Source organism: Lactuca saligna, chromosome 3, assembly GCF_052625555.1.
Source record: "Lactuca saligna cultivar CGN05327 chromosome 3, ASM5262555v1, whole genome shotgun sequence".
Classification (NCBI taxonomy): domain Eukaryota; kingdom Viridiplantae; phylum Streptophyta; class Magnoliopsida; order Asterales; family Asteraceae; genus Lactuca; species Lactuca saligna.
This window is the reverse complement of record NC_136419.1, coordinates 28,390,630-28,462,718: the sequence shown is the minus strand read 5'-3', so window position 1 is coordinate 28,462,718 and position 72,089 is coordinate 28,390,630. Positions and strand designations below refer to the sequence as shown.

The 72,089-nt window shown below is 34.9% G+C and overlaps 5 protein-coding genes and 1 long non-coding RNA gene across 7 annotated transcripts; 4 read left to right on the top strand and 2 right to left on the bottom strand.

Annotated features, from left to right (window-relative positions):
* Positions 1-8,525: 8,525 nt before the first annotated feature.
* Positions 8,526-10,338, top strand: LOC145033503 (F-box protein At1g67340-like). Its single transcript, XM_078982098.1, has 3 exons — positions 8,526-8,810; positions 8,924-9,086; positions 9,173-10,338. The coding sequence occupies exons 1-3, from the start codon at positions 8,572-8,574 to the stop codon at positions 9,899-9,901; spliced, it is 1,131 nt and encodes a 376-aa protein (XP_078838224.1). The 5' UTR covers positions 8,526-8,571; the 3' UTR covers positions 9,902-10,338.
* Positions 10,339-26,784: 16,446 nt separating this feature from the next.
* On the bottom strand, positions 26,785-28,475 carry LOC145033502 (mitochondrial import receptor subunit TOM20-like). The gene is made up of 6 exons (XM_078982097.1): positions 28,297-28,475; positions 27,780-27,858; positions 27,533-27,702; positions 27,355-27,402; positions 27,161-27,277; positions 26,785-27,075 (listed from the first exon to the last, which is right to left on the bottom strand). Exons 1-6 carry the CDS (start codon positions 28,393-28,395, stop codon positions 26,962-26,964), a joined length of 627 nt encoding a protein of 208 aa, XP_078838223.1. The 5' UTR covers positions 28,396-28,475; the 3' UTR covers positions 26,785-26,961.
* Positions 28,476-44,263: 15,788 nt separating this feature from the next.
* Positions 44,264-46,748, top strand: LOC145033501 (uncharacterized). 2 transcript variants are annotated; one of them, XR_013677594.1, is made up of 4 exons: positions 44,264-44,750; positions 44,840-44,887; positions 46,295-46,409; positions 46,532-46,748. It is a non-coding gene; the product is annotated as an uncharacterized LOC145033501 (long non-coding RNA). The 2 variants fall into 2 exon arrangements; XR_013677595.1 differs by having other exon boundaries at positions 46,524-46,748.
* A 6,260-nt stretch (positions 46,749-53,008) lies between these two features.
* On the top strand, positions 53,009-56,009 carry LOC145034925 (Pentatricopeptide repeat (PPR) superfamily protein). The gene has a single exon (XM_078983491.1). It carries the CDS (start codon positions 53,577-53,579, stop codon positions 55,509-55,511), a length of 1,935 nt encoding a protein of 644 aa, XP_078839617.1. The 5' UTR covers positions 53,009-53,576; the 3' UTR covers positions 55,512-56,009.
* Positions 56,010-56,565: 556 nt separating this feature from the next.
* Positions 56,566-61,487, bottom strand: LOC145034924 (mannosyl-oligosaccharide glucosidase GCS1-like). Its single transcript, XM_078983490.1, has 21 exons — positions 61,081-61,487; positions 60,933-61,006; positions 60,543-60,794; positions 60,225-60,393; positions 60,048-60,134; positions 59,878-59,946; positions 59,660-59,756; positions 59,467-59,549; positions 59,264-59,371; positions 59,055-59,176; positions 58,862-58,969; positions 58,715-58,788; positions 58,500-58,625; positions 58,266-58,336; positions 57,946-58,146; positions 57,761-57,817; positions 57,495-57,644; positions 57,301-57,392; positions 57,117-57,226; positions 56,969-57,032; positions 56,566-56,883 (listed from the first exon to the last, which is right to left on the bottom strand). Exons 1-21 carry the CDS (start codon positions 61,372-61,374, stop codon positions 56,739-56,741), a joined length of 2,553 nt encoding a protein of 850 aa, XP_078839616.1. The 5' UTR covers positions 61,375-61,487; the 3' UTR covers positions 56,566-56,738.
* Positions 61,488-68,808: 7,321 nt separating this feature from the next.
* LOC145033500 (glyoxal oxidase-related protein) lies at positions 68,809-70,735 on the top strand. Its single transcript, XM_078982096.1, has one exon. It carries the CDS (start codon positions 68,903-68,905, stop codon positions 70,577-70,579), a length of 1,677 nt encoding a protein of 558 aa, XP_078838222.1. The 5' UTR covers positions 68,809-68,902; the 3' UTR covers positions 70,580-70,735.
* Positions 70,736-72,089: the final 1,354 nt, after the last annotated feature.

The window sequence follows — 72,089 nt, the reverse complement described above, 5'->3', positions numbered from 1 at the left end:
TGACCGTTGAATGAGTGTCCACTCTCACCCACCGCTCTCCTGTGTGGTGAAGGATCGTTAGTCAATTTGGTTTGATAGGATATAATTTTATTTAATGAAAAATCTCTCTAGTTACTTTAGGAAAAATATGAAAGTATGTTAATCCATGAAAACACACATCATACTTTAATGAGTAAATTACTGAAATCATCCCTATGGTTTGGTCAAAATTGCACCTTTGGTCCCTAACTTTTTTTGCACTCGGATCGTCCCTGTGGTTTGATTTCGTTGCATTTTTCGTCCCTATGGTTTGGTCAAAATTGCACATTTGGTCCCTAACTTTATGTATGTAAAAGAGGAAAAACGCAACAAAATCAAACCAGAGGGACGATCCGAGTGCAAAAAAAAAGTTAAGGACCAAACATGCAATTTTAACCAAACCATAGGGACGATTTCAGTAATTTACTCTACTTTAATATGTCATTAGTGGAGCGTGTGTGGTTAACCAACACAATAATAGGGACTTTAAAGAGAAATGATGGGCATCTTGAAAATTATCATTGTTGACGGAGCGTGTGTGGTTAACCGACACATTAATGTAAGATGATAAATGGCATCGAGGTTGTCAAGCAAGTTTGCATGGTTATTCATATCTCGTTTGTGATCATCGGCATCCCAGTCACAAAAGTGAGAGCATAATCCAAGATTAAACATGTTATTGATAAGATTCAATGAACCCAAAAGATATAGGAGTTTCATAAGATTGGAATTGGTAAAAGCATAGATTTGAATTTGATTATGGCATCCCTCTTTAAATTTCAAATCGAAAATATGGATCCTAGCCTTAATTTAAATTTTAGATTAATAATTAAGGATTAAAATCAACTAACTTGAATTCTCCCTTCTCCAAATTTTAGATGTCTTATGAAGATAGAAATGGTCTTCCTCGTTTCTATGGAAATGGTTTTCATCAATCTTCTAGAGGTGGTCTTCCAATTTCAAGTTAAGGTGAAATTGTTTTCCCTTCCTTAGGAAATGAAGGAACTAGAAATCATCTCTCTTCAACTCTTCCACATTCTCCTCCTATGACTCTCCCAACGTCACGTTTCTCTCAAGTTGAAAGATATGAGACTACTCAATCCCTATTGGTATGTATACATGAAGATGGAAATTATGTGTGTGCGCATGTTCTTAAAATGAAATCATATATTTACAAGTTGGATAGAATGGGTGTCATTTTCCCAAGGAAGCAAGCCATTGATTTGGTTCTTCTTTCACTTCCAAAGTCATATGATCAGTTCATTGAGAGATTTTATATGAGGAATATGGATGTGACCCTAATTTATCTGACCCAAATGTTGATTGTTGTTGACGCGGAAATTATTAAGAGCACATATAAAGTAGAGATGCTTATTGGGTCTAATTCCAGGGTTTTCATGGACATTGGCAATGTTAACAATGGTGGTCCAAAAAAGATTTATCTTCCCAATGGAAAGGGGTCATTGAATATCCAATCGTTTGATCGTATGGTAAAAGGAAAAACTAGTTCTGGGATCAATCCATGTGTCAACCCCAAAGAATTCAATTGTTTCTACCATAAATTGAATGGACATTAGAAACAAAGCTACCTAAAATACCTGAGAGATCTTAGAGATTGCAAAAGTGAATTCGTGTGACTCTAGTTCGGGTACATCCATTATCTGACTCCATTGTTTTATTATTTCATATTCATAGACACTTAATACATGATGTGATGATCATATTTTGATGGTATCAAAGGATCTAAGAGAAAAAAAAAGAAGCTTGAGCAAGGTGAGCTAAATCTGATCATGAGAAATGGACTTTGGTCACATGGTTCAAAGATTAGAATTGGAGCTACTTTTAAAAGAGTTAGGATAATTTAATAGATTGTTATCACTCTTCAGAGATGTCTAGAAACATAGTTTTCATTTTATGCGTTGTAAGGACAAGTTTCAAATTTTCATTAATTTTCAATAAAAGTGAAACTTAGGTTTATCTGGATGCCTTATTTTGTATTTCCTTGCAATGGCATTTATGAAAGTGTTGGTTGTGTTTCTAATATTAGCAATATTAACTGAGGATTTGATTCTTATGATATCACTTGTGGTATTGTTATAATCGACTAAGTGAAAAGAAATCTCATCACCAAGTTTCAATTGGACATAAACTTGGAGTCATGCAATTCGAATTGTGTGATGCATGAGAATCTTAGTCATTGGAAAATTATGACTAATTTATCGATCACATTTTTATGTGAGCCAAGTGAAGGACTAATGGATCTTGTACATGTTGATATGGACTATTCAGATCCACCACAAAGGATAATAACTTTATTCATCATAATTTTATGATATTTCAGTGAATATGGTTGTGTTAATAAGATTAAGCATAATTCTCATATTTTGAAAGAGTAGTCGAACGAATAAGAAGAATCCATTAGGTAGAAAGATAAAAGTTTCCCCAATCTGAAAGGAAAGGAGATTACTTTAGTATCATGTTTTATGATCATCTTAGTGATTATGGATTTATATCACAACTGATCCTTGAAGAACATCTTAGTGCAATTGTATGACTAAAAAGAGAAATTGGATATTATTGGAAATAGTTCAATGAAGAGATGAATCATACTTCATTCCAAATCAAGTTGAAGAACCATGCTCTAGTAACTATGAATCATATATTGAAACTCATCTCAAACTAAGAAGGTTGAAAAACACCTCGAAATATGGGAGTAAAATGTTTTGTTACTCTAGCACATATAGAATTAGAGTTGTGATGTTTTAGTTAATTGAGGAACAAACGATAAACTAAGACCTGTTCTATGAGGTATTTTCTTGTCGAGAATCAACACATACTTTTGAATATTTGTTTTAGCTCGTCAATGAATATTCCTTGAGATAAAACTCATATGTCAAGAAGTCAGTGGGAGCGTATTGATCTTGAGAGTTTCAAGAGTCAAGCGGCAATAAACCTTTTAGTTATCACTAGCACTTGACCAGAGGTTGATAAACTACCGTGATTGATTGAAACATTCTTATTTTTTGCACTTATAGTTGAGTTGGCAATGCTTATGAGTTCTATGTTTTCATTTAATTGCAAAAGCAAAAGCACGTTGGTTAATGGAAGTACATTAATCAATATAGGTGAGCTGCTAACAACATGGAAGCATTGGTACGCCCTTGTGCTACCAGAGGGCAAGAAATTTAGAAACAGCAAAGTTCAGTCCATGAAGGAAAACTAAATTTGAATTTGGTTTTGTCCTAAACCTTGTCTTAGGATTATAGGTTGGAAATGATAGATTCACATGGATGGGAACATATGCACCATTAAAATCTATGTGGAAAAGATTCACTCTAATTCATGAGAATGATTACAAGAAAACAATTCACTCTAATTCATGAAATATAGTAGATTTTAAGGATCTGATAAAGATCAATATAGATATTGGTTGTGTTAATTGCATTCTCAAATTCATAATATGATTACGACATCCCTCTTCATATTTCAAATTATGAAGAATGGTAAGGAATTGTTTAAACCTTCAAGACATATAGCTACAATTTCTAAAAGGGTTTAAACACACACATATGCTATCCAAAGAAGGTGTATAAGCTTAAGAACTCTAGTTGGACACTTATCGAAGCATCGCGTAACATAAATCTATACTTCAGTAAGAATGTCAAGAGTATTGATTTCTAGAAGTCTAGTTAATTTTTGGGTACATGTCAAAGCTAGTGGCAGCATAATTGTTATGTTAGTATTGCATGTTGACAATATTGTTTGTAGGAAACAAAGTTTTAATTTGCAAATTGCAAAGTTTGGGTATTTTTTCTCTATAGTAGACTTAAGGGAGAGAGCACTCATACTTCTTTCCGAATCTAAAAGTTTAGATTGTATAGTTTAATAGAATTTAGTCATAGACATATATAAATATCGTGTTGAAACGGTTCAACATAGATAATTCAATATTTGGAAATATTATAGTAAGATACTGAACATATATCAGATCCTTATATAAGATATAATGAGTCGAGTCTCATATGCTTCAGATGTAGAATCGATATATATGCTTCAATATTCACTTATTCTAATTTTTCAAATGGTTGGAGCATTGTGAGAAAAAAGGACTAGAATTGTGTGTGGCTAAAGTTTTTAAACAACTGTCATGAACATTCTAAGGTGATTCCAAAATACTGGTTGCTTATGGACAGTTAGAAGTATGATATTAATTTGGATGGAACATATTGGCATGATTTTGGATAGAGATGGTTCTTGATTAGAATTGATGGTCATGTGGAAATATGGAAATGTTTTCATAATGAGAGATGGTTGAAAAGTCTACATATGATTTGGAAACTTTAATTCAAGAGAAGTGTTCAAGGAATGTACCATGAATTTGAACCTTCATTACCATGGAATTGTTTCTAGTAACAAAATTACAATAGGATACTCTGTAATATCAAAGACTCAGTCTTTGAGACTATGGAATCTTGATATCACAGGAGATTAATGCATGTTAAGTTGGAGTTCCATCACATCTTGGATAGTGATAAGAATTTGTAATTGTAAAATAAGCATCATTAGAATAATGTCCAGCTGATACATTCACAAAGGAAGGACCGCAGAGAGGCATAGTATGCATGTTCGTAACATGGTATGACTGATGTTTAATTCAAGTGGTTAGTTGATTACTAGAAACATTAGTCATTAAATAATAGAGACTATTTTTATTCAATAGTTTTGAGACCATAGATAATTAGTTTATTATTATGTTTCACTTTACATGTTTTAATTCCCGAATGATTTGATTATTCAAAACTCTATACTACTTGACCCTCGCTAGCAACCTAGTCGCCTAGCTCTCAGAATCTATTCCTCACCTCCTCTAAGAAAGGGGGGGGGGGGAATAGGGTTGGTACGCCGCAATCCAGCTAGGTGTAGCCCGAGCAAGAAACATCCTCAAGATGGTTATTAATGCAGACTATGTAGATGGTTACTGGTGACATCCCATCTCACATGGCTACCTCAACAATCACGTCGAATAACAGCCTCATGGACTGAATGGCAAGCTTACGCTTCTTAACTACCCCGGTCCAACATTCCATCGACATCAGTGTCGCGTAACACTCTTTAGCAGCCTCGGTCCGCATGATCACAGCAACAGTTACGTTACATCTCATCGACCGGCTCGCACTCCTCTTAATGAAGGAGTATCAAGTCAGCTCAAGCAATGTTTGGCTCGTCACACAACCCCATGGCTCTCGTGGGCGAGGTTCGGTCATTTCTCTTTATTATTTAAATGCTTTGGTGCTTTATCTAGTCTGATCCGATTGTCATCAACCCAATCGCATCAGACTAGGGGGACTTGACGACGCACAATTTATATGACTAAGTCCAGTCCGATGTCATTGGTCGCATACCAATAACACCAGACTTGGGGGACTTGATGATATATGGTCCATTAGCATGGCCCAAACTGCTCTAGCGTGCCAGCCTAGCCTGACACGCTCCTACTAACCTTATCGAGGACTCCTTTGCCAGCCCCGCTGGGGACTCTCCTGTTGGTTTATCCGACTAAGTCCAGTTCGATGTCATTGGTTGCATACCAATAACACCAGATTGGGGGTACTTGATGATATATGGTCCATTAGCATGGCCCAGACTGCTCTAGCGCGCCAGCCTGGCCTAGCGCGCTCCTGCTAACCTTGTCGGGGACTCTCCTGTTGGTTTATCCAACTAAGTCCAGTCCGATGTCATTGGTCGCATACCAATAACACTAGATTGGGGGGGGGGGGGCTTGATGAGATATGGTCCACTGGCATGGCCTAGACTGCTCTAACGCGCCATCCTGGCCTGGCGCGCTTCTGCCAGCCCTGCGTGGCGTTCCCTTGCCAGCCTTGCATGGCGCTCCCTTGCCAGCCCTGTTGGGGACTCTCCTGCTGGCCCGGCCAGGTGCTCCCTCGCCTGGCACTCCCTTGCCATCCCTTCCTGGTGCGCGCCCGCCAGCCCTTCCTGGTGCGCGCCCGCCAGCCCCGCCCGACGCCTCCGGGCAGCCTTGCCCAGCTCTTTGCTAGTTGGGCCCGAATTGGGCTGGCCTAAGGCCTGACCTGATTCCCCTTGACCTATTTGCCCCTATATAATGAATAGTATCTCCTCCATGGAGGGGGAGCTTCCCCATGGCTCAGCCGCCACTATACTCTGGTCGAGTGGCTCAGCCACCACCCGTCGCCGTCAGCCACCATACACCACCACCAGCACCAAGATGGTTCTCTCCATCTATGGAGGAACATCTCAGATCTATCAGCTGATCTAACTTGACCGTCGGAGTCCGCTCCCGGGGCACAGTCCCTGGGGCGGCTCTAACGACTTTGCACTGTTATGTCCAGATCTCCGCTCGTCGGAGGTCGATGTCGCATCAATTACCATTGACAAATTCTTGCAAAACATGTCTTACATTGCTTACATTTTAACCACAAAGTACTGCCCAAAAGATTACATTGCTTAAATAAGATACTGCCCAAAACATTAAAACACTACCCAAAGCACTACACTTCAATCTACTTCTTAGAAACCACCCAAACCATTACACTTCCATTTACTTCTTATAAACCAGAACAAACACAAACAACATCCAACTGCATAACAGGTAACACTTGAGTCTTGTGTTTCGTGACTTCAATTTGTTGATTGACCTCAACAACCCACGTATAATAGCTTTTGAACATGCACACATTGGACCATCAAACCACCCAATAAATTGACATTTGGATCCCTTCAAAATTAAAGAAACAAAAGAAGATTGTAACATGTAATGGGAGATTTATGCTGAAATCCAAAAAAAAAAAAAAAAAAAACATTTCGTACCTCAGTAAGGCATCCCCAGAAGCGTCCACCTAGATTTTTGTTAGTCCATGTGGTGTGAACTATGACCATTTTACTACAAAAACAAAACACCATTTTTATTTTTATTTCTTGAAGAAATCGAAGACGATCGCTTTGTTGAAGAATTCGCCGCCGAGAACGACGACAAAGAGGGATTGAGATTCGTTCTTATAGGACTCTTTTATTAATATAAAGTAAGGGCCATAAATAGGAAATGATCAAAATGCACCTAATTTGACTAGTCAAACATAAATTAACAGAGGGAAATAGATGGAAGTTAACCATTTGGACCAAAGACGCAAGAAAATGAAAGTTTTGAACTTATGGGCTAGCCCAATTTTATTTTGAACCAAAGTGCCAATTTTGAGCAAACCACATGAATCATTTGTGCAGTTTTGTCTATAAATTATTCGGAAGTTTTTTGTTCAAATGATAAAAATTTGGATTAAACTGTAAACTGACCGAAAATATTATGATTTTATCGGGGATTTCCCTATTTATTATTCACTTTTGATTTTTGAAGTATTTATTCTTCAACTTGAAAGTTTTTTGTTTAAATATTTTTATTTTATTATATAGTACTAAATAAAACTTATAATAATGAAAAGACATTTAAAAAACCATCCATTCATATATTTTGCATAATGTATTGTATATAAAAACAAAAATATTTAATGTTAAATTGAAGAATAAATATTTTAAAACTCAAAAATAAATAATAAATATGAGAGGAAGATAATATAAAATTTAATCATACTGAGAAGCGAAGCAACATATGTATTTTCTCATATTCAAGATAAGTATAGTGGAAGAAGATACATATTTTCTCATATTGATGATAAGCAGATTAGTAAAAGCAATCACATGTATTATTTAAATTATATTCTTATTAAATAATTGAAATTTGTATGCATATTAAAGGTAGTCAAAGCCAAAATATTGTAGGGTGCAAGTAAAAACTATATATATTTAAAATATTTTTATCTAATACATCACACATGAGTATTGTGCAATCCAAAATACTCGTCTCACGTTTTCACATGTATGACCACCGCATATCAACAAACTCCCGTAGTTACGTTTTACAAAGAACTGTATTTGCAAATTTTCTAATAATAACTTATACAGGAAAATCTGAAACTTACAGTATAAGATATATATTAACGTTTAGTATATATATTAGCTAAAGTAATTAATATAAAAATATAGCACTTGAGTAATAAATATTTTTATTTAATGCGTTGGTTTAAAACTCATAAAAATACATTTTTATTAACTTTTTTTTTTTTTTTTTTGAAATTATACGAAGAAGAGGAATCGAAGACTGATATTTGACTTCCTTATCTCTTCCCATTATCTTCTGTGCCTATTTGTTTCAGTAGTCTTACAAGCAGACAAAGCGTACCAGGTACAACTTCGTAACGGACCAATGGATCCAGTCAACGCCGCTTGACTACTATTTTTTCTTTTCTAATTTTAGTTTTAAAACCGCCGATTGACAACCAATTTTTCTTCTTCAACAAACACAAAAAGACAAAACTGAGTTAAGCCCCAGGGTGTTTTGGTAATTTACACACGATATTCGATTCTCTGCCGTTATATAAAGTCACCGAATCCTTGTTTCAACGCCAATCACTGTCGTTTTACTACAGATCCTCAAGGGTTTCTTTCGCCGGAAAATTTTCGAAAATGAGAACTCGCAGTGGGAACTTGTATCCGGTGGAGGATAACAATAACATCAGTGGTCGGAAGAGAAAAGGTCGTGATTTGACCGGAGCACGGAAGATGAACTGCCGGAAAAGAGGGAAACCGTCGTCTGGTGGCGTCGATAATTTTGATAGGCTGCCGGACGAACTCGTTCTTTCTATTCTTACATTCGTCGGATCCAGAGCTGATTGTCCGGCCGACTTTCTGGCCGTTTTAGCAACGTAAGGAATCGAAAACCGGAAAGACTTTGTGTGTATTTTGAAATTTTCAATGGAGAAAGACATTTAAAAGTCTTCCTTGTTCTTCTTTAATTTGTGTTGATATTGTGAAACAGATGCAAGAGATTCAGAGGTTTGGGGTATGATTCGTCTGTGTTATCAAAAGCTTCGGCTGAAACATTTGGCGTCACAGCTAAGAATTGGTCTGAATCTGCACATCGGTTTCTGAAACGGTGTTCCGATGCCGGCAATGTTGAAGCTTGTTACACACTGGGCATGGTTGGTCATTTTTCATATTTTGTGTTGATTTTTTTAATCTATAAACAGTTTGTAATGTTGATTAGTTTTGTTATTTTGAAACACAGATTCGATTCTACTGTTTTCAAAACTGGCAAAATGGAGCATCTCTTATGGCGAAGGCGGCGATGAGTTCGCACGCTCCGGCGTTGTACTCACTCGCCGTCATCCATTTTAACGGTAGCGGCGGCTCGAAGTCAAAAAAAGACCTAGGCGGCGGCGTTTCTCTATGTGCCCGTGCGGCTTTTCTCGGCCACATTGACGCCCTCCGGGAACTTGGCCATTGTCTCCAAGACGGTTACGGCGTTACTCAAAACATAACCGAAGGCCGGCGGTTTCTCGTTCAAGCTAACGCCCGTGAACTAGCAGTAGCTCGGTCGACAATCCCGTCGGCATTACTTCCCGGTGACTGGCTGAAGCTGAACCCGGTCCTCATCCGCCGTGGAAACACCCTGATCCCTGGGTGTCCGTTACTGAGTGATTTCGGGTGCAACGTCACTCCGGAATATCATCCGGCCAACCGTTTTCTTGCCAGTTGGTTCGCCAATCGGATACCCAGTCCGGAATTGCTCATATGTTCTCATGCTGGTTGCGGTCGACCGGAGACGAGGATGCAGGAGTTTCGCCGGTGCGCGGCGTGTGGAGTCGTGAACTACTGTTCACGAGCATGTCAGGCACAGGACTGGAAAATGCGACACCACAAGGAGTGTCGACAGCTGATGAGGTTTCACAATGTCATCGCCGGCGGAGGTAATGTCAACCATAATCGGGTTGAGAATAACGTCGGTCAGAGATGAAACGATTACCGGTGGCCGGAGAAGCTGGATGTAACGGAAATGGTGAGGCCAGTCAGTCAAAAGTCAAACACAAAGGTTCCGCTGAGGGCAGTTCTGGAATTTCCACAGATCAGCCTACATTTTCTGGTCGCCGGAATCTAGTTTAGCTGAAGGGTAGCAATTTTGTACACAATGAGAATAGCTAGTAATAGTATAGCTCCCTTTTTTAATTTAAATATTTAAATAAATATATATTTAGTCATTTAATTTGTGAATAATAAAAGATACCTCACAAGCAAATCTATTGCATCAACAAATTTAGTAGAGATTTTGTTTCTAAAAAAAGTTAGTATATATGAATGCCAAAGGAAATCGCATTTAATATTTTCTGTTAAATTAACAATTGAATTTAAATGTAAAAAAAAAAAAGTTTTGATATTTAAAATTAATATCCGTTTTCCTTCTTATAGCATAGTAATTATGGTACAATTAAAATGTAAATGTTAACTTCCCATAACCCATAATGTTCTTATCACATTTATTATGGTTTATAGGCTAAAAAGGAGAAATTAAATATTTTATTTTTGTTCCTATCTATTTAAGATGATGATAAATATATAAATTTAACATCTCAATCAAATTTAAATTAAATTTAATATCACTTAAATTAAATTTTAAAACACTTGTCACCGTATAAAATAAATAGTAAGACAGAACAACGAAAGAAGATATATTTTAAATCAAAGAGTAAATTACACAAATGGTTCCTATGGTTTAAGGTAATTTGCACGTTTGGTTCCTAATTTATTCTTTCAACTCGAAAGGTTCTTATTATTTGTTTTTGTTACGCACTTGGTTCTTGTCTTACCTAAAAAATTATTTTGCCTTTGATTTTTTTATTTTATTTAAATAAACACACTTACAACCTCATCCCATCACATTACCTTACCTACCTTAATGTTTTTTCTTATTTAAATAATAGTCTTTTTAGCTAAGATAAGGACCAAACACGTAACAAAAACAAATAGTTGGGACCAAACGCTAATAAAAACAAACAACAGAGACATTACGAGTTAAAAAAATAAGTTAGGGACCAATCACACAAATTATCTAAAAATATAGGGACCATTCATGTAATTCACTCTAAATCAAAAGTCTAGAATAAAACTTAATCAGAAAATCGTAATGGTTTGAATAAAAGCTAAAGTATGTAGTTGGTTGGAGTGAAAAAGGGCAAAAGCCAAAAGCAGTAGACTTGCTCAGATTAAAAGGCATCCAATGCCATTTATATATCGTTCTTCCCATTTCAAATCAATACCTTTTTGCCTTTTTATGTTGGCAAAAAAAAGCTTCAAAAATAAAGTAAAATCATAATATTGTTTCTTTTCAATAAAGTGAGTACTTAATAAATATTAACAAAAACGAACCACATGTCAAGTCAAAGTTAAATTTTAAAAAAATAATATGATTTCTTTTATATATATATATATATATATATATATATATATATATATATATATATATATATATATATATATATATATAACGTTGTCAAGATCGGGATCCTACCTAAGATCGTTTTTGGGTTTGCAAGATCGGGATCGAGATTCTAAGATCCCACAAAATAACATATAATTTAATTTATAATATTTAATCATGAAAAATATTTCAAACATTTAATTTTTCGTTCAAAAGTCTAGAAAAAAACTTCAAAATATTACTCATAAGTCACAATAAAAAATAATAAACGGTAGATTGGTAAATGGTAAAAGACATAAAATTGTAAAAAAAATTCAGTTGCAAAAAAAATAAAAAAAAATAAGTCAAAGGAAGGTTGGATCGGATCGGATCTCGATCCTACGATCCTACCTACGATCTTACGATCGTACTTGCGATCCTACCCTAAATACGATCCTTTTACGATCCGGATCGTTTTTCATACCTAGGATCGTAGGATCGTACGATCCTACGATCAGGATCGCGATTTTGACAATATGTATATATATATATATATATATATAGCTATTATCAAACGGATAATTTATGTTGATTCAAAAACTATCGGTAGTAAAGTGTGACTTTCAAAATGGCATAAAGGTATAATAGTAATTGAAACTTTAGGTCAATCCTATAATTTCTCATTCCCATTCTTATTTCCATTAAAGATTGTCGTTTCCCAACTCATTCCCTATCAAATGATTTTTGTAGCCCTAATTGGACCTACAAGCTGCTGTGAAGATAAAGACTATTTATGGAGTTGATTTTTTCTCTACTCATCTAGAAAGCACCCCATTTCTCCTTCGTCTTCAATCTTCAACAATCCATTTACCTCTCACCAATCTGCAACGTTGCCGCCTCCTTCTGCTGCCTTAGCCCCGACAACGCAAGCTTTGCCAAAGATGGTGCAGCGACGTCGACTTCCCCGACCATTGAGGTGTTTCAAAAGAGACGAGGAGACGGGAGTGGATTCGAAGCATGAAACACAATTTGAGGTAATTTGGTTGAAGGAAATCGAGATACAGAGGGAATAAATCGAACGCACATGGGTGTATATCAATTCTTCTGTTCTAAATCTACAATCGATGATTTTTTTGAGGTTAATGGTCTTCATCGTGTGTATATCAATTCTCATGAATCGATTTCCGTTAATTTTAATCCAAGATCATATTTTTTCATCAATTTTCTCGTTCCTGTTCTTATAGTCAATTTGATTTCATGATTATTAATTTGATTCATCTCGAACATGAAAATTTTCGATGATATGTGAGTGAAATCTATCTTTGAAGAATCGATTTGATATTTGATTAAATGCTAATCTCGAAGTCTAGTGATGAACGGACGAACCAATTGGATGTGAAGACTGAATCGCTTTGTTGGGATTATCGAATTCTTGGTTGTTTATAGTGATTCTGATTTTGATCGGAATTAATTTGATGACTGGTTCGCAATCGCTAAATGGGTTTTACATTCGGGGCTTAAAACACCGGTTAATTCGCAATCTGTAATAAAGCTGAGTCGGAATGGTTGAGATTGTTCTACATGGTCAAAACCATAAAAGTTAAAATCGACTTATGTAAACGAAGAATAGTGGCTTGTTGATTTGGTTGTGGAGGGCGTATTTGACATCGGGTTCATTGACTTTGTATCTGGGACGATTGGGTTGTTTGATGAAATACGTGAGAGGTATTCATTTGTTAATAACAATGTATTCATTTGTAAATAGCAGTGTAATCATGTGTGAATGAGAGTATTTATTTATGATTAAATGTATTCTTTTATTCATTTGTGAATACCAGAGTATTAATTTGTTAATAACAATGTATTCATTTGTAAATAGCAGTGTAATCATGCGTGAATAAGTGTATTTATTTATTATTAAAGGTATTCTTTTATGAAGAAATGATAATTTTTACACCCCTTTTATTTTCGGTTAATTAAAAGAAATGTGAATTACTTGTAAATTGAGATGTATTCATTTGTGATTGTAGTAGTATTAGTTTTTTTGAAAAAAAAAATCTTTTATGAATACAAATGTATTGATTTGGGGTTGGATTTCTATTAATTTTTTCGAAAAAAAAAAGCGTGAAATAGGAGAAAAAAATTAAATCTTTATAGTTATTTTTTTTTTTGGATAAAAATGTTTTTTATATTTCATTAATAAAAAAAATAAAAAATCAAATATTTTCTTCTTTTTTGGTAACTGATCCTAAATTTAAGGGAATTTGATTGATTTTATTTTATTTTAATTTAATAAAAATATACAATTACTAATATGATCTTATATATTGATTGGTCCGGAACTGTTCTCGCTTTCTCAACCTTTTAGGTGTTCTCATTTGATCACTTCTCTCTCTCTCTCTCTCTCTCTCTCTCTCTCTCTCTCTATATATATATATATATATATATATATATATATATATATATATATATATATATATATATATATATATATATATATATATATATATATATATCACTTCTTTTCTTTCTTGTTTGATTGATTCCAAAATAATATTTCTAAAAATGATGGTAGAAAAAGAAAATTAAATGTGATCCCATAGTCCAACAACTCCACTACATTTAAAGGTGTACTATCGAGCATAGTACACATATTCTTTCCTCATTCAATATCTTTGAGACTTGAGAATGTAATGGCACTATCGAGCATAGTGCATTGGATATAAGGGATTTGGCAAACCGCAAACATAATCACACATCTGCCTCTTTAACCAAATCCTAATATCGTACCTATATCATATTAATATTTTGTAAGATAATAATAGATATTACAGTTACTAATTTTTTATTTTTTCTCCAGGTAATATTGTTGGTGTTTTTAATACATTCTATAGATTTTATAATGCAATGTTAACGATGTAACCTAATCTATTATAAGAAATTAAATATTATTTTATCTGATCATATCTATCTTGTTACTCATATAAAATAATGATATATGAAATTCATAAATTTTCTCTGCTAATAGGAAAAATAATTAGGCCATCTTGATTTTGACATTTGACTTAATAGGAAAAATAATTAGGCTATTATGATAACCACATGACCACTTAAAAAATGAATCCATGTTATCACCATATCACTACTATTTCGTCATCACAACCTTAGACTACTAGTTATGGGAAGGAAACGTTGTGGAGGAGGGTGAGTTGGCCTCCTTCCATATCGTTGAGTTGCTTGGAACATTTCCCCGACCTAACGCCTCATGGCAACACGTACTCAACGCAAAGCAACACACCATTCTCTCTTTCTTCCTTTGATTTTATTCTTTCTTGGCCTCACGACCGCTGGGTTCCTGGGACTAACATCATCCCCATCTAGGAGTATGTGGATTACATATACAAACTAAGCGTAATCTCGCACGTTGCGCAAGAATGTATTTAAGTGGTTAACATAATTACGGGTAAAAAATAAAAATATGTTGAAATTTACATTTTTAGCCATGTTTTGGGCATTAACCAAATTATCAAATAATATAAAAATTCATCAACTCTTATTTTGATACTACCTAGTCCATATCTTATAAACTTTGATTTTACTTTTATATTATCCAATATATTATAAGTTTTTGTATAACATTAATATAATTAAAATACTCTTTAATATTTGTTTTCTATTTTTCTTATATCCGATAATATTTTCTAGGATAAAATAAAAAATAAGTTGTTTTCAATGAGCTATTAATAAACAATATTTAACAAATAAAGTTTGTATTACACTATTTATATTACACCAAAACATCCAAGGCTTTATATATGAAGTTTCAAATATTAATCATTGAAATTAAGAATGAAGTTATACAAAATATATCATTTTACATAAATATCATCAGGAGTTTTAAAATAAGTCGATTAGTAAATATGATATTTAATTAATTACATATTTTGCAAAGCGTACGTTTGACTTTATGTTGGTGTGCCGATAATAATCTTCCTTAATTTGTACCTAAAAAACTAAGATGGATATGAATATCAAATAGATATTACTAAGCATTAATATAAATAATTAAAAACGGTATGTGGATCTCCTGCCACCGATTAAAGACGACATACCTCTCTAGTGGTATCGATTCCTATGTAAAATTGAAGTAATCATTCTATGTACACATTCTTTTCTAATTGTATGCACTCTAGATAATAGAGATAAAAGAAAATGATAAACAACTATGATTAACCAAACATAAAAATGTTATCATTATGTAGGAAAAATATTTTAGTTAACAAACAAATTAAATAATATAAGTTTAAGAGTTAAGAGTTTCAAAATATTAATATTTTTATTAATCAATTAATTAACACATTTATAGTCATTATTAAAAAGCATTTGAAATATTAGATTTTTTAATGAATTTTGGTTGAAGTATTTTGACATATATATATATATATATATATATATATATATATATATATATATATATATATATATATATATATATATATATATATATATATATATAAGATGGAAAGTATAACATATGTATGCGTTTTAGTTAATTATCTTTTTGAAGCAGTACAAAAAAAAAAAAAAAAAAAAAAAAAACATATTTAAAATATTTAATTAAATATTTTTCACATCACACTATATATAACATATGATCAATATATTAACGATTAAACCAAAATATATAATGATTGTATTACAATAATCTAAAAACGAAGAAAAATATAAAAACGAATTAGTATAACAAAGTTGCAAATTAAAAACTCAAATATAATCGCATATCTCCAAAAGTATTCGTAAGACCTCAACCCAGCAAAAAAACCTTTAAATTTGTTTTCTTTCTGAAATTTGTATATAATTTGTATGCATATCTTCCTAAAATATTGATATTTTTATAGTAAATTTTTCACCACATGCTTATTAAACATAATATAATTTATAAAACTTTTGAGTGTTAAATCATAATAAAGAAACTTTTGAGTTGCATTATGTAACGTCCGTGTTTCTAGGCAAAGCATTAATTTAATGGTGTAATAGTTAGGGTTAACACTTATAACCTACTTTGAACTAATAAATATGAATTATTCGAATATTATGTGATTTTATGTGCCTTATAAGATATAATAAGTTAAGAATAAAAATAAGCGTCAAAAATAAAATAATAGATAGGTCCAATATCTATGGAGAAAGTTGTAGTGGTAGGGACAAGGATTCCGAAGATATAAAGAACGTCGAAAGTCGAGTTATAACGAAGAATGTATGACATGTCGAGGTTTCGCGTCAAAACCGGCACGACACTGGGAATCGTAAAAAGTGAGTTTATGATAAACTACTTTTTATCCTTAGGGGTCTAAATGAAAGTTGTAGAGTACGTCTCCACCTACGCGTGAATATAAAGAACGTCAAAAACGGAGTTCGTATGCAAAAGTTATGACCTTCCGAAGATACAGTTGTCTAAGAGCATGACACGTGTCAAAAACCCTAATTTAACTGGACTCACCATGTGAGCCTCTTTTCTCACGACGTGAGGAGTCAAAACGCCACATTTCGAAGCTAGAAGTCTACGGAAACGATAATTCAAAAGCTCACGACGTAAGTAATGAATTCTCACGACGTGAGGAGTCAAACAGAAACTATTCAAGCCTAAACGTAGATGTCAAAGCTACGAGGTGATTCAGCCATGGCTCACGACGTGAGTAATGAATTCTCACGGCGTGAATGGGCTGAAATCAGCCTATAAATAGCAAGTTCGACCTTACTCACTTCTTACACCAAATCTTCCTTCTCTCTCTCGTTTTCTGAAGCCGTTGACCGTTTTTAGATTCTATCTACTCCCGCTACTAAAGTGAGTGCATATTTATTTTCATCTTACGCATAGATATGAAGTATTTTATATAAATTACATGCTATGTGTGCATATTGTTTGTATACTTGTTATCTATGTTAGACGAACACTACTATACATATTTTAAATGATTTAAACTGTATATGTATTTTATATCGACAAATATGTTGGGGTAAAACATGGATAGATGAAATAGTTGGTGTGTGATGAAATAAAATGATGAGAGGCCTCGACGTTGTTGTTGATCCAGTCATCTAGCAGAGTATAGATGACAACCATAGACTATTTAGACAGTCAAGTGGAACGCTAGCAGACCCGCAACCTATAGGTGTTTGTGAACGATGTGTTCACTAGTGTACTCTATCCCCCTCATGGTTGCCTTATGGACATTTATTGTTGAGGAAACCCCTTAACAGTAGTGTCCATCCTGATGATAATCCTTAGGCTAGATCCCTTACGATATGTGTTTTAGAGACGTAAAGTGAGGATAACGGGAATGGGTAATCGGGTTATTGTTGGTTGATGAAATTAATAAAATTATTTATTGCGGGTTGAAAACCTTATGTGCTCACCAGGCTTCCAAGTCTGACCCACTCAGTTTTCTCATATACAGGTAGTGGAAAGACAGCACATGAGTGATAATCTAATGAGTGATCAATGGATTATAGGCTACTAGAATAAATAGATATTATAATGCATATGTTGTTTATATTTATGCTTTTGATCTGTATTAACAATGATATCCCAAAGTTTTTAATATAATACATTTCTATGGAAATGCTTTGATAAATTCTTTTTCATATTTTTTGGGAACAAATTTCGCATTATATTTCTTTAAAAATATACTCTGATTTTCAAATAAAGCATAAACAAATCGGTCTTTTATGGCCGTGAATTTGGGGATGTCACACATTAAATGATTTGATTTTATAAAATCAGAGTAATCCTTTGATTAAAAGAGTTGTGGAATTTGTTCCCAAAATAAAATATGATAAAATAAAATTTATCAAAGCATTTCTTAAAGAAATCTATTTTCATTAAATAACAAAATCTTGGGATGTCATGTTCCGATACAAACCAAAAGCATAAACAATATAAAATAGACCTTACAACAGCTATTTATAACTACTAATCTATAATCCAAAATCTCTCGTCAGGTCCACCAACTTATACTCTTGTGCCATTACCTGTAATACAAAGAAAACTGAGTGGGTCAGGCTTGGGAGCCTAGTAAGCATATAGGGTTTTCAACCCACAATAATACATTTATTATATTCAATTATCAAACAATCAACCCAAATACCCATCGCCATATCTCCTTTATTTTCTCAAGGGTTTATCCTAAGAATCCACTATCCTTCATTCATTCATTCCTAAGGATTTACCTAAGGAATTGGCACAAAGTCCATTTGCTACCACGGTTTATACAACAGCCACTACGTCACATAGTCACTAGGGTTCATACAATAGGCACTATGTCTCATAGTCACCAGGGTTTACACAACAGGCACGAAGTCACATCGTCACCAAGGTTTATCAAATAGGCACGAACTCACATCATCACCAAGGTTTATCAAATAGGCACGAAGTTGCATCGTCACCAAGGTTTTACTCAATAGGCACGAAGTCGCGTCGTCACCAAGGTTTTACTCAATAGGCACGAAGTCGCATCGTCACCAACTATTCTATCTACCCATGTTCTACCCAACAATTTTGTAGATATAAATACAAACACAATTTAAATCATTTAACACCCGTATAAAAACATCAATTCCAAGCCCATCTCAAATAGACAAAGAATATATAACACATAGCACGTATTTCATAGCTAATACTTTATATTTATGTGTTAGAAGAAAGTAACTATACACTCACTTGATCAGAAGATGATCGGACAGTACTACGGCTTGTAAAAGTAGTATTCTTTGGTAGATCTGGAAAATCTTCACACACCGGGCTTCTCGCAGGCAGAGCTTCGGCTCGGAAACTCTTTTCTTCTCGGGATCTTCAGGCTTCGGGACTCGCTTCGGGTCACGGGATGATATCGGGGCTTCGGGGGAACTTCTTTGCACGTAAATCGAGGTAGAACAGGAGAGAGAGGAGAGAAAATAGCAACCCTAAATGGCTGGCCCTTCAAATCTATTTATAGGGCAAAATTTGCGCTTGCCACATCGTGGCACCTTTTTCCACGTCATGGGCTTGGTTGTCACTGCATGCGTCATCGCAAGTTGCGTCTGGGGACTCCAGGAGGAGTCAGAAGACTTGCCACGTCGTAGTATCTGACAGTTTTGGGGTTTCGCGCCCCGAACTTCATAAATTCAGAACTTTCGCATACGAACTCCGTCTTCGACGTTCTTTATATCGACGCGTAGGTGAGATTATGATCTACAACTCTCATTTAGACTCCGTTTGTAGCACCTGGTTTCCGGTATGTGAATTTTATTTGAGCATTGCCCTATTTTAGCCTTGGACTCGGCGAGTCATAAGGTCCGACTCGCCGAGTAGGGACGAGACTCGGGACACGTTTAAGTGGGCGACTCGGCGAGTCCATATCCTGGACTCGGCGAGTCACCGCTGCTGGATGAAACCCTAAGTTTCAAGGGTTTGCACCTTATTTAAACCTTCATTCCACCCCAACTCGTCCCCATTCACCCCCAGAACTCCCCAACATCGTTTTTCCCTTATTTCCTTGAGAGATTGAAGTGCTCTTGGTGTGTTCTTGAAGGTTTTGAGGAGAAAGAGGTGTAGATCAAGAAGAGGAGAAGGAGATCAGGCATCTTTGTGTCATTTCAACATATTCCTTGAGGTATAGCTCGTTTCCCCTCTGTTTTCAAGCTTGTAATCTCTTTTTGCTTCATTGGAGTCCTTCTTGGGCTCTTCCCCAAGCTTGTTTGTGCTTTGTGGGTGATAATAAGTTGTTAGCCTTTAGATCTAGGCATGATCTAGTCCCTGGAACTTGGATCTAATGCCTTTATGGGGTCATATTGCATGAAAGCCCTAGATCTACCCCTTTTGGTGCACTTTGAGCCTTAAAATCCATATTGGTGAATATCTACACGTAAAGTTGGAAACTTTATGTGTGATTTGTGTCCTAGAAGCCCAGATCTGTGAATGGCATGGACTGGAATCGAGCAAATCGGTGTATTTGATGGATGCATGGCTGCGACTCGGCGAGTCATATATGTGACTCGACGAGTCTGGTCGCGAGTCACTGAACCGGTCCCTTTAAGATGTATCGAGTTGAGCCGTGAGTCACAGGGGGTGACTCGGTGAGTTGGAAGTTGAACTCACTCATGATAGGACTCGGCTAGTCAATGCCCTAACTCGGCGAGTCCAAGGCAATCTTCATAGATCAAGAACAGACTCGGCGAGTTGTTCATACAACTCGGCGAGTCTTAGCATAAAGTGTTCTGATGAAGATGAACTCGACGAGTTGTTCATACAACTCGGCGAGTAGGATGAAAAGGTTGAACGTCAGTTTAGAAGATGAACTCGTCGAGTCATAGCCCAACTCGATGAGTAGAATCAGGGACCCAGGACAATAGTTTGCTAGGGACTCGGCGAGTGGAGATCCACTCGGCGAGTCGGGTAAACTAATAGTTGACTTCGATTTAACTTAGGGCTAGACCAGGGGTAAAATGGTCTTTTTACCCAAAGGACAGTTAGCAGTGTATGATTAAGTATATTGTGGGAATTACAGCCGGGGAGTTTCCGGAGCAGCAGCAGCAGTAATAGGTGATCAATTCCCACACAGACCAGCAGCTATTTCGAGGTGAGTTTCCTTTCATTAGTAACGGGTCTAAGGCACCAAGGCCGGCCCGTATAGATGAGACGTTAGTATTATAGTGTGGGCCGAGCCCGTATCTATTAGTCGAGTTGATTGTGATATATACCAGTATGATAGAACTGTTTATACTTGTTGTCTGCGTGATACTTGTATGATATGTGTTGACGGTTGGGTGTGGGCGAGGCCCGTATCCCTCCGAGAATGGAGTGTGGGCTAGGCCCGTATCTCCCAGGTAGTGAAGTGTGGGCGGGGCCCGTATCTCTCAGAAAGTGAGGTGTGGGCGGGGCCCGTATCCTCACGAGTGTGGGCGGGGCCCGTATCTCCTAATTGCATGTTATTTGTTATATGTTGTATGGTATGGGGTATTATGGGGGAGCTCACTAAGCTTTGTGTTTACGGTTTCAGTTTTGGTTTCAGGTACCTCCTCAGCTAGGGGAAAGGAGCCGGCACGGTAGCAGCATGTCACACACACACTCTTCGGTTTCCGCATTTACGAGATTCACTGGGATTGTACTCTGATATTTGATGGATTGTATGGTTTGAATATTAAAACATGGTTTGCGATGTGTTATGGCGTGATTAAACAATGCTTTTATTTATTAATGTTTACTAAAAGTAATATTTTAAAATGAAAATTTTTGAACATGAAAATTGGGTCGTTACACCGTTAGCTAATTTTGATTTTATTTTTAATATATTACTTATATATTATTTTTAGTAGGTCGGGATAGGTAGGGATGTCAAAAACTCCCGCGGGACCCCGTCCCCGTGGACCCCGATACCGTACGGGACTAATTTTAAAAAAATTCGGGAGCGGGAGCGGGAGCGGGGGCGATATTAACTCCCGTTTATTTTCAGGACCGGGGGCGGGAGTGAGTATTTCCGTCCCGTACTCCCGCGGGGGCCCCGTTTATTTTTTATAATATATATATATATATATATATATATATATATATATATATATATATATATATATATATATATATATATATAATGGAAATTACAAATGAAAAATTAGGGCTTCATCTTTCTTCCGTCCGTTTTCAATCATCACTCACGAATGGGGGGCAAATAGGAAGGGCGACTTTCTAGTTTCGAGGAGTCGACGTCGAGTCGTCGAGGACTTCATCTTCCTTCTCCTTCCCGTTCCCGTAGTCAGCGACCTGTACTCCCAGTCTTCGACCGGCGAGTGGCGAGTGAGTACTGACGACTGCCTACGCAACTTCTCCAATCTCCAACTCCCACGGGCTACCTGCGAGGCTGCGACTTCGGCTTTCTTCCGTCACCGGCTCACCGCTGCCGAAGCCTTCCACAATTGACAGTAAATACCACCTGTTGCTGCTATCAATTTCTGTTGCTTTCAATTTCTGCTTCTAAATTCTCACTCTCACCGATTTCTGCTTCTCACTCTCACTGATTTCTGTTTATCACTCCCACTGATTTCTGCTGCTTGCAATTAATCTTTTCCAGGTTTTGTAATTTCATATATTGTATGTTATCAATGAATTAAGTATAAGTTTGTAGAATACTGCTATAGAACTCGATGCTTGCAATTAATCTTTTCCAGGTTTCTTAATTTCATATATTGTATCTTAATCATTTATATTGTTGCTATAAATTAATTAGCTACAAGTAAGAATGTTTGATCAAATTTTGTAGAAAGCTTGATGTTTGCAACCTCTAGTGAGAATGTTTAATCATTTTATTGATGCTTGTTGTTTGCCTAAATAAATAGATAGATTTGCCATAAACAAAGCCGTTTTTTAGCAAAAAAAAAATCTAATTTTAAGCCGGGGGAGCGGGGGCGGAAGCGGGGGCGATGGAGGTAACCGGGGCGGGACCGGGGGCTGTGTAAACGGGGGAACCGGAGGCGGGAGCGGGAGCGGGGGCAAAAGCTGATTTCGGGGGCGGGGGCGGGGGCACCTATTTCCGCTCCCGTTTGCCCCCGTTGACATCCCTAGGGATAGGAAAACTTCGTTATAAATTCATAACTTCCTCATCCGATGTCCGTTTTCGCCTATCTTTTTATCGTTTCACTACTATTAACGAGATCTTCGATTCTCGTTTAGATTGCTTCAGCTAAAAACCGCTCGATCTCAAATCAAGTATTCGGGCTGCATACCGCTAAGTCGAAACTTAGAAAAATCATAAATTTCTCATACGAAGTCAGATTTGGATGTTCTTTTTATGCACGCTCTCGGTTTAACGAACTCTTCAACTTTCGTTTAGATTACTAAGGCTAGATATCGTTCTTTCTTAAATTCGTATTTTACGTCATTCGGCGTCGTGCCGGTTCTGTTGCGAAACTTCGACAGGTCATAACTTCTTCGTTATAACTCGTATTTTGGCGTTCTTTATATGTACGGAATCCTTGTAACATATACTATAACTTAGTTAAGATTACTCATTATAAATTGTAATGACCAAAATTTTCAACAAAATTTAAACTTTCAAAAACAACCCATTTTAATAATGTTATTACAAAAAGGTTTTCAATACATTTATTATCAGAGTATTCCTAGAACCATGTCATAAACATAAACACGAGGAGCGGTACGATCATGCCTTCGCCTTGCCACGGTCTCCTGAAGAACCTGAAAAACATTAAACTACAACTGTAAGCCCGAAAGCTTAGTGAGATACCCCCAAAATACCAACCACATATACGCCCTTCCAGGCTACGACCTTCCGGTCCAAATCATAATGCCTTCCGGCCCATAACATAGTGCCTTCCAGCCCATATCATACATAGCATACATAACATAACAGAACATAGAACAACCATGCACTTCGGGTCTACTGTGTGACTGGTCTGCCGTATCGGGCCTTCATTCCACTAGGTCCACCCTCCAAGTCTAGTCATGTCCCTCGAGTCTACAGTGTGGTTGGTCCGCCCGCACCGGGCCTTCAACCCACCTGGTCCACTCTTTGAGTCTACAGTATGACTAGTCCGCCCGCATCGGGCCTTCAGTCGGCCTGGTCCACTCTCCGAGCCTCGGCACGTCTAGTCCGCCCTCGTGGGGCCTACAGCCTATCCGGACCGCTCGCTGGGCCTTCGGAACAACCGGTCCACCCTGGGTATCTTGGCCTACAGCACAAAGCAGGACCTGCCTCAACCCAACTCCAGTCCAAACAACCATGTGCACATAAACATACAATCATATAACAGGTCACACTCAACAAGCCAATCAAACAGATCACATAACATATCATCATCCTAACCAGGATACCGACCTAACCGGTCTCTAGCATATACCATCCTAACTACCAGGATGTAAACATATCAAAACAATAGCATAACAACAAATACCCGGATCTCAATCCGATAAAGGGTCGGCCTTGGTGCCTTAGACCCTGTTGATATAGTGAGGATAACTCACCTCGCGAATGCTGATACTCTGAACTGAAGAAGCAGACTCTCGAATCACCAACTTTCCGCAAATCCCGAACTCAAAAAGCTCTAAAGGATGGTATCTCTTCAAATCTACAAGCTCCAACCGTTCTTCTTCTTCTATGACAACTTCTCCTTTCTCCTTCTAGCTTTTCTTTTGCCAAAATGAGCTTTCCAAGGCCAAACACACCCAACAATGGAGGGAATACGGGTTTCTAGGGTTTCTGAGGTTAAGGGTGAGCTTATGGAGGCTAGGGTACGAACCAACATGTTCCTTATATAGTGGTGGCCCTTAAATTAGGGTTTGAGGTTTCTGAGAGTACGTTGGGCGTACTCACCTGGCCACCTCGCATCTTTCCTTTACTACGATAGGCGTACGTCCAGCTTACGTTAGGCGTACCCAGCCGAAACCCAAAACTCATGCATGGAACCCCTTTTTCCACTTTTCCAGTAAGAGCTATAATTAATTATCCTTTCCAAAACGCTGCAACTTCTCTACTCTAAACCTGCTCCCAATAGACTTTACATCCACACGAGGGTGACGAGAAGCCCTATGCTTCTAACAACATACACCAGCCCGAAACCTTCTCGGATAAAACCCATTTCCCGAAAAAGGACCAAAATTACCCTTCCTCTTAAATCTCTGGAACTCATAATTAAATACTTTAAGAACGGGGTGTTACATAAATAATCTTTCATCAAAAGTCATTTTTGACGTTTATCGTCTGTAAATTGACTAGACCTAATCTACAGGCATTACAATTAAAAAAGATGGTTTCAAATGAATGTGGTTTGAAGAAAAATGTATTAGTTAAAAAAAGAGAATTTCAAATGAATATGGTTTGAGGAAAAATGCTTCTATTATATGATATATGGATATAGATAAATATGTTGACTCTTCTCTTTTATTATCATGTTATGTAAAATTAGCACAACATACATTACTTTCATTAGCTTTTCCACGTCCCATGATCGAGTATTTAAATATGTGTCATTTCTCTTTTATGATTCCAAAAGTCTGTTCTACATCCTTCCTTGCCGTTTGTTGTACTGTTCTGAACAATTTTCTTTTTTAATTTTGTGGATATGTATAATATTTGACAAATATAACGTACTTTAAATATATATCATCACCAAGATAATAATCATACGTATACTTATTTTTATTCACAATAAAACGTAACTTGTGTGCTTTGCCATGTAAAATTTTGTTGAATATGATGCACAAAGAACATTCAATTCGTTATTTAACCCCGACCTACTGAAGTATGCATACCAAAAATATAGATCTTGTGACACACCTACTTCTAGCATTATTGTAGGATATCCATGATCTTTGTATGTGTATTGACATCGTCATGCATTCGAACAATTTCCCCACGCCCAATGCATAAAATCAATGGTTTCCGATCATTCCTTGGAAACATTGTTTATCGGTATGTGTTACAAATACTATAAACGATGTTTCCAAGGAATGATTTATAAAGAATTTGTAAAGATTTAAAAAAACAAAAAGAATATTATTTAAACGGTCAAATGACCTTGCCTCCGTCAACACCCGTAGTTCGTAACTTCAGCCAGCCACGATAACACCGACAGCGCCATCCTTGGGTTGGTGTTTACTCCGGTAACACGCATATCACGATTCCAAAAGGCATTAGAAATAAAAAATAGAAATATATTTGATTTTTCAATCTATTAAACATATAAACGTCATGTTCAAACTTCAAGAGTTTTCTATAAGTGTCCACTTATTTTTCAAATATAGATATGTTTTAAATTTTTTTCTTAATGTAAAAAATAGATGTGAAACTTTTGATAACAACATACCATCTTCCCTTCGAGCGACTTGGTCTCAAAGAATCGACGATTAATACTATTATTTTATACGTGGTTGCTCAAATGCGGGTACTAAACCTAAAACCCTAAATCGAAACTTTGCAAGAAATTGGTTAAAGACAACTATGAAGTTGGTTTGAAATATTACTTTTATCTTATGTTTATCATGGATGTCGAAGTCTAGCCCATAAAATGATAAATTTTGATTCTCTTATATATGATTCTAAATTTCTAATGCAAACAAAGCCTAATAAAAAGTATAAAAAAATATCATGTTTTATTTGTATGTACCTAAATTAAATAGGTGGAATTCAGAGAACTATACAACTTCAACTATAATACAACTAAGCAAGTATAAACTTGTGCACATTCAACTTGTTATCCAATATTATTGCTTAAAGTATTTTTGGGTTTACCAAAATTATTAGCAAGATGTAATAATCTAATTTATATAGCACTCAAACCAAACATCTTCAACTAAGTAAATTATTGAACTGAAACAAGCCCTCCTATTGCAACTAATACTAATCCACTACACAATTCTCGAACAAGCTATCAGTAATAGTGTGTGAATTACATTACCATTCTAGCACTTTTAATAACAATCTAATTTAATTTAATAACTTAACAAAGTGGAGAATAGAACAAAACACCAAACTGTATCTCAATACTAATGATTACATGGAGTTGAAAAGAATTTAACATCGAGCAAAGGATACAACATTTGCGTCCGTGGGACCCAAAAAAAAAAAAAAAAAATCTTATTTTGGCACGTTAGATTTGGCCATTCCAATCAATGTAACAACCCCAACTGCAAGGAATATCCACCCAAATATATCATACTTTAAATCACTGCTCTTCTTCTTTGAGGATTTCTACAACACATAACAACAATCAAAACATTAGCCAAAAAATAAAATAACACTTTGATATTATTTATTGGGGTTAATTTGATACAACCTTTGAATTTGAAAATGTAGTAGTAGTAGTAGTAGTAGATGTAGATCCTCCACCCAAAGACTGTTGAGATTGACTAAATCCTCCTTGTTTGTGGATCTCGTTGTGCAGATCAGATGCCTGGAAACATTATAAAAAATATTATTAATGAAACGAAAGAGTATAAAAGAATTCCAAAAATGTATTTAGAAAAATACCTTAGAAGAGTTTGCCAACGATTGAAGATAATGTTCGTTTCCTGGACACTGAGACAACAAGTGCGAGATCATAAACATTCAAAATTAGATCTAAAAACCAATTGATATTTCTGAGATTAATCGATTATGTTTATGAAAAAAATCAAAGGGAAAGATTAAAAAAAAAAAAAAAAAAAACCTCGTCTACTGCCTTTTGGAAGAATTCAGCTGCAAGATCGAATTGAATCTGAGCTTCATCATGATCAGGGGTTAGAAATCCTTGAGTGGTGTAAGCGTTTCCTAAGCACCATAGAGCCTCATGTTTTGCTGGATTGATGGATAGAGCTTCATCCAGCTTTGAAACAGCATCTGAATTTGTTTATCAAGTTCTTAGTAATTGATAAATTGATTATTGTTGTGTTCATGTGAAACTCTGCATAAAGTACCTTTGATCATCTTCTTTGATTCGTTGATGTCTCCAAATTGGGATAATTCCAGTAGAACTCCACCCCATTTTGTCAAATTCTGTTATCATTACAACAAGTCATATTGTCATTTCTCGGATCTAATATTCCAACAAGTGAGTTGATTTCATGAATTCAAACATACAAAAAGAATCATGTTGTATTGATGTTACTTAACAATTTGATATAAAAATCGAAAAACAATGATTAAATTTATATGGTTTGAATGGTTAAAATTTTATTTGACAAATAACTAAAGAGCACACTGAATCAAATCTTTTATCACTCATCTGTATCAGTTAATAAATATAAAAGCTTGAAGACCATCACTTACAAGAAAGTCCACTTATTAATCTTTAAGTCTGTATATATTAAAGGGTTAAGTTAATATTGGTTTAAAGTTTATACCAATTAATTAAGCAAACTATAAGAATAATAACAGAAAGAACATATCAAATAGAATCAACTGATAAATGAATTTAGTAATGAAGAAACTTACATCGACATCGTTAGGGTTCTTGGCGTATGCAGCTTCTGCGGTGATACGAGCATGTTCAAAGATCATGAGTCGTTCTAAATCATTTTGAGTTGGTTCCATCGTTATGGATGGATCCCTGTTTCGATGATTAAAACTGACTAGGGTTTATGTCTTTATGAAGAAGACGAAACTGTGGAGCAGTAGAGGGTTTTACTTATATGCCTACGTGTGTTGTCTTTCCATTTCATACGTGATCGGGCCGGCCGTATCCAAGGCCCATCAAAGTTTAAGGTTTATCTTATCCAATAGTTTGAATAACTTTAAAATAAATATTAATATTAGCATAAATAGGGATGGCAAAAAGGTCCAGATAGGAACCCAAAACCCGCACCCGTTTTGATCGGGGAATTCCTAAGTTGATCGGGGATGAAGAATCCCCGAATAAAAAAAGTGAGGAAGGGGATGGGGATGGGGATACCCCTAATCCCCGACCTTGGACCCGTCCCCGATATATATTAATATATAAAAGTAATACAAAACATATATTTATAGTACAATTTACAATACATAGAATTTTATCCAAGTAACCTAACTCATTAGTAATTTTTGGTTGAAATTATACTTTGTTTTTCTTTTTATATTATTTAAACTCATGTATGATTTTTTTTTTTTGTATTTTGTTCATTTATTTTACCTCAAATGTCACTTTGATAATTTTTTCTACTTGATTTCTCATGTATATATTTAAATATGGTAGAAAATTTATTAATATTTTATATGCAATCTATATATTTTTTATATTTTGTAAAATTTTTAAACTTATGCTGGTAAAATTGAAATTTAGATGTTTTCTTTACATAATTTTTTTCATATTAAATTGGCCAACTCTTTTTGTGGTTATTTTGAATTAATTTTTTTTCACACGTCATTTTATGAGTTTTCTATTTTATTAAATTTCACATAATATTTTAATATAATAGTTGCAATAAATATAATAATAAATAGATATCAATTCATTAATGAACTTACCTTTTAATTTTAAAAATTTCAAGTTAAAGCTCATTAATTTCTTTTGTTTATTTATTTAAACTAGTTTATAACCCGTGGGAATCACGGTTATACAATTAATTAAACTTTTAAAATAAAACTAAAAATTATTAATCAATTATTTTAAATAAATTATTAATTAAGAGATTTTTTTAGTGATATAAATATTAATCATTGATTTAAATAAATATGTGAAATTATATCACTTTATAATGTGTATTAAGTTTATATTAATTTTTATTCTAATGTTATTAATTTAATATAATTAGAGTGAGAAATTTAAATTTTGAAATTTGAAATGGATAATTAATAGGTTTTTAAATGTCATGTATTAATTAGGAAATATAATATGATGATAAATGACAAAATGAGAATAAAATATGCATTAATTAGGAGGCTTAATAAGATGATACTTGTCAAAAGCAGAATAAAACTATTCTTTTATTAGATAGAGAGATTATTTGTTTAAATTTAATAGATAAAAAACATTTCAATTATAATAATTAATTATTTTTTTCTTATAAATTCAAAGTTCTCAAATATTTTGACATTTATATTTACTTTTTTTTTTAATTTAACTCGTGTAATATATGAGTCTCACAACTAGTACCTAATTATATATCAAAATGCTCGGATGTGATAAATTATTAAATTGGTAATTGGATTGTCGGGGCTAATTAACATAGATAAAGTTTCTAATAAATGTAAAAATATTAGAATATGTTGAGTTAACTTCAAAACTTTTTTATTTAAACTTATAATATATTTAATTAAACTAATTTATATCTCGTGGGAACTACGGTTACAAAAATAATTAAATTTTTATAATAAAAAATCATAATTATTTTCAAAAAATTATTAATTAAACATAATTTTATAGGATTTTCAATATAGAAATACAAGTCATTATCGACAATCATAACCGAAACTATTCAAGATGAATTTAAATTTCACCTAAAAATTAGAGATCAAATAAATAATTGTCTAACTTATTATTAACATCAATACTTTTTAAAAAATAAAAAAAAAATGATGAGAAAATGACAATTGTCCTTTTTTATAGAGCATTTGAAAAAAAAAAAACATAAATTATGAGAAAATGATAAGTGACACTAATAACTGTTCTTTTATTAATATAGAAATATATGAATATATATTTATATAATTAAATAGCATGGAGATTTATTTAATAGAGTAAATTATAGTTTTGGTCACTATGGTTTACACCAAATTATATTTTTAATCAAACTTTTTAATTTTTTACAATGATTGTAACGTCCCAAAATTTATAACCAAAAATTTCATTTTTGTATTTATAAAACCATCAACCAAACATGTTTATAAAAAAATAATAAGTGAAATCAGAGTATGTCAACATTCATCCAAAAATAAATCAGAGTCAAATAAAGCGGAAATCATGGTGTGTGTGTGTGTGAGAGAGAGAGATGCGATCATCCAGATCTCTTCCCTTTCGAGCAGAAAATACCTAAAACATAAACTAAAAACCGTAAAAACAAAGCTTAGCGAGTTCCCTAAAATACCGCATACCATACATATACGTCAGCTCAAGGCTATAACGAGTCTATTTTACCCATGAGTCTATTTCACCTCTGAGTCTATTTCAACTCATATGTCAGCTTAAGGCTGTACCGAGTCTATTTCACTCTCAGGTCTATTTCACCCCCGAGTCATTTCAACGCAATCGTTATTTCAACCGCACGGGTCAATTTCACCCCCGGGTCTATTTCACCTCACATACATATAGTAAACAGGCATACAATCATACAACAAGAGTCACAAAGACAACTAGCACATCTAACCCTAGTATCCTACATTATAGTGAGCAAACTCACCTCGATCCGCTGATAAACAAATAGATGCTCGGGCTGTTGAACCATAGAATCCTCGTACTAATCAATAAAATAATACCCTTATCAATAATTGGGTCATAAATCATAATCGGGACTCTAATTCATTAAACACGACTCCTTAGGGTAAAAAGGTCATTTTACCCTTTCCTCTAATCGGCCCAAATAACCATGGCTCAAACCCAAAAGCACCTGAAGCCTAAAATAGCCCAAAACCCATAATTGGGAGTACATCGGGTGTACTTAGCTCGTACGCCCCATGTACTCACCCATAACCAAGTTAAGGGGTTCAAACCCAGTACTCATAACGTACATAAAAGTATGCTCGACATACTGGTATGAGAACTAACCCTCCAATGGATGGCTTAAACCCTTAAGACCCTTAGGTATAGACTTCATATCTACTCCAACTCAAGGTCTCAATCCATAAAGTCAGAAGCTTTAACCTTATGCATGGCTTAATAAGCCCCAAGACCCAACTTTAACACTTTATCCTCATAAAATGAGCATCAACCTTTGCATGGTTGAGTTAAGCCCATAAAGCCACCATTTTTATGCACAAGGGACCTCAGAAACACTAAGATCTAACATCCTAAGCTTTTGGAGTAGCTTAAACTCAGAAGAACAACTCAAAGGACCAAGATATGCCCAAAAACTCCAAGTTTTCTAGATCTAAGAAAAAATTCACCAAGCTAGGAACTTTATACCTTCTAGAGGATGGTGAATATGAATAGATTTTGGATCTACAAGATTAAATCCAACCAATGATCCTTCTCTAAGCTTCTTCTTACAAAAATCTCATAAAAATGCTCAAGAGGCTCAGGATATTCATAAATAGTGATAGGGTTCGAGATTGCAGGTTGAGAAGAATGGAGGTTGGATATGGGGAGGGTTCCAAGAGTTAATGATGCTTAAGTAGGTTCCAACCCAAAGAATTAGGGGTTTTCTCTTGCCAGCATACGCCCAACGTACCTACAAGTACGCCTAGCATACTAGCGTGATCATGCGACCTTCTATAGTCAGTACACCCAACATACTACCTGGTGTACGTCCAACGTACTGGATAAAATCCTAGTTTTCATTTAAACTTCAAAAAGCCATAACTTCTTCATTCCAACTTTGATTTCGGCGTTCTTTATATGCTCATAAAGGTAATGAGAATCCCTACACTCCTATCAACTCCCTTTTACCTCAAAACCTTCCAAACTTAAATTTGTAATTCATGAAAGGTATGAACCATCACTTTTACCATTATATCCTTGGGCTCCAAAGCACAAACTAAACTCTTGGATCACTTAACCTACATTACCCACATCCAAATATGTCTAAACCTCTATTTCCTCAAAGACTAAAGCCTTATGATAATTGATCTTTGAGTCACAACCCACAATTGGGAAACGACTCAAAACAAGGTGTTACAATGATTATACTTATGCATTCCAAAACTTGCACTTATGTTTTTTTAGGTTGTTACCATCTAAAATGATCTAGTAAATTCATATAAATGAAAGCTATATCCTTTTTATTTTTTCTTTTTAATTAAAACTTTTGAATAATACATGGACCATTTTTGTAAAAGCTAAGAATAATTCCCTAAGATATTGTAAGCCCCAATCTTCCTGATAGTTTTGTTTTTATTACTTCTTTTCATAGTTTATTTTTAGTTAAAGCCATCTCATTTTAGTTAATCTTCATGCATATTTTCTCTTTTTGTTATTTTTCTCTTTTACCGGGTGCTTTCCAGTCTTTTGAGCTTATTTGCAGGATTTATCGAAGACTATTTGTTATTGGAGGCGTGGAAGGAGTGCGGGACTTATGGAGGCTTGCGGTTTGCTTGTGGACTTGAGGTGGTACAATTGGACTCGGTGTCAATATAAGCAATAAGTGCATTGGACTTAATCTTTGGACACAAACTCAACCTATGGAAGATTGAAGGAGTGATATGGGCATATTTAGTCATAAGAATCATGAATGATCTTAATACTTTATGTTAATTTTATCTCAAATAATGAACCCAAGGTGCTTAATTAGCTTAAATATTTCATTTTCAGCAACAAAGACATGCTCGAAAGGAAAATGAAGCGGAATTGGCGATTGGAGGCTTGGATCTTGGATTTTGAAGAAAGAAGGATGTTGCTGGACAGCTTCACCCCTTGTCAGTGTTTTGGCCATATCTCATGAACCGTAACTCTGATTGACAAGATTAAAAATGTTCTAGAAACTAGACACAATTTCGGACGACTTTCATGTTTTGAGAAAATGTTGATTCGAAACGGACTCGGCGAGTTGGTCAGAAGTTTCGCGATTCTTGACTTTGCCTTTTCGTACACGGGATTTTAAGTGATGGTCTCGGCGAGTAGGTCACTGGACTCGCCGAGTAGCCCCTTTTTTCAGAATATATATATATATATATATATATATATATATATATATATATATATATATATATATATATATATATATATATATATATATATATATATATAAACGCTTCTCATTCGAACCCTAACGAATGGGGGAAGTTTAGGACGATTTTTGGAGGCCAGAAGGGTTCTTAGAAGCTGTGGTTTTCGAGATTTCAACTTAGATATCAATTTGGAATAAGATCAAAGGCAATAACACACTACTTTCATCATAATCTTTTGCATAAACCATGTTTTAATCATTAGATTATGTTTTTAGTTTGTTATTTGTTGTAGACATGAGCTAAAACCTTTAAACTTCTATTTGGGGAGACAATATCGATACTATGGTTTGATTTAGGGTAGGATTAATTTAATATTGGTGATTTTGTTGATTCTAGCTTGTTAAAGAACCTTATGTGTGTATGATAACTATTTTTTTGTTAATAGGAAGATAATTAAGTTGCATGAACATCTCTTAGTTGTTAACCTCATATGTTTATGTGACCACTTTGTCATATGTCTAGGATTAAGGAGCATGAAAATAGAATTAATAAGAAAAATAGGTAAATTCATGTGTGAGCTTGTGTGATGACCATCAACAAGAGGTTAACTAAAGGACCAAATTAGTTAACCATTACAAGTCTAAATTAACCCGAATAAATAACCTAGTGAATTGAATTAAATTAGACAACTGGCCACTGTTTGAGTTACTTTGTTCTCTAAGGATTAGTGCAGTGAACATGAATCTAATAACTTGAATCGGTAGCCAATAAAAGAATTAATCTATTGCATTGTTACCATAATATCAACCATAGGATCAATTGAGTTGAACTAAACAGAAGTTCCCTTCGTTATTGAATTTAGTTGAATCTTTGTTTATCTAGTTCTTAGTTTCTTAGTTTAAGTTTTAGATAATTGCTTAAGTTTCTAGTCTTGCAAAACTAGATAAACCCCCTTTCTATTACTTGTTTTATTTAGATAATATTAGCATTTATTTTAATTGTTTACCGTTCCCTGTGTTCGATACCCTACTTGCTTGAACTATATTACTAATCGATAGGTACACTGCCTTTCATGTGTTTATTTTGTGTCTAAGTTAGTAGGATTAAAACTATTTGGTTTTACACATATCAAGGAGCATTGGATCAATCATTGAGGCTTTGGAATGGCACAAATGGGCTCTAAAGAGTTATGCATGTGGGCTGAAGTGTGAATGAGAAGATTGGGCTAGCTTGTATTTTAAATGACCCAAGTCCCACATTCAGCATGACCCACGCGGTCCGTGTGGACCCATACACGGTCCGCGTGAATTGTGTTGAGTTGATCCCGAGTTTTGACTTGTTGACTCTATTTGTGGAAGTTTGGTGGGTAGCTTTTGGCACCTTTTTGAATCCAGAAACCAGCTCCCTTTTGCTGGAGATTGGAGGTATTATGGCACATTATCACTTGAAGAACACACACAATTCTCTCAGAAGAAGGCTTTGGAAGATTTGAAGAGTTTTGGAAGATTAGTGTTATTTCCTTCCATATTGCAACTAAGACAATGTTTGGTACCACTAAACTATATTGCATTTCTTTTACTTTGGCCATGCTTAGCTAAACTTTCATTTGGTTGATTAGGGTTTAACCCATGGATGATTAGTTGCTTTGAAGACTTATTATTATCTTATGTTTGAAGTTTATGGAAATGTTTTCTAGTTAAACATCTTGTTGTGTTTATTTATCTTTGATCATGAGCTTGGATGAATTAATGCTTATTTTTGTTGACTAATTTATTGGTTAAGTAATGAACCCTCAAATTAGTAAGCAACAAATGGTTTATATGTTTGTTTTCATGTCATTTATTTAGACAATGGAAATGTTTCCTCCATAATAATAATGTAAGAATTTGATTATCTTTTGGACTTGGTAACTCTTATAACTTAAAGCTAATTGATTTTCACAGGATTATATGCTTCATAGATTTGTGACTTTAATTAAGGGAATGTGTTAGAGCTTCTCTAACCATTTTAATACCTAAGAAGAGTTGAGGTAATTTGTTCTTATGAATTGCTATAGTCAAGTTAAACCAATTCACAAGTGTTATTCCATTTAGTCTAATGATAAGCAAACCATGTCATCCATGTGGAGTATCCCAAAATCAACCAATTTCACTTCATTTAATTTAATAAAATCTTTTACTTGTTTACTTGTCATATTTACATTCTAGCTAGTTTTAATTTTGTCAAACAATCAAAAAGAATTAACCCCCCCCCCCCCCGGTTTTACTTTTAAATTTGTTTTACAAGTATTTTACAAAGAGATTTTTCATAGAGTCGTAAAATTGAACCAATCTCCGTGGATACGATCCCTTTACTACTATACACTATTTTAATGTGTAATATTTAGGGTATTTATTTTGTTGGCCTCGACAACCACCACTTCCCCATTAATAACACTTTTACTCTCCCTCTTTTTACATTTGTCGTGAACAATAAGCAACTACAACTCCCCTGGTGCGGCCCTAGAACCTACACCCTTCTCTCATCATCATCTCCATCTCCCATAATTTATTTGATGAATAACATATTATATTTTAAAAATCATATTTATAATTATTCTCTTAATTGAAAATATTGAAATTGAAATTGTATGTGAAAATCTTTAATCCTTATGTGATTTTCATTAATTCCATGATTTGGATTTCAGGGGAGGAAGAAGAAAGGGATGTGTAGGGTGGATTTTTTATTTTTTATTTTTATTTTTGAGCGTCAAGATTTGGTTCAATGAAGTCTTGGGAAGAAAATGTATCTACTCATCTCTTATGGTCTCCATTAAATACATTATTTATCCTACGTTCTTTGGTTTCTATCTTTGTAACATCTAATTATTCAGGTATCTATTTTAACCCTTGAATTGTGCTTTATTTTCAAGATTAGTCCCCAATGGCAATTTCATAATTTTGGAGTCAGCTTGGGTACGCGGGGCGTACACCTTCATATGCAGGGCGTACCCGGGTTCGCATTAGTACGCTACGCGTACACTGGTATGCAGGGCGTACACAGACAGGGTGCAAACCCTAAATTTTAGGGTTTAGACCATATTTAAATACATTTATGGCCACATGCACCTTCTTATCTTCAGCCTCCTTCCTTATTCTGAAACCCTAAAGAGTGTTAGTGCATTGTGACACTTGTAGAGCCATTTTTGGTGTCATTTAGAGCTTTTGGAGTAGAAGGAAGAGCATTGAGGTTGTGGTGCTTCACTCAAGGCTTTGGAAACGTCATCTTGTTCCCATTTTGCACCTTGTGGAGGTAAAAAGCTTCAGCCTTGGTGTAGAAATCTTATAGATCTAGTTTTAGCTCAAGGTTGTTCTCCTTTTTGTCCCAAACTTGGTCTTTGTGAGTAGAAGGTACTACAAGGAATTTGAGTTTTTTCTTTCAAAGGTTCTGAGGGGTGTTAAGTCATAAAGTTGGATTTTTGGTCATTAGTTTCTCTCTATGCAAGTGTTAGATTGTGTTAATTGGTTAAGGGACTAGGGTTTTTGGATTTAAGGTCTTTATAGCCATGCTAAACCATAAAGTTGGAAACTTTATGGTTTAAACATATTTTGTTTCCTAGATATGAAATTTGTACGTGGGTGCTTATGGAATTAAACGCTTAAAAAGAGGGGTGGTGAACAATCGCGTACATCGGGCGTATCGAGGGGTACGATGGGCGTACAAAGTCGGCTCCCCGATCCTTGGTCAACTGTGAAGTACACCCCATGTACACAAGGAGTACGCCCCACATAATGACTAAGTCAACCTGGTTGACTTTGACCGGATTTTCTCAAGGGTTTAACCTAGGGGTATTTTAGGTATTTTGGCATATAAGTTGAGTTTGTGTTATTGAATTTATTAAGGTGGTTGGTAAAGTTGATCTCGAAGCGGCGTGCTATCCAGTTTGGTTATATGTCTATAATGTGAGTTTTCTTACTATATCCATGGGTCGAAGGCACTAATGTCATCCCATTACTTGCTACGTGGTATGTTAGTTGTCTTTGTGATGATTGTATGAAAGACCAGGATTTGGCCCCTGACACTTGTATGTGAGACCGGGATTTGGCCCTCGGCATTGCAAGGAAAGACCATGGGGGTAGCCCATGACACTTGTATGTAAGACTAGGATTTGGTCCTTGGTATTGCAAGAAAACATCATGGGGGTAGCCCATGTAACTTGTATGTAAAATCGGGATTTGGTCCTTGGCATTGCAAGGAAAGACCATGGGGGGTAGCTCATGGCACTTGTATGTAAGACTGGGATTTGGCCCTCGACATTGTAAGGAAAGACCATGGGGGTCGCACATGACACTTGTATGTTATGAGATGTGATACTTTGGGGAACTCACTCAGCTTTATGCTTACAGTTTATGTTTATGGTTTCATGTACTTCCGGTTGCAAAAGGGAAGGGCCTGACGTGATGACACAACATCCTCTCCTCATGATTTCTGCATTTGATATATTTGTACTCTAATGTTTTGAATATTAATATTATGACACATAATAATTGTGAGAAACACATGAACCTAGCCATACACACACATGTATATATATATATATATATATATATATATATATATAGCTAGGTTCAAATGTGGATTGACATCTATTCTGCGGACGTTTCGATAGTGCTATTCTGTGACAATGACAAAAAAAATATATGTTATTTGATAATATAACTACGTTCAATCTTACATAACAGTTGTCATTATCACACATTCTCACTAATTAAATCGTCTATAAGGTTATTATAGACTTTTTATTATTATTCTCATTATGTTAGAATGTTTATTGAGTCGTATTCTGTAAGAATGAAAATGAGTGAAAAACGACGTGTGAGAAGAAAAATGAATAAAAATTAGTGAGAATACATGGAAATAATGATAGTTGTGTGAGGTTGAACATATTCGCATTACTGAACAACTTATTCTCTTAGTAATTTTCATAAAATAGTATTGTCCACACGTCCGCACAATAATTCTCTATCCATATATATATATATATATATATATATATATATATATATATATGTGTGTGTGTGTGTGTGTGTGTGTGTGTATATATATATATATATATATATGAAAATAATCAAATGAGAACACCAAAAAGGTTGAGAACGTGAGAAGTTTATCAATCAATCATTTTATAAGACATATTAATATTTTTGTATTTAGGTTAAATTTTTAAATATTAATATTAAATCTTAATCGCCTAAACTCTAGCAATCATAATATTTACCTAAAAAAAGTGAAAAAATAATAATTTTTTTTCTTTTTAAGTTATTGGAGTACGTAAATAGGTTTTTATTACTTTTTTTTTCAAAAAAAAAAAAAAACAAAGTTATTTACTTAAAAAATAAACTAAAATTACAATCACAAATTAATACATTTTTTTACAAATAAAAAAACCTTACGAAATCCAATGTCTTTTTTCATCAACTGGAAATAAATTTTTTCTAAGAATTCGTCATATTCTCACGAGTAAATTACTAAAATCGTCCCTGTGGTTTGGTCAAAATTGCACGTTTTATCCCTAACTTTTTTTTTTGCACTCGGATCGTCCTTGTGGTTTGATTTTGTTGCGTTTTTTCGTCTTTGTGGTTTGATTTTATTGCATTTTTCATACCTTACATACATAAAGTTAGGGACCAAACATGCAACTTTTACCAAACCATAGGGATGAAAAACGTAACAAAATCAAACCACAGGGACGATCCGAGTGCAAAAAAAATTTTAGGGACCAAACATGCAATTTTGACCAAACCACAGGGACGATTTCAGTAATTTACTATATTCTCACGAAATGAAAACTTTAATCACAAATGACTACATTTTTATTCACAAATGAGTATAGCTTTAATCACAAATAAATATAGACTTTATCACAAACGATTAAACTACATCTAGAAAATGGTGAACACTCTCATCTATTCAACAAAGAGAGAAACAACTCTAATCATTAATGAATACAATTCCATCACAAATGAATTTAGCTATAATCATATGAATACAAAACAATAAACCTTTAAATCATAAATGAATATAAATACATATGTGTGACTATCTTTATCAGAAAAAAATCTCATAAGTAAATGTTCTTTGAAGAGAATAAACAGGTTCATTAGAAGGCAAGAAGATGAAAATCATAATGATAATAACTGGCAAAAATTGAAGCAAAGCGTGTATGTTAAACCCATCCGACCCGTTTACACCTTGTAACATCCGTAAAATACAACCAATTTAAAATTTTCAAAACAACCTGATTTTCATTAAAATGTTTACAAAAAGGTTTTCAATACAAATCATTTGAGTATTCCCAGAATCACATTGCTACAAAATCATGAGGAGCGGTACGATCGCGCCTTCGCCTTGCCACAGTCTCTTGGAGATCCTGAAAAACATTAAACCACAACTGTAAGCCCGAAAGCTTAGTGAGATACCCCCAAAATACCAACCACGTATACGCCCTTCCAGGCTACGACCTTCCGGTCCAAAACATATAAAACATACATAACATAACAGAACATAGAACAACCATGCATATCGGGTCTACCGTGTGACTGGTCCGCCGTATCGGGCCTTCAGTCCAACGGATCCATCCTCCGGGCCTAGTCATGTCCTTCGAGTCTACAGTGGGGTTGGTCCGCCCGCATCGGGCCTTCAACCCACCTGGTCCACTCTCCGAGTCTACAGTGTGACTGGTCCGCCCGCATCGGGCCTTCAGTCGGCCTGGTCCACTCTCCGAGCCTCGGCACGTCTGGTCCGCCCTCGTGGGGCCTACAGCCTATCCGGACCGCTCGCTGGGCCTTCGGAACAACCGGTCCGCCCTGGGTATCTTGGCCTACAGCACAAAGCAGGACCCGCCTCAACCCGTCTCCAGTCCAAACAACCATGTGCACAAAACATACATTCATATAACAGTCATAGCCAACAGACCGAGCAAACAGATCACATAGCATATCATTACCCTAACCGGGTTACCGACCTAACCGGTCACTAGCATAGCCTCACTCTGTATATCGGGAAAACTGACCTTAACAAGGCCTCCTAGCATGTACCATCCTAGCTACCAGGATGCAGACACATCAAACAATAACATAACAACCATAACCGAATCTCAGTACAATAAAGGGCCGGCCTTGGTGCCTTAGACCCTGTTGATATAGTGAGGATAACTCACCTCGACACTGCCGGCTGAAAAGATAAGACCCCGCTGCTCCGAACTCTGGCACGAACTCCTTCACTAAACATCAAAACATACAACTCCTTAAATACTCTTAATTACCAAAATACCCCTGGAAAACAACTGGTCAACCTTGGACGAGTCAAAGTCAACCCCTAACTGACCCTACTCGCCGAGTCGCCCCAAGACTCGTCGAGTCCAACAACTCTGAGTCCACTCGTACCCAACTCACCGAGTCATCCCTTGACTCACCGATTCATCGACTCAACCAGAAATATTGGGACTTCCTCGGCAAGACTCGCCGAGTCCATATGGACTCGTCGAGTCCAAGGCCATCTTCAACCTACTCGCCGAGTTGTTCTTCCAACTCGTCGAGTCCCAGGCCATCTTCAAGTAACTCGTCGAGTCCACCTATGTGACTCGTCGAGTACCACCGCTCTGAATCCATACAGAAGCATCGCAGGCCATGCAATTGATCCAAAACATAGATCCAACCTCCTACAATCCATCCATCACGTAAAGTGGCAAACTTTACGTGAATCTAACGAGATCTGAGCCATATTCACCTTAAAACCAAGGTTTGGGACATGGTGGCTTCACTTAGCACTCAAACACAGGAACTTTAATGCACTCCAGGCCTTCAATATTCCAGATCTGAGGTAGCAACCTCAGATCAATCCTCCAAACTCCAAAACATTCCAAGACATACTCCCCACAAACCCCAAAATGATGAAACTAGGAATGCACAGCCTAAGGACGAAGATATTACCTCCAAAAGATGCCTCAATAGCAGCCAAACTCGAATCCAAGCAAAGCCCTTTGATCCAAGCCACTTCTCCTTCAAGATCTCTTCAAACAACACCTCTCCAAGCTCTAATTTGCTCCACAAATGATCTCTCCACGAATTTAAGGTTTCTGGAACTCAAGGGGGACATAAGGGAGGCTGTGGAGGAGTATAATGCTCTTTATATAGGGCTCAACCCTGGAATTTAGGGTTTTCTCCATACAGCACCTACTCGCCGAGTCCATCCCATGGACTCGCCGAGTAGGCCACTTGACACGCGACCATGACTGCGACCTGACTTGCCGAGTCAGCCATGGTCTCGCCGAGTCATCCTCTAAACTTGCACTTTCAGCCCTTCAACTCTACTCTTGCGATTTCGGGATGTTACACACCTGTTCTTGTACCCATTCTAGGTCCAAAATTGAACCCGATGAATTGAGTTGTGGTTCTTGGGTTCATACCATAGAATTTTTTTTGAAAATCTCGTTGCATCACCTTCTTGATTGTTGAATAAGCCATTGAAGGCATCTTCAGATCCTGGTGCTTTGTTCTTGTCAGGATGAACTTTCAAATAGTGTTTCTTGTAAGCTTTTCTAACATCTTCAACACCAGAAGTTTTCTCGAGCCCTAGGATATTGTAATAATCTTTTTTCCTTCTGATATCCCTCACGATTGTGATCTGTTCTTTTATACATGACCCGGATGAACATCCAGTTCCCGGAACCCTACGCCGACCGTTAGCACCGGAACACGTACTTGTATAGATTTGGGTTCCATGGTGTTCGATTGTGAGGAAGGTGATCACAGTGATATACAATCGCTTGAAGATGACTTTATTGCTTGACTTGATGAATTAGGTAGAAGATGATGAAGGCTGTAGAATGCATTCTCCCTTTGCGTTAGCGGCTAGGTTAAAGAAATAGAGAGGGAAAACGTATACATAGAGGAGAGAGAAAGGTGGAACAAGTGGGTCAGATACATGATATTCAGGGATCAATTAAATATAAATTACTAATTTAGCTTATAAATTGGTTGGTCAAGAATTGTTCTCACGCTCTCAACCTTTTTGGTGTTCTCATTTAATCATACTATATATATATATATATATATATATATATATATATATATATATATATATATATATATATATATATATATATATATATATATATACTAGGTTATAACCCGTGGACACCACGGATTAGAAAATAAAAAATAATTTTATTTAAAGTGATACTTAATAATTAAGCCATGATAATAAAAATGTTAATAAGTAATAAATATAGAAGTTTTATCAGTAGTTTCACTATGATATGATGATTCGTAAAATTATGAAAATATAGTGGTTTGAATATCCGATCGGCAATTTGTATTTGTAGATATATTAAAAAAAATATGATTTTTGTAGAATTGAATCAAAATTTCAATAAAATATACACAAAAATTGATATGAATAATAAAATTTAACAAAGTTTTTACAAATTTCTAAAAAGTTCTTTATACACAACATAAGATGTTTTATTTGTTAGTGTGTCATCTATATCTAAAATTAACAATTTTAATTTCAAGTATGACTTTTTATTTTTTTTCATCACTGTTTAGCATTCGTGACATCAATGTTCTTCTCTAATAAATAATGAAAAATAATAAAGTAAAGTTAAAAATAAAATTATTAATAATTTCATAATAGGATTAGAGACTATTGGAAACTCCTATAATTCATTTAAAATATTTATGATAGTTACAAAATCAATATTGACATTATACCAAATATTAATTCATTTATATATTAATGGTACTAAAAGTTAAATATATAAAATAAAATAATAATAAGTTTAAGTCTATACATACATTAATCCCTCCACCCACCAAACACACACCTGCTGCCTACATTGTAACACACAAACACGTATATTAATCATACAACCCAATATGTTGCCCTAACCCTATCACCGTAACCCGCCAATTTACTTCTCGGGCACCACTGCCAACCCTTGTTCCTTCTCTATTTTTCAAAGCAAACCCAATCTCCGCATCGGTCGATCAAACATCAGAAGCAGAGAAATCAAATATTTATATTTGAAATACATTCATTAAGCACCTTTTGCACAATTGATTACAAATCATGACGAAACTTTTGAGATTGAAAGTGATTTGGGTCTAATGGCGGTAAGATTCAACAAATTACTCCAGGAACTGAACCTCTTTGTTCATTATTTTAATATCTTTATAAAAATTTACATGTAGTAAGTTACATGTTGAATCTGCAGGAATTATCTCTTTGATGATGATAGACACATAAAGTAGAAAGACAAAATATTGCTAAGAGCGAGTATGAAAGAAATTATTAGGTACTTTTAATTTAATTTTTTCAGCAACTATAACTTGAAATTTTGGGATTCGATATTTCTAAATATTAGGCGATTTGGTTCAAGGTATTGTTTTGATACATTTCAAATAAATAAGAATTTGATTTTACTAATTTACCTTTCATATTTGATGAAGACTTGCTGAATCTCCTTCAAATATGAAAAATTGACTACGAAACTTAATGTCCAAATATAATCTATATTTTATCTTGTTGGTTTTGGGAATATAAACATATGTTGCAAAAAAAATAATAACGTAGACATTAAAAAAAAATAAAGCTAAATAAGATTAATGGACCACAAGTCAATTAGGCACTTTAGATTTGCTCCATAGGGTAGTCAATTTACAAAAATTCCAATGATTAATTATATAAGAACATTTTGTGTTAATGCTTATATTGTAGTTATGATTATTTGGGGTATGGAGCCTCCACTGGCAAGGTAAGCCAAGATTCAAGATGTATTTCGTTTTGGTTTTTTCTTCCTATATGTTACTGTGAAGGGTATTTTACACATTTGGATACAAGCCGAGTGCTTTGATTATTTTATTGGCATTAGTATATATGCAGAAAGAAAGAGTGAGCTTAATTTGCAACCAATACATACTATGACATACAGGCTGTTTACAATTGTTTAAAAATATTATGGAATCAAGCAGGAGACATGATCTTATATGCACAACCGGTTTGCAGTGGGCCCATGTTACACCTGGCTTCTCGACTACAAAAATTGAGGAGTTTTGTTATACATAGTGCTATAATTTCACGAATAAGTGACATTCTGGTTCGATTTTTTTAAGGTAATTCACAATTTTCACTTCAACTATTTGTCCCCCAATTCATTCGTGCTTCAATTTGTTCATCCTGTTTTCTTTTGTTTTTGATACAGAGTATTGACAAAGCACAGAAACTCAATTTCCTAGTTCTAATCATCAATGTAAGTCTCTTTTTACCCATTAACTGATGTCTGGATAAACTTAGTAAATGTTAGAAATAGCAACTTACTTTCATTTATTTGCGTATTATAGCATCATATTTCTAGTTTTCTATAGTACAAAGTTGTATTTTCATTTTTTTTCACTTAAAATGATTGTAATTTGAGAAGGTGCAAGATTAATAAAAAGGGTAGCATTGTTCTTTTTCAATTTAAAAGAAATCATGGCAGCTTTTTTCACAAGATAACTTGGTAATTGCAAACTTCAATGTCAAGATTAATATGAAATAAAGTTAAATCGTAAATATAATTTTACTTTTATATTTATAATCAAAATAAAAGATTTATTACATAAAACAAAGTCCAGTTTGTAATCAAATTCAAACAAAAAATCGTATCATTGTAATTTGAGTGGGTGCAAGATTAGTAGAAAAGGATAGAATTGTCCTTTTCTATTTAAAAGAAATAATGGCAAAAGTATATTGCCATAAATATTACTTTGATTAAAAAAATGAAAAACTTAAACTTTATGTTAAATTTGTATTAAATGTAATCACCAATTACAATAATTATGATAAAAAAATGCAATAAAACTGATATTATTTCTGAACATGAACAAAGAGGACAAATATGCCCTTTTGTTTATAGTTTATGAAAAAACAAAAACAAATGGTAGGAAATACAAACATATATCATACTACATAGATAAACTTTATGTCTGATAAACAAAAAATATGATGCCATAACAAAAAAATCCAATTTATAAATACAGAATATTTTATGAATGTAACACAGACAAACCATTAAAAAAATCCTCAGTAACAAATGTTTGAACCTTCTAGCACACAATGTGAAAATACAGCCATGCAAAATAAAAATTTGTAATTGTTCTTTAAAAGTAACAATTAAATTCCAAATTCATATCCAAATCAAAACGCAACCACTTTTTTCTAACTTTAACTTCAAAATACCTTTATGAGGTAAATTTGTTTTCATAATGAAAGTACAATGTCTAGATGCTTAATTGATTTATAAATCAACGTCTAAAGAAATAATCACAATTTATTTTTTGCATTTTTTATCATAATTGTTGTAATGTTGATTACATTAAATACAATTTTAACAGAAAGTTTAAGTTTTGCATTTAAACATTATATTAAAAGAGTTTTAAAAAAATCGTTACAACAGAAAAATATTATTTATGAAAACACCGTTACACCAATTATGCTAAAAAATGACAAATACTGAAAAACCAGATCACGAAGAGCATAAAAACTTTGGTAATCTTGATTTCTGGTTCTTTATTCTAAGAATAATAAAACGATCTTAACATTAAATGGTGTATAATTGTAATAATAAATCTGACATTGCTAAATCGTGTATTGGTAAATGGTGTTTTTAACTAAACAGTTAGAAGAAGAAGAGGACGAAGAAGAATAAGGAAAAGATGAAGAAGAAGATCGGTCATATTCTGAAAACATGACAAATACTGCGAAACCAGATCACGAAGAGCATATAAACTTTGGTAATCTTGATTTCTGGTTCTTTATTCTAACAATAATAAAATGATCTTAACATAATGTTAAATAAATACTACAAATTATTTTGAAAATACTAACCTGATATGTCCTTATGGAAGCGTTGCAGGATTAAGATGGCGGACGATGATTAAGAAGTAACCCTGGTACCGACAGGATGCAATCAAATAATTAAGTTAGCAAGTTAAATGATTGAATAAATTACGTTAAAAATAGTGAAGAAGAACTAAAGATCAATACTGTTTGCATAGAATTCTCTGAAGTAGAATACTGAAAACAAAAGAAACGTATAAATGGTATGTACTTGTATATATTTTGGTATTTCATAATTTGGTGCAGATTTTTTGGGATTTATTCACTGGAAATTATTTAATTTCCAATCATAATAAACAAACTTCCATATTAAATGGGGTATTTGAAATTTGAAACTTGAATAACCGATATTTTCATATTATTTGCAGATCTTTTATTCTTTTTAATTATTTGATTGCATTTGTAGATATTAGTTTTTTCCGGATTTATTGTCCCCAATTGAACTGAATGGCATTTATGTAATTACACTTGAAAAAAAGAAGCGGGAAAACTGACTTTTAGGAGGTTAGGAGAATGACACGTGGCGTTATTCTACTTATTTATTAGGATAGGGGATATATATATATATATATATATATATATATATATATATATATATATATATATATATATATTATAGCTAATTTATAAAATAGGACACAAAAATATTATGCTTTTATTTTTTTAATACTATATTAGTTTTTGTTTCAACTTGAATAACATATTTTTCACTTTTATTAAATTTCATTGGGATCTTTCTAGATAACATGGTTTGCTATATTTAGTTGGAAAATACGAAAATCGAAAAAGTATTAAAACTTAGTTTATTTATAAAAATGAAAAATATAATGTCATAATCAAAAAAATAAAATAAATGCATAACGTATTTTGTATAATTAATTGAAATTAAAATTAAAATTAATATTAAAAAGAGTAAATTACATGAATGGTTCCTATGGTTTGGGGTAATTTATGTGTTTGGTCTCTAACTTATTTTTTTAACTTAGAAAGTTCTTACTATTTGTTTTTATTATACGCTTGATCTTATTGTTTGTTTTTGTTATGCGCTTGATCTCTATATTACCTAAAAAAGATTATTATTTAAATAGGGAAATATAATAAGACATCTAAGGTAAGGTGTCAATGTGAGGATGGTGAGATTTTGGGCGTGTTTATTTAAATAAATTAAAAAATCAATGGTAAAATAACTTTTTTAGGTAAGATAAGGACCAAAAGTGTAACAAAAACAAATAGTGGGAACCTTCAGAGTTAAAAAAATAAGTTAATGACCAAACGCACAAATTGTCTTAAACCATAAGAACCATTCGTGTAATTTACTCTATTAAAAAACACAAAGTTCGTCTTGAAACAAAATAATAATGTCAAAATAAAAAAGTAAAAGTAAAGATATAGTAGTATCTTTTGAAATCAAAGTGGTTTGTGCAACTTACCTACAATATTTGCCTCAAACGGCCAAACCACTATACAACACTCGCTCTCTATTCGCTACATTTCGGTTCTTTTCAAGGTCCTAAATCCTCTCTCGTCGGCTTGAACAGTAAGTTTTCTCCTTTTGATCTTGTTTTGTCAAAGCAAATCGTTGTTTATAGTTGAATAATTACATCTTATTTTTCATTTGTATCTGGATTTCGGAAATTGTTTGATTCTATTGCAATTCATATTTAAATGATATTCTGATTAGATTTCGTTGTTTTTAATCTCTAATCGAGGATTGATTTGTTTTTTACAAAGAAATTGATGAGTAACGCCTGTTGAATTTTAATGTAAGTGTCGGCATTGTGTTGCTTTAGTCGTTTTCATGTATAGAGAATTGATGCGAATGAATCGTTTACTGATCGCAATCTTGTAGTCAATCGGAAACTCGATAGATTGGTGGATCCGATTCGAACTAATGTGTCAATTGAATGTATATGGTTTTTTAGAGGTTTGTCCAAATTAATTTCCTAATTTTAGGGTTCCAGGCTGTTATAATCTTTTTCACAAATTAGCTCTAGCAATTAACTCCGAAATCGTCTGGTGATGCTGTTTATCCTTTAATTTCTTCTTCTTCTTCTTCTTCGTGTTGATAGATGGACTGGCAAGGTCAAAAGGTAACAGAGCAACTGATGCAGATAGTGTTGGTGGTGTTTGCGATGGGAGCATTCTTGACAGGGTATATCATGGGATCGTTTCAACTGATGATGTTGATATATGCTGGAGGTGTTGTTCTAACCACACTAATCACCATTCCTAATTGGCCTTTCTTTAATCGACATTCTCTCAAGTGGTTGGACCCTAGTGTGATCCAAAAGCATCCAAAACCTGTTGCAGGTTTCATTTCAAAGAAGAAGCTTCCTAAGAAGTAGTAGGAGTACCTCTCGAAGAAAGAAAAAGAGAATTAGCTTTTGTTTCTGGTGTTTGTAATGCAAAACAAAACCTTCCTTTTATAAATTGTACAACTTTGGCAATGGATTGGAATTGAATATGTGGTTTTGCTTTGCTCACTTTTTGAGTTCTAAATTAGTGTTCAAGCAATGCTAACTGGGAAACTCCTTCAGATAATTATATTCTTTAAAAGTGTGTAAATGATAAGGATATGTTTGGTTTCACAATTTACAGTTTTCTATTAAAATTTTCAACTGAAAATGCGTTCGGTTGATTGAATTTGAGTTTCAAAAAAATCCAAGAAAATGAACCTTTTTTTGTTTTCCACATTCTATATAAATTAGAAAAGTAATTTTTATAGTTTTCTAAATTTCTAAAACTGAAAATGAACAAATATTTTTTTTTTCTTTTTTAAATTTCATTAAAAACTCAACTATGTTTTCTAGAAAAATGAAGACAATCATCAACAACCAAACACACCCTTAGGTAGTGTTTAGTTGTGGAAAATTCTTTAGTTTTTTCAAAAAAATTATCTAAAAAAATTGAAAATTTTGAAAATGTGTTTTTTTGACGACTTTTCCAAAAATTTATTGAAAAATGAAAATTGTTTGTTTTCTAAAATTACAAAAAACTGATACTTATCGTCTTTCATATTTTTTCGTTTTCAAAAATATATAAACACACACATCCAACACCACCCACACCCCATCAATCCGCTTCTACTCCATCCATATTCACACCTTATACCACACACATAACCTATTGTACCCATCCCAACTTTTGTAAAATCCTCTTTCGAGACGTTTCTTAATTTAAGGTTTGTGGATAGTAATTTGATTATGTAAAGACTTTGGGTTTTGAGGAAGTAAAGTTAGACCTTATTTAAGGTTAATAATAGTAGTTATAAACATAGTTGTCAAAATCGCGATCCTGATCGTAGGATCGTACGACCCTACGATCCTAGGTATGAAAAATGATCTGGATAGTAAAAGTATCGTATTTGGGGTAGGATCGAGATCCGATCTGATCCTACCTTCCCTTGTCTTTTTTTTTTTTTTTTTTTTTTTTTTTTTTTGCAAATGAATTTTTTTTACCACTTTATGTCTTTTACCCTTTACCAATTTACAATTTATCATTTTGTATTGTGGCTTATGACTAATATTTTGAAGTTTTTATATCTTTTGAATGAAAAATTGAATGTTTGAAATATTTTTCATGATTAAAAGTTATAAATTAAAATTATATTTTATTTTGTGGGATCTTAGGATCTCGATCCCGATCTTACGATCCCGATTTTGTAAACCCAAAAACGATCCTAGGTAGGATCCCGATCTTGACAACCTTGGTTGTAAGATCTAAGCCCTTGATTTGTGTGTTGGAACCAAAGGGTAAAAATGGAAAAGTTATATGTTAGGCTTCTTGCATGAATTGTGGTTTTTAGTTCGACACGTGTTAAGCCAAAAGTAACTAGATAGAATTGTAGAGCTCTTAAATACATTTCCTTGCATATGAAGAAGACCGAAATTAGAGTTGAAATGAAAAAGTTATGTATGTTTGAAGTTGAAATGGAAGTTGGGTGTTTTGCTCTACGCAGGGCGTAGATGCTGAATTTTTGGATGCGATTTTAATGACCTACGCATTGCATAGGTTATGTTACACATGGAGTAATCACTGCAGATCAAAACCCTAATTCTTTGGTTTTGAGCCCTATTTAAGGGCTCTAACTTCTGGGAAACCCTCTCATGACCAGCCTTTATCACCTAAGATCATTCCTTGAGAAACCCTGACATACTCTTACTTGTTTTAAGCATTGACGTCATTTATGTGCTTATTTCTCCATTAGAATGTTGAATCTTAAAGATAACTCCTAGAATGTTGTGAGTCCATGGGATTGTTGGTAGTCCCCATGGTTGCTAATAACCCGTGAGATGTGTTGTTAATCCACAAGGCGTGTTGTTAGCCCACTAAAAGTGCTGATAGTCCTCAAGGTTGTTGATAACTCATAGCTGATTATTATGTTGTGTTGTATTAGATATTTTTGGAAACTCACTAAGTTTTGTGTTTACGATTGTGGATTAAATATTTGTAGGTACTTATCGGATTGCAAAAGCGACTGTACACACACATTATGATTTGAATTTCCACATTATCTTCTTTAACTCTGATTTCTGAATAATGATAGATGAACAAACGGTTGCACTGCATGTAATTTCGTTAAAATGGATGTTTTTATATTTTTCAAAATGAAAATTTTAGTTGGCATTTTTGAGATGTTACAACTTTGCACATCGACCACTAGTTACCTGTGACATCCCCAAATTTCCCGGCCAGAAAAGACCGATTTAATTTATGCTTCTTAAAATCAAATCAGAAAAGTCTTTATAAAAGATGTTGCGGAATTGGTCCCCAAAACAAAATATGATAAACGTTTGTCAAAACCTTTCTTTAAGAAATATATCATTTCCTTTTATATCAAAACCTCGGGATGTCATGTTCCAATACAGATCAAAAGCATAAACAAGATATTATAAGCCTTACGACAATCAATTGTAACTACTGGCCTATAATCCAAAATTCACTCATCATCATCATCCGACTATGTTCGGGGTCCTCTACCTATAATATAAACAGCTGAGTGGGTCAGGCTTGGAAGCCTGGTGAGCATATAGGGTTTTCAACCCACAATACATAAATTTATTATGTTTAAACATCAATCAATCAACCTAATTACCCCAAACCCCATTATTTTATTTATTTCTTAAGGGTTTACCCTAAGAATCAACTATCCCTCCTTCCTAAGGATTCATCCTAAGGAATAGACACAAAGTCAGCTCGTGACCGGGGTTTATACAACGGGCACTAATTCCATAGCTTCCAAAGTTTACTCAACATGTGCTAAGTCCATAGCTCTCATTTATCGACAATATTATTTACAGGTGTTCTCTCCTACAATACATGTCAATAGGTTTTAGAGTACAACAAAAGAACATATAGTTCATTACACCTACAGGTTGCGGGCCTGCTAGTGTTCCATATACTGTCTAGAATAGTCCATGGTTGTCATCCATACTCTGCTGAATGACTACAACAACAACATCGAGGCCTCTCATCTTTCTAACACACATCAACTATTTCATCCACCTATGTTCTACCCAACATATTTTGTAGATAAAAAGCATATACAATTTAAAACTTATATAAAACATCAATTCAACAGTTACCTCAATTAAACAATTAATATATTTACACATAACACATATTTCAAGGTAAATACTTCATATCTATGTGTAAATTGAAAGTAACTACACACTCACATGATTTAATGAAAACCAGGCAGCAATTCGTTTCCTAAAACGATCGTTTCTAATAAAACCGGGAGTTTTATTGAGAAACCGGGCTCTGCGAATGGTCGGGCTTCAAAACCGAAAAGATAAATTTTTCGGGCTTCACGGGCACTTCGTGGCGTATTCCGGGGCTTATAATCGATACTGGGGCTTCGGGGGATGATAATATGAAAGAAATATGGAGAAAGGGGCTAAAAATGACAAGTTTTCAAAATACCCCGGGAGGTCTCGCACCCTTCTATTTATAGGGTGGAGCTTCTGATCGGACGGCTGAGAAGGAACTACACGTCGTAGATCCGAGGGCTCGCAGGCGAAGGCTCGCACGAGGGCTGCACGTGCGAAGGGCTGCTGGCTTCTTGTGATTGGTCCGAGGCGTGTGTCCGATGCGCAGGTGGTCAACATGTGCGAGGGTCTCGGTGGCACTCGCTGATTGGACCGTGGAGTCGTCTTACACGTGCGAGGCTGAGAGCTAGGTGCGAGGCTCGGAACACGCGACAAGCATTGCGAGGCTCGGACTAGGCTGCACACGTGTCGCTCCTCGGATGTGCCACGGCTTCGGATGACTCAGCAGCTCGGTGACTCAGCAGGTTGGTGACTCAGCAGGACATGTGGCACTTTTTCAGCGAGGATGACGTGGCAACTTGATTTCACCTATTTGTGGTAATTTTGAATTTTTTTTCAGTGAATCTGCGGTGATTTTGAATTTTTCAGCTACTGTGGTGCTCTGATTATATCACATCCATAAATTGAGTTAAAATTCAGCTTTTTGTTCTGTGTTTTATGTTTAGGTAATACTTAAAAAAGTAAATTCCTAGATACACAAAATAAAGAATCAGTCAAGTTGTGGCTCTTGATCCCCACAGATAGAATCATACAAAGAATTTGTTTCTGTTATTTGAAAATCATACTAATTGGTGCTTTATTTCTGTTTTTTGATGTTGTTTTTGGTAGATGGATTCTAATGTCATATAAGCGATGTTATTTTTTGTGTTGTTCTTGGTATCTTGAATTTGTTCAAGGGTTTTGAAATATTGTCACCTGCAAGTATATGGACATCAGCCTACATTATTTTGATCTTTGTTTTGGGTGATTTTGCTTTCGTTTTATAAGTATTTACATAGATTGTTGTATTAAGGGGGTGTTTGGCTTAGCTTTTCACAAATCAGAGCTGGAAAAGGTTTTCTGGTGTGCGAGTCTCTGCTGTTTGTTATGCTCATTTATGGTGATGGTTGCTTGACTAAACTTTTTCAGGGCGGGTTGACGAAGACGAAGACGAAGACTACTCAATTGAAGCCCATTTGTGCATATGCGAAAGCTCGTAAATACGAAAACTGCAAAAAGTAAGCTTTATAGATGAACCAAATTTCATCATGCCCTTTACATCACTTTACTCAGTTGCTTAAAACATGCATTTCCCAGAGAGATCTCCTAACCGGAAAATCCCTCCACACCCTCTATATTAAAACCGTCATCCCTACTTCCATCTTCCTTTCCAATCACTTCATCCTCCTCTACTCCAAATGCCGCCGCCTCTCCGCGGCCCGCAACGCCTTTGATGTTATCCCACATCCAAATGTCTTCTCCTTCAACACAATCGTCTCCGCTTACGCGAAAGAATCCCAACCCCTCATTGCCCACCAGCTGTTCGACCAAATTCCTCAACCAGATATTGTGTCTTACAACACCCTCATTTCAGCTTACGCAGATCGAGGAGACACCCAGCCAGCTCTTCACTTGTTTATGGATATGCGTGAGTTGGGTTTTGACATGGATGGCTTTACATTTTCCGCTGCCATCACTGCTGCTTGTAAAAACATTTCTTTGACACGTCAGCTTCATAAATTGGCAATTTCAGGTGGCTTTAATGCTTATACTTCGGTCAGTAACAGCCTCATCACGTATTATAGCAAAAATGGGTATCTGGAAGAGGCCAAATCCATTTTTTATGATATGGGTAGCAACAAAGACGAGGTGACATGGAATTCAATGATCGTGGCACATAGCCAGCATCGAGAAGGATTAAAAGCACTTGCATTGTATCGGGAAATGGTTCATTTGGAGTTACCAATTGATTTGTTTAGTTTCGGTAGTGTCTTATCTGCATTTACCTGCCTGGAAGATTTACATGGTGGGCTTCAGTTCCATTGTCAATTAATCAAGAAAGGTTTCCACCAAAATACCCATGTAGGAAGCGGATTGATTGATCTCTATTCAAAATGTCACGGTGGCATGTCAGATTGTAACAAAGTATTTCAAGAAATTATGGAACCGGATATAGTCCTATGGAACACCATGGTTTCTGGGTATTCTCAGAACGACAATCTTTCAGAAGAAGCTCTCTCTTGTTTTATACAGATGCAAAGAGAAGGTTACCACCCAGATGATTGCACCTTTGTTTGTGTAATCAGGGCAAGCTCTAATCTCTCCTCACCATCTCAAGGCAAACAGCTTCATTCTCTTGCTCTTAAATCTGACATCCCATCAAACAAAATCTCTGTAAACAATGCACTGATCTCCATGTACTCCAAATGTGGAAACTTGCAAGATGCACGCCGACTGTTTGACAAAATGCCAGAGCATAATACCGTCACATTCAACTCACTAATCACAGGCTACTCAAATCATGGGTTTCAAATACAGGCATTGGATCTTTTCCAACACATGCTTAACACAAACATATCCCCCACAAGTATAACCTTCGTATCTATCTTATCAGCATGTGCACACACAGGAAAAGTTGAAGAAGGCAGAAAGTATTTTACTTTAATGACTGAAAAGTTTAATATCGAACCAGAAGAAGAACACTTTTCATGTATGATAGATCTTTTGGGTCGAGCAGGTAAACTTGATGAAGCTGAAAGACTGATTGAGTCAATGCCGGTCAAACCTAGTACAGTCTCATGGGGTGCTTTACTTGGAGCATGTAGAATTCATGGAAATCTTGAATTAGCAGTAAAGGCAGCTAAACAATGTCTTGTTCTAGATGCTTCTAATGCAACCCCTTATGTGGTTCTATCACACATGTATGCTAGGGCTAACAAATGGGAAGAAGTGGGAAGAGTCAGGCAGTTAATGAGAGACAATGGGGTGAAAAAGAGTCCGGGGTGTAGCTGGATTGAGGTAAACAAGAAAGTACATGTTTTTGTTTCAGAAGATAGTTGTCACCCCATGTTGAAGGAGATTAATGAGTTTTGGGAAGAGTTGTTGAAGAAGATGAAGGAAGTTGGATATAGAGATTATGGAATTGTTGAAGAAGATGAATGTGGGAAGTTGTGTTTGGATTATTGATGAGTACAGAAGGAGAGAGTTTGTATGTGGTGAAGAGATGTGAGAAAGTTTCATTGTTTTTAAGGAAGGAAAATGTTTGATGTGGAGATATTGTTGATTGATTTTTTACACATATGACAATTCAAGAAGATATTTAAACAGAAACCCTTTTGAGAAGAAACCATGAGGAGAGGGAATCACTACAAGTGGAAGGTCAAAAAAGGAATTGCATTTACATTTTACGTTACACAAAAAAGCATTGACGAGATATCTATCAAAGCAAAAGTCATTTTAAGGTAGAAAAGCAATGCTTGTTACACAAGTGTGATGGCGATTTGCTCCCATGATATGATTACTTTTGTGTATGCCGGCTGAATGAGATTCTCGTATATTTTATGATGGTATTAGACCTGAAAACAAATTTCCAGTAGTACTAACCGGTTGTAAGGTTTTACAGATTTTATTTTACCTTGTTTATTTAATCTAGTTTTTATTACTTAACTCAAACATATTTTTGCATTTATAGATAATTTCTTTGTTATTAATGGTGAGTATCTGAACCTAAAGGGATTTTTAGTTCCATAGTGAGAGGTATCATCATCCTAATTGGCATCATGTTAGTAGAGTCAGAGGAAAGAAACAAATTATTTGAGTTTATGCATTCACCTGTTGGCAAAACGGGCATTTAGAAAAAGATTTCATTTTTTGAAATATATACCAAACTCTCTATTGATACGTCAAATGTTGATTTCACATGCATGTTGTACATTGCATAATTACAAACGGATGAAAGATAGGGAATCACTTCATCACTAGATATGTTGATTAAAATCTTCAAGACCTTGAAGAAAATGTGAACGTGGTTAAAGAGGGTTTTCTTTTGAATATAATGGGTCGGGATGAAATGTTTCAAGTCGTTAGAGACATTTGTAATCTTGATAGCATTAAAGCGGTAAGATTTAAATTATTAAAAAATAATGTTTGTTTTTTATGTTGAATGATACATTGGGTTTTATAAAAATGTTGATTAGTATATTAATTTTGTTTCATTTTTTGTTCAAATATTGTATAGAAGTGTAGAAAATTTTTAAAAAAGTTTTTAAGGTCAATCAATGTTTGTATATGAATTTGTCTTTCCCTAATACCTCAGACTTAGAAACTGCTTAAACGATTGTTTTTTCTTCTTCTTCTTCTTCTTCATGTTACAAGTAAATAAATAGTCCCAAGTGAAAACTGCAAAAAAATGTGTCAACATTGAGTATATGATTCTGCCATGATTAAGACCACCAGCGAAGTCCAACCAGTAAAAGGGTGTGCACCCTTCCCACTTCCCTTTTTCTGATCATACTGTTCCCATAAATAACCTGTCTCCTTATACTTGTTCATCACATTCCTGTTGCATGCACAATTTCAACCATACATACGTAAAAATGTAGAGGTAAATTGTAAAATTAAATAAAGTACTATAAACATTATACCGAATCAGATTGCCCCTCAACTCATTGTAAATTAACTCGGCTCTTTCTCTATATGGGCCTTCCTCTACAACAACAAATAATACACACAGTTAGTTTCAAGGTGTATCTATGTATGCATATAATATAAGAATTAAATAATATTGTATGCCTTTTGAATAATGATGTAGGGATGAAAGAATTAAGTAATTCATGTTCATCCAAACTGGGCCTCTCCAATATGGTGGGTCATGCTCCGTATTTCGCCTCATGTACATCGAGCTATATATATAAAAAAAAAAAAAAAAAAAAATCAATGTTGGTTATATATAAATAATAAATAAATCCCACGACACCTTGTTTTAGAGAGGGATCGCAGGCCAAAGTCGGTCCACAAAGTGCTGTTGTTGTAAATAATGTCGAGTTGTTTTTCTAGAATCCATGAGTTCTGGATGTATGTATGTATGTTGATTAGAAACAAACATGTAAATAATAATGAAATAGGAAGAAATGATATTATTATAATGAATAGTTAATTAATTAAACTTACAGATGGAATGATCTTCCAGATGAAGGGAAAAAGACTGACATATCCGATATGTGGAACCAGTCTCAATTCTGGTTTCTCTAAAACTTGTCTAACAAGCTCTAGACTTGGGGGTTTCCCATTTTTCTCCACTAGTTGTCTTCTTAATCGAACCTAAATATGTCCATTCATTCACTCAAAATGTCAAAAATATATAAATTATAATTTTGTATGAAGATTATATACTATGAAAGGACATAACATAACATAACGGGTGGATACAACTTAACCTTTTCTGTGTGATTTCCATAATCAAAATAAGCACCATAATCTTTGTCAAAGTGCATCTGGAAAACAAGAAACAACATTTAGAATCAATATATATATATATATATATATATATATATATATATATATATATATATATATATATATATATAACATAAAATTTGACTTTAAAAAACAAATAAAAAACCTTATTGAGAAGATCAAAATCAGCAAGTAGGTTGGCTGTGTCCCCATATAGGTTGGTGGATTGTTGTTTGTTGATAAGTTGATTTGAGATGGAGTGCATGCAATCGGCTGCAAGAAGCATCCAACATCTGAGATCCAGGTGGCGCTCTTCTTCACTTGGATGTGAGGCACGTGGATAATCATCCAAACCAGAAGATAATGTCTAACAAAACATTTCAAAAATTAATTGACACTTGGTTTACTGATATAACTTTTGTAAATAAAATTAAAAAAAAAAAAAAAAAATAGCAATTTAAATGAGGTTGAAGATATAAAAATAACCTTTGGGTTTAGTTCAAAGATGGTTTGACTCTCTTTTCTTCCATGCCAGTAATAGCTGCTTTTATGCTGGCCTGTCGTTTAAAATATATATATATATATATATATTTTTTTTTTTAAGGCTCAAATAAAGTTGAAGTTTCAACATCTCAAATAAATTTTAATTACTCTTCCATCTTTTTACCACCAACACTGTTTCTAAGCAAATAAAGTTGAAGCATCCAACATCTTTTTTACCTGATTGTGTTGTATTAAACCATTGAAACCATGCTTCTAAACGACCAAAAGACCGTTCAAAAAAAGCAGAAATCTCCTTGCTTTCTGTTGCAGAGAACTTGTTTTTCATCATCCCACAAACCAGATCTGAAAACCAAGCTTCATTTTATCAGGAGTCATATCCTTGAAATATTTGAATCAAAAGTTTTTTTTTTATAAACAAAAAGCAAATTTACCTTGTAAGACTAAAAACAATGTTGGTGGATTTCCATTACTCGGGCGTTGAACAACAAATTCTTCAGGTACCTTACTGTAAATATATAACAAGTTATTTTCACAAAAATATACTCTACTACAATAAAAAATCAAGATCAATGGTGTACCTTAAAGCTTCAGCTCCTAAAATTTGCTCACGTGGAATCCAACCATCAATGTTCATAAGATCTAACCAGTGTCCAATAATATCCAAGGAAATATGCATATCCCATCGCCTACACAAAAATTTAAAAAAAAATGAAAACCCAAATTTTGGAAAGGAACAATTCAGAAAGAAAAAAAAATGTATAATTTATATACCAGATTAATAGTTGATGAAAACCCTCATCCCATAAGAATCCTCTAGGAAAAAATGGGCGACTTGGAACAGCAGTGTACAGCTCAGCGGGCCAATATAATACAGAATCACCACCAGATTTATGCTGTTTTACACATATTCATGATAGTTTATAAATAAATATTTTAAGCATAAATATTATTAAGGAAGAATAACAAACATAGAAATTTACCTTAGAGGGTTGTGGAAACAATATTTTTGATTGGCCATAGAAGTATCCAATCCCTCCTAATAGATTTCCAATAGCAGCCTTACCAACTTCCATAGATTCAGAATCAAGCTGCAAATAAACATTTAGATCAAGGGTATTTATGTAATTTAAACAACAACAATGAAAAAAAGACAGTAAGGAGCAACAGCTTCTGTGAAGGGTACCTTATCTGATGGATTAAAGATTTTATTGAACTTATCATCAAATTCATTTTCCTTCTTCTGAAGATGACTAGTAAGTGATGTACCTACATATAAGAAAGAAATATAAACACTATAATACTATTATATAAGATACTATTACTGATATTGGTAACTATTACTTATATTGAAAAATTATTAGTGTAATATCAAGTACCAGTTAGGCTGTTGACACGTTCTTGGATTTCAGCATCATCAATATCAGTTCCAGTTACAAAAGCAATGTCTGCTTTAAAAGGAGTTTTAGCAGAGATCTGCTAAGACAGAAGGATAAGGTTCATGGAAATTGAACCAGAAAGTTAAATTGTGCTTGATGAATGATGATGACAGTCTCATAGTATATAATAACATATATTTGGATGATGAAAACTGCACCTGATAAACTAAAATGTTAGCAGAATCTTCAGATGTGTCTGGAAGCTCCAAATGGCCATAGTTTCTTGCCTATTAAAGCACAAGGAGAACCCAATCCCATCACCAACACAATAGTTAAATAAATCAGTTACAGGAAACAAAAAGCTTAAGGTCAAATATTAGTATATTACTTGTAGTGCAAGAATTCCTTGGACCACATCAGAGAGATTGTGAATGTGAGGTGTCTTGAGACCAACATGGTGGATTTCAAAATCATCCTGAAAACAAGTTGGTCATCACATCAGTTCAAAAGGATTAGCAGTAAAAATAAAAAAAATTATATATATATATTTTTTTCATGATAATACCGTTGATTTTAAGTGTAGCTCCCAATCACTGACATCTGATCGTGATCCAAATGCCAACAGAGACTTCTCATGAATTTCTGTAACACTTCTACCTAAGCTCAGAGCATTTTCACCCTCATCAGCCACATAAAAGAAAAGATGTGCAGCATCTGGCATTTCTTCACTTAATCTGAAAACAGCAACAAAGAACAACAATACAGGGTAAATTGCTTGCAGTAGTGGAAATTGGAATTCAGTAGATGAAATAGTTTAGGAAAAATTGATCTATTTCAGTAGTACCAACAAAAAATCATTTCAGGAAACAGGTAGGGTTTATACTTTTCAGATTGCACTCCAACTCGAAAAGCCCAGTCTCCTCCATAGCCACTTCCATCTACCTTGGATTTCAAGAAACTTGTGGTCAATGTCATCCCGTGATCAATTAGAACCTGATGTCCATAGTCTCTTCCATTATGTTTATTCCAACCATATGTTTGAAGATCATCTGCATCTTGGCAGACATGTCGCATAAAATATCGTCCATCCTTTATACCAAGCCACATCAATCCAGCAACCAAAGATTCTGGAGTCCTGGAAAGGACAACTGATATCATATATCTTAAATGTTCAAACTACATGAACATCAGAAGCTTGCTATTACGGATTCAGCAACCAAATGTAAAAGAGAAAAATTAGCCACAAGAAGGAATCCCGAAACTATAAGCTTACCTGGCTCTGACACCGAAATAAACTTGAGGACGATATGTTCCCCAATATAAGCTCTCCTTATGATCTCCTTGAAACTGCAGACAATCAATCAAATTCACTCATCTGTAAGAAGAAGATGCATAATAAGCAGCGAATACCCTAATCTCACCATCTCAAGGTCCATGATTTTTGGCGCAGGAAACGGTGTGATAACCCTTGGCAATTGATCGTCTGCATCGGAGAACTGAACGAAATGGTAGAGAAAAAACAGGGCGACCAATGACGATACGATAGTAAACCCTAGAAGAACAAAATTAACATCTAAAATGCGAAGTTGATCTTTGCCTCTTTCCCTCCGCAAACCCTTCCGGTTACGAAGTTCGCGATGATCTTCTCCGGATACACTGCTGGTAGTCGGTTTGATTCTGTTTCTCGCGGTTTTCCGGACATCTCCTCCGCCCATTTTTCCGGCGACGTTAAGTTCATCCAAGCGCGGGCGGAGCTGCGAAGGGAGAGTAGAAACTAGAAAAGAAGACTTTTGAATCCCTGGAAGTCAAAACAGATCAGTGTACTTCTATTCAAATCATATTTTATGCTAGTATATATATATATATATATATATATATATATATATATATATATATATATATATATATATATATATATATATATATATATATATATATATATATATATATATATATAAAAGGGAATATCTCAAATATATCACATTAAAGTGTGTTACAAAAAAGTAAAAACTATTTGAAAATAAGTATTCATACACAGATTTTCATACACAATAACTTATCCATTATATAGTTGCAAGGTTCTAAATGGCGTGATGCGTGGCATGACGGCAAGGTCAAGACTCAAGCTTAACGACCTATGACGAGCCATGGCGTTTTTCAAAACGTGATGTAAGGCGGCGATTTTGTATTAATCTAAAATTATATTACCACATAAATATAAATTTATATTAAATATAACTACTTTTTAGAAGTGTTAGATCAATAACTAGTATCAAAAATTTAACAAAAAACCAGTGTTGCAAAAATCGATCTAGACAGCCGATTAATCGGCGCCTAGGCGCTTGGCGGCCTCTAACCACCTACAAATAGGTGTTAGAGGGTTAATTAATCGGCCTTGGTCAACATCGGTCAAAGACGGTCCAAATCGGACAAATTCGATTCATCTTAAACCCAAAATCGGACCAAAATGGCTCAAACTAGCCAGCTCAAAGGAGCTACTTGCCTAAAATATATTTGGCTTGGGTTATCTTAAGTGGATAGATACATGCGCCTTTTTATAGAAGATGTTTTCCCTCAGAGAATGCTCCCGCTGGCGATGTGGGATGCTGAAACTTATTTTTCTTCCCTGCGTTTCCTTCATCATTCTTTTCGCTATGTTGTTGGTCGTTATTTTCCTTCTGCCCTTGCCCCATCCCCGTCAACCTATGTTGCCTTCAAAACACTAGCTTGTCTAAACCCATCAATTGTACTTGATCAATTCCAATACTTGTACACCATAATCGATTAATTCCAAGAGTTGTGCTCCTCTTTGACCTCCGGCCCCTGCTCCATCTCCATCACCATTGAACCTCCAAGACTTATGCTCTATCACCATTGAACCTCCAAGATCCATGTGGTTGCAGTTTGTAATAGGTAGGGGCAGAAGTGGTGGTGATGTTGGTTGGAATGAAAACGAAGAAGCAGCATCTCCTTCACAGACCATCGTTACACGTCACCTTCTGTAGCACCTGGTTCCTGGTACGTAAATCTTATTTGAGTACTTTCCATTTTTAGCCTTGGACTCGGCGAGTCATAGGTCCGACTCGCCGAGTAGAGATGGGACCCGGGACACGTTTAAGTTGGCGACTCGGCGAGTCCATATCCTGGACTCGGCGAGTACGCGCTGTCTAATGAAACCCTAATTTCCAAGGGTTTGCACCCTATTTAAACAACCATTTGCGCCCCAACTCCGCCCCATTCACCCTCAGAAGCTCTCCATACGTCCTAGCCTTTGTTCTTGTGAGTTTGAAGCTTATTAGTGTGTTTCCTTGAAGATTTTGTGAAGGAAGAGGAGTAGATCAAGAGGAAGGGAAGGAAGCCAAGCATCCTAGTGTTCTTTCAGTGATTTCTTTGAGGTATAACCCGTTTTCCCTCTGTTTTTATGCTTATTGCTCCATTAGGTCTTTCTTGAGCCTTTCCCCAAGCTTGTATGTGCAATATAAGGCGTACTAAGTTGATTGGCCTTTAGATCTAGGCAAGATTGAGCTCTAGGAGCTTAGATCCGTTACCTTTATGGAGCCTTGTTGCTTGTTCACCCTAAATCTACCCCTTTTGAGGCATTTTGAGCCCTAAATCCCTCATTGGTGAATATCTACACGTAAAGTTGGAAACTTTACGTGTGATTTATGCTCTAGGAACCCAGATCTGTGAATGGTATAGACTGGAATCAAGCAAAATCGCGTATATAGTGATTGCATGGCGACGACTCGGCGAGTCGTTCATCTAACTCGGCGAGTCTGCTCGCGAGTCTCCGAGTTGTTCCCTTTTCGTTATGTCGAGTTTGAGTAGTGAGTCACGGGGTGTGACTCGGTGAGTTGGAAGCCGAACTCACCCATGGAGGAACTCGGCGAGTCAATGCCCTGACTCGGCAAGTTTAAGGCAATCTTCTTAGATCAAGAACAGGCTCGACGAGTTGTTCATACAACTCGTCGAGTCTCAGCATGGTGTTCATCGGATGAAGATGAACTCGCCGAGTTGTTCATACAACTCGGCGAGTAGGATGAAGGACTTGAACAATCAGTTTGGAAGGAGAACTCGTCGAGTCAACGCCTAACTCAACGAGTAGAAACGGGACCCAAGTCAGTCGATTGGAACGGACTCAGCGAGTTGGCAAGCCAACTCGGCGAGTCGGGTCAACTAAAAGTTGACTCTGACTTTGACTTAGGGCGTAAGCAGGGGTAAAATGGTCATTTACCCATAGGTCAGTTAGCAGTGTTTGATTGAGTATGTTGTGGGAATTGCAGCCGGAGGATTTCCGGAGCAGTAGCAGCAGCAGTAGACAGTCAGTTCCCGATCAGATCAGCAGCTACTTCGAGGTGGGTTACCTTCCAGTAGCGGTGGGTCTACGGCCATAATGTCGGCCCACCAGTAGGAGTTGTATGTTAGATGATTGTCTTTGTGATATCATCTAGGTTTGCTACTACCTGATATGCTATATGCTAGCTTGATGTGTTATAGTAGTAGAGTTCGGTTGTTAGGACCGAAGGGTGGTCAGACACCCCAGATACGTCTGACAGTATGTGATGATATGTTTGCATGCTGGCTTGTTATGTTTTATGCGATAGAGGTAGTAGGAGGGGACCAGTCTCCGAGGTTCGGTTGTTAGGACCGAAGGGTAGTCAGCACCCCAGAATGGCTCGACATGGGTAGGTCAGCGCCCCATAATGGCTTGACATGGGTAGGACGACACCCCAGAATGGTCGTACCGGGTAGGACGACACCCCAGAATAGCCTGTCAGTATGTGTGTTATGTGTCTGTATGGTATGTGGTACGATGGGGGAACTCACTAAGCTTTGTGCTTACAGTTTACAGTTTTGGTTTCAGGTACCTCTTCATCAAAGGGGAAGGAGTTGGCGCGGTAGCGGCACATCATGCACACACTCTGGTTTCCACATTTACTAGATTTCTCTGGAAATTTTACTCTGATATTTCGATTGGTTGTATGATTTGGCTTTTAGACATTATTTACGTTGTGATGTGGTTTGATCAAACAATGTTTTTAATTATTAACGTTTACTAAAGAAATGTTTTAAAAACGAAATTTTTGGACATGAAAATTGGGTCGTTACACCTTCTTTTCTAGTTGCGCCACCGTCGCACGTTGCACTCTCCTTTGCAGGCCACCATCAAACTTGTCGACAACAGAATCTGGTAATCGTTGTTTATCTGAAATCGATTTTCAATAAATTCACAGGAGTTGAAATTTGTATGAATTTCTTGACTTTTTTCTTGTTAATGTTGAAATGTGTAAGAAGTTGGAGAATTGGAATTAGGAGAAATTGGAATCTATCGATGTCAATTCCAAACCAGTTGAATCTATTGAAGTTGGAGAATTGGAATTAGCAACACAGTTGTTGAATCGAAACAATGTTAGAAGCGCTGATGCATACCATGTGCTCGATCAAATGCTTGTGTGAAAGAACAATGGAATTGCTTGCTTCACAACTTCATTGATTTTAGGTTGTTTGTTGTATTCTTGATGTAGGTTTACTAAGTTCACATGTTTAACAAAAAACTAGATTAGTTAGTTTAATTGTGTGATAATTTTTTTAATTCTTAGGATTAATGTTATATTTATTAACTTGTGTATTGTTTATTAATAGTCTTAGTATTAATGTTATATTTATTAACTTTTTAATATTTTTTTAATTATTAATGGTACCCGATTAATCCCCGCCTAGCCGATTAATCCCTTGACCCCAGTCCACCGATTAGCCTACGTCGAGCGATTTCTGCAACCTTGCAAAAACCACAATACTTGTATCTCCTATTAGAAAAGACATAACAAAGAGCAAAAAACTGTGTCTCAAACGAAAAAACATGCGCCATAACACGCCATAACGCGCCATGGCGCACCATATCACTCCTTGCCACGCACCACGCCTAACAGCAACGTTATGAGACTTTTCGTAACGGCGGAGCCACGCCTCACGCCATGGCGCGCCATACGTGCCTTTTAGAACATTGTATAGTTGTACAATATAATATTTTAAAACACCAATTGTTATGTACGGAGAAAAAATGTTGTGTACGGATCAACTCCCATTCTTATTATTTCCATTTTTTTAATGATTTTTTTCATTTTATAAATTTCGAATATTTAAATGTAATAATAAATACATATCAATTTCAGTAATGAATTTCCTTCTAATTTCAAAATTATTAAATTAAACCCTCATTACTATTTTTTATTTATTTATCTAAATTATTTGTTTAAATTAAAAAAAAACACTTTAATTTTAATAATCTAACATTTTTTCTTACTTTTTTTTATAAATTCAAATTTCAAATGTTTATAATTTCATATTTAATTTTTTTTTTAAATAAACTCGGCTCTCACATTTAGTATTGTATAAATAACTATTTAATTAATGTCATGTCTTGTTTTTTTTTTTTTTTTTGAAACAGTGAATCTAACACTCTTAAACTAGTACTTAAATCCACATATATTTACGATAAAACTTGAACCATCAACCTTAAAGAGGAAGGACAACACTGAAAAAACTTGAACCATCAACCTTAAAGAGGAAGGACAACACTGAAGCTAAAAACTCTTTCATTATCTTTCTTCATTTTAAATAAAAATATATAAGAATTAAACATATTGTTTTTAAGTGGAGGGATAAAAACACAAATAAAATATCACCTCTTTCTATGAAAGCATTAATGGTTAATGGTTACTTCATTACTCATATACCATCAAATATACTTTACAATGGAATCTTTTATATAACTATTATGAAAATTATATATTCATATTTTCATGAAACAAAACCCAAATTTTGTAAAATAGATCGCCGTCTAATTCGATTAGAGGAACATATAATTATTTGAATAACTAGTCGTTTAATACAAGATAAATGAACTTAAATTTCGACGGTAACATATAATTATTTCAATAACTAGTTATTTACACCCCGTTTTCGAGTTCAACTTAACAAGAGAAAACAAAGGAAATGAGTGTAAATTAGAAGCAAATAAAAGAAATTGGTGTTCCCGAGTTTAATTAATTTTCAAAACAACATCATGAAATTATCTTTTTACTGGCAACAACTTGCAGAAAAGAAAAAAAAGTTATAATTGTGAAATAAAAAAGAATACCGGAGAATAATTTTACAACTTATGGAATTGCTAGTCATTTTATAAGGTCAAAAACAATTGATCTTTAGAGCCCTTGTGGCCATGGAGGTTCGCCTACAGTGACTTCAGGGCATCAGACAAAGCTTTATGTTTGCAGCGGGGGATTAGTAGGTGCGCGAAAGCTGCCCGAAAACCCTCGTTAGGGAAGTTTCCTTTCCAAAAAAAAGTTGATCTTGAATATTTTTGTAATTATGCCAAAAGAAAACCTGGCCTTACTTTAAAGTTGTGTAAAAGTTAGCTTCTTAGCTTCTGATTTACAAACTAATTAACAAGTAGTTTATTAAAAAAGTAAGTTGATTTATATATATATATATATATATATATATATATATATATATATATATATATATATATATATATATATATATTTATGTTTTAAAATATTGTATTGTATAATTATATAAAACCTAAATTGTTGTGTGTGAAGAAAAAAATATTATGTACTTATCACTTTCTATTATAAAAAATACCTTATAAACTATTTGTAAGCTATTTTATAGGTTTTACTAACCACTAAAAAAACTAGTTTATGCATATCAAACACAGCTTAAAAGTTATATCGATGGGCAGTAAAATATATCTAAAAACCAAATTTTTATATTTCATTACAAAACAACCATCAAATTTGCAAATCACATGTTGTGATGATACATTTACGAAGATTTAACTTGCTATGGTCTCATGAGCATCATTTATTTTGCACGAACTTACTTTTTGTTCAATCTGTATCATAAATTAGTCCGCTATGCTTTAACGAAAGCATGATCAACATTTATTATTTAAGTATTTACATTCAACATGGAACCAATTTTCCAATGTTTTAAAAACCGGTTTTTTAGTTGAACTGGTATGGTGATCGGTTCCCGGTTCAACCGGTTTAATCGGTTCGATCGCCGGTTACGTTTTTTCCTATTTTCCTACATATACATACATATAGAAATTATGAATTTGATATTTACAAGTTCAAACATTAAAAATACACATAAAAATAAATTGTAGATGAATCCAAATATATTAAAATAACACATAACCATAAGTTTTAGTGTTTACATCAATCCATATACGTCAAACAGAAAATAAAGTACAATACCAAAACGAAATATAGTTTTTGATGAATACAAACACATCAAAAGAATTTATAACATTTACCATATGTTTTTATTTAGAGTAAACTAAATAGATTTGAAAAAAATCACTAAACTTTATTATGTAAATGGTTCTTTTTCATGTGTTTTTATTCGGTTTAACCGGTTTTTTCTAAAAGCTGGCCGGTTCAGAAATCAATATAAAACCGGTGATAGTTGAACCGTTCCCTCTCCCGATTCCCGGTCCAACCGATTCGACCGGCTGGTTCAAACCGGTTTTTAAAACATTGCAATTTTCTGATACATACGGTTCATAACAGATAGTATGTTATTAGAAACAACCAATATATCGTCTAGTATATTCATGTAAAACTTTCATCTATATAGAGACTTGCGAAGATAGTTTTCATTCCTGAGTTCGTTCTTTTTTCAACATTATACATTATCAAATTCTAAACTTGTTTGTGTTGTATTGTTTTTTATTTAAAGATCTTGATTCTTGAAAAAACAAACAACTTCTAAAAAAAAACAAAAATCCTTAACAATTGAAAGATTTTAATTGTTTCTTCTTGATGCATAAAAAATCCCCAAAGGCATTCGATGGCCATTGAACAAAAGAATTTGACATGGGAAGCTCGCTAAAAAACTAAAACCGTCTTCAGACTTCAGAGACGATGTTAATAGAACAATCAATAAGGATGTATTTTCCTTCCTAGTTATCAACAAACAAAAGAAACCCTAAAATATCTTCCAAACTCGCAAACTCCAAAAATGGCTCAAGAGACTTGGTGTCAGGCTCAAAGAATATGACACAAACAAACCACTATTCTAGCTAAAAATGAACCTCTTTAATTACTTTGCCATGATTATTCATTATGATCACACAAATCTAGTTACCTCCCTACAACTTCTCAACCTCACTACCATACCAAACCCAACCCTAAACACACCAATTTCCCAACAAACACCACCAAAAAAATGTTCACCAACTTTGTCCTTTTCACGCTACTAGCCTTACCTCCAACAACCACCATACCCCTAACCCCACCGCAAAATACCTCCGGCATCAGCGGCAAATGGACTCTCCTACACGACAACCTCGGCATATCCCCCATGCACATGCAACTCCTACACAACGACAAAATTGTCATGTTTGATAGAACCGACTTCGGTCCTTCAAACATAACTCTCCCATTCAACCGATGTCGATACGATCCGTTCGATCCCATGCTCCAAAAGGACTGCACGGCTCACTCAATCCTATACGATATACAGACCAACACGTTCCGACCTTTATCTATTCAAACCGATACATGGTGCTCGTCTGGTGCAGTTCTAGCAGATGGGACCTTGGTTCAGACCGGAGGGTACAATGATGGGGACCACACGGTTCGAACCATGGTCCCATGTGATGACGAGGCATGTGATTGGGTCGAGTACCATGGGTACCTCACTGAACGAAGGTGGTACTCGACCGATCAAATATTACCTGATGGACGGGTTATCATAATAGGCGGACGACAACAAAATAATTACGAGTTTTACCCTTCGACTTTGCCGGATTACTTTATTCCCCCCCTCAATGTATCTTCTTTTTGGTTGGATTTCTTTAAAACCGATGAGGTTATAAGCGAAAATAATTTGTACCCGTTTGTCCATTTATTACCCGATGGAAACCTATTCATTTTTGCAAACATACGGTCTGTGGTGTTTGACTATAACCAAAACCGTGTAGTCAAACACCTTCCGCCAATTCCCGGGGACGACCCGCGAAACTACCCGAGCTCCGGGTCGTCTATTTTGCTTCCGTTAGATGAAAACACGCAAATCGAGCCCGAGGTCATGGTATGCGGTGGGGCCCCACGTGACGCGTTCTTGAACATAAAACGGGCCCGCGAATTCATCCGAGCAGTTCCGACTTGCGGACGGATAAAAGTCACGAATGAGAATCCCGCTTGGGAGATCGAAACGATGCCGATTGCGAGAACCATGGGTGATATGGTCATTTTGCCTAACGGAGAAGTGATTATCATAAATGGAGCCGGGTCGGGGACAGCCGGATGGGGCAACGCACGTGATCCGGTGACCCGGCCCGTTATTTACCACCCGAACGGGCCTCCGAATAGGAGATTTTCTGTGATGCAATCGGCATCGAGACCAAGACTTTATAACTCCGTTGCTATTTTGGTGACGGACGGGCGGGTTTTAGTAGCGGGTAGCAACCCGAATCCGTTTTATAACTTTACAAATGTTGAGTTTCCTTCTGAGTTAAGTTTGGAAGCGTTTTTACCACCTTATTTAGCGAAAGAATATGATCCACTGAGGCCAGAAATTGTGAGCATTGATGTTGAGGTTATGGAGTATAGGAAGCCATTGATATTGATGTTTACAGTATTGAAGTTTTTGAAGCTATCGAGAGTTACAGTGAGGATTATAGCACCATCATTCACGACACATTCATTGGGAATGAATCAGAGAATGGTGGTGTTGAAGGAAGATAAGAATGTGTCGATGGTAGGAGAGTCTTTTATGAAGACTTATAGTATTGGGGTGTTTGGGCCATCAACGGCTGAGATTGCACCACCAGGGTATTATCTCTTGTATTTGGTTCATGCAGGCATACCTAGTCTTGGCGTGTGGGTAAAGGTTCAGTAGCATGTGAAATTATTACTTATTAAGATAAGATTTAAATAAAATGAATTTGATTTATGAAGGGTGTTTTGGTCATTTTGTTCAAATGATACCCATTATGGTGGTCTCTAAAAGGCCAATGTAGTAATTTTGTTGAAAACTCAATAGAATAAAAAGAAAGCGCACAAAGATATAACAACCTGTTAGTATGCTGCAAATGCACAATATAAGTGCCAACTTTAGCAGTAAGAAAAGCCAGAGCTGTTATTCCCTTTGCTGTACATATAGATAGATTTCTTCTGAAATTCGTCAAACTGGAAGGTCTCTAGCAGTTAGCACATTGTTGCATTTATTTGGTTTCTTAATTATCACATAAAAAATTATACTGAAGATTTATTTAAGGAGATGAAACTCATCAGTGACATCAGATGTCATATGTGTAGATAGTATATGCATGTTACATCCTATAAACAGTATACTTTGATTTCACATATTTTCAGATGTAAAAACAGTATGAATTGTTTAAGTATGAAAAAACATAGAAAACTACGAATTACAGATTTTGAAAAATATTTATACACGATCTAAGAAATTATCCATGTTTATTGTTATTCGAAACCTGTAGATCTAACAAGAAAATTAGTGATGTGGGAAAATGGCTACTAATGTGGAGCACGACGGGAAGCTCGACGCCCACCAACACGACTCCCTTAGGCCTTAGGTCTAAAATACTTTAACGAAAATATTATAAAAAATCAGAGGGTGTTTTGAGATGAAAATATGGCATTATGTTGTTGTAATAACTTTTGATTTGACCCGTCCTAAAGTACTTAGGTGTCATATATTTTTGGTACTTGTCATACATATTTTATTTGCTTCAACATTTGTTGGAGGGATAGCAACAACACAAAGATATTGGGGATGTGCCAGATCACTGTATTTGCACGTGCCATGGATTATTATGATTGTCTTGTCTTAATTACTTTTTCAACTCCTGTCTCCCCCTAAACCAACCATCAACGTGCGCTCATCACTATCCTTCCATTATTACATTTTTAACATTAAATCGTTGAAAATACTTTGTACATTGTATAAATGTCTAATGTGATAACTATGATCAAAATCTCGAAAATGCCATGTTGGATATTGTCCGTAAATAACAATTCACCTCTAATTGTATATATATACACTAATTTTATAGTCCAATCAAACGACAATATAACAATTAGTTGTATCATTTGTTTGGATGATTAACAACATATTTCAACATAATCAACAAAATGTAACCCTTATCAGCAGTCGTTGATTGTAATTGTAGCGTTGATCCACTACAAAAACAATAACAATTATTGATTTATATTTTGGAACTGCACTTGAAGTCTTAAAATCTATTTTTGTTTTCAATTATCCAAAATAATTTTAATGGCTTTAAAACTACCAACATTATTTTGATTATTTTAATGTGTATAAGTTATCAATTAATTCTTTGTAAAATCTAAGGAAGCAAAATTAAGTGTATATACTATGTGGCGTG

What these genes read in the sequence shown, in the direction of transcription:
- LOC145033503 (XM_078982098.1), top strand. Translation starts at nt 8,572, where the DNA reads ATGAGAACTCGCAGTGGGAACTTGTATCCGGTGGAGGATAACAATAAC. An exon ending in TTTCTGGCCGTTTTAGCAAC is followed by an intron (nt 8,811 to 8,923) that starts GTAAGGAATCGA and finishes ATTGTGAAACAG; the next exon opens with ATGCAAGAGATTCAGAGGTT. An exon ending in CTTGTTACACACTGGGCATG is followed by an intron (nt 9,087 to 9,172) that starts GTTGGTCATTTT and finishes TTTGAAACACAG; the next exon opens with ATTCGATTCTACTGTTTTCA.
- LOC145033502 (XM_078982097.1), bottom strand. Translation starts at nt 28,395, where the DNA reads ATGGAACCAACTCAAAATGATTTAGAACGACTCATGATCTTTGAACAT. An exon ending in AGAACCCTAACGATGTCGAT is followed by an intron (nt 27,859 to 28,296) that starts GTAAGTTTCTTC and finishes TAATGATAACAG; the next exon opens with AATTTGACAAAATGGGGTGG. An exon ending in ATCAAAGAAGATGATCAAAG is followed by an intron (nt 27,703 to 27,779) that starts GTACTTTATGCA and finishes AAACAAATTCAG; the next exon opens with ATGCTGTTTCAAAGCTGGAT.
- LOC145034925 (XM_078983491.1), top strand. Translation starts at nt 53,577, where the DNA reads ATGAACCAAATTTCATCATGCCCTTTACATCACTTTACTCAGTTGCTT.
- LOC145034924 (XM_078983490.1), bottom strand. Translation starts at nt 61,374, where the DNA reads ATGGGCGGAGGAGATGTCCGGAAAACCGCGAGAAACAGAATCAAACCG. An exon ending in AAATCATGGACCTTGAGATG is followed by an intron (nt 61,007 to 61,080) that starts GTGAGATTAGGG and finishes GATTGTCTGCAG; the next exon opens with TTTCAAGGAGATCATAAGGA. An exon ending in AAGGAATTCTTGCACTACAA is followed by an intron (nt 59,947 to 60,047) that starts GTAATATACTAA and finishes GTGCTTTAATAG; the next exon opens with GCAAGAAACTATGGCCATTT.
- LOC145033500 (XM_078982096.1), top strand. Translation starts at nt 68,903, where the DNA reads ATGTTCACCAACTTTGTCCTTTTCACGCTACTAGCCTTACCTCCAACA.